Source organism: Lissotriton vulgaris, chromosome 10 (genome assembly GCF_964263255.1).
Source record: "Lissotriton vulgaris chromosome 10, aLisVul1.2, whole genome shotgun sequence".
Taxonomy (NCBI): domain Eukaryota; kingdom Metazoa; phylum Chordata; class Amphibia; order Caudata; family Salamandridae; genus Lissotriton; species Lissotriton vulgaris.
Window position 1 is genome coordinate 1,083,674,067 of NC_141698.1, and position 72,089 is coordinate 1,083,746,155.

At 46.5% G+C, this 72,089-nt stretch overlaps 1 protein-coding gene across 1 annotated transcript; it reads right to left on the reverse strand.

The window, feature by feature from the left end:
- Window positions 1-1,063: 1,063 nt before the first annotated feature.
- On the reverse strand, window positions 1,064-35,164 carry GLOD5 (glyoxalase domain containing 5). Its single transcript, XM_086940075.1, has 4 exons — window positions 35,034-35,164; window positions 9,176-9,346; window positions 8,231-8,386; window positions 1,064-1,533 (listed from the first exon to the last, which is right to left on the reverse strand). The coding sequence occupies exons 1-4, from the start codon at window positions 35,088-35,090 to the stop codon at window positions 1,399-1,401; spliced, it is 519 nt and encodes a 172-aa protein (XP_086796201.1). The 5' UTR covers window positions 35,091-35,164; the 3' UTR covers window positions 1,064-1,398.
- Window positions 35,165-72,089: the final 36,925 nt, after the last annotated feature.

Below are 72,089 nucleotides of genomic sequence, written 5' to 3' on the forward strand. Positions count from 1 at the left end.
ACAGTGAACCTCATGCACCGCCGAAACACTGGGACCCGCCGAACAACGCTGCCGATCCTTTGCCGCACAACTGAGGGTCTGGAAACGTGCTCTATAACACAGCGCTGCCAATCCTGAAACTTGCTGCTGAACCGACTTCCGAGATGCTGGAGGGAGTAAAGAGGAAGGTTCCAGTCCGGACTGCTGCTTTATATTCCAAGGGCTGGGCTCGCCCCGCGCACCCAGACAACGTGACATTGCCGCCCACCTCGCTAGATTCACTTCCGGAGCTGTGAAGGGGAAGTCAGTGCTCTGCCAGAGATGCATCAAGGGCGCCACCTTCTAGGTGCGGGTGGCGCCAACTCAATATTATAATATGTGGGAGCTTTTAATCTCCTCTAATGCACTGTATTCTATTCTCTTACTATAAGCATGTTCTGAAATAAGACACACTCAGTCACTTGTAATAGGATATTACAAGTGACTCATGACATCACCGTGCTCACGGGGCAAAGCAACCTGCACTCAGTTTGAAGGAAGTCGGTGAGTGTGAGCGAGCTCTAGCACTGTGTTTGTAGCAGCAGTTTTAAAATAATCTGTTACTTCGCAGGGCAGTGCTTGGAGACACGTTGCAACTTCCCTCAGTTTCTCAGGGAAGAAATGGAGGGTGTCCAAGGCCGTCTTAGGAATGTGCAGAGCGTGTCCATTCAGGAACCGAAAACCCCTCAGAGTGCCCAGACCAATAAAGGCCCTCAGACTTCAGCCTCGTGCCCTATATGGTGACGGAGCACGGGGACTTGCAATAGCTTTATAATGTACAGAGGGAGATTTGTATCCCCTATACAATACATGAGATCCTACAAAACACAGCATTTAATTTATCTATAGAAGGTGACTTGTCACACACCTAGTCACATGTAATAAAGCATAGCTACTCAACTCTAAAACCTTATTACAGTTGAGTTCCTGGGTCACAGCACCTGCTGTCAGGCCCAGCAGGCAGTAGAGAAAAAAAGATGAAACTAGGCTTTTCCTTCTTCCAGTATTTTTCTAGCCAAAGAGTGATCAACAGAAAGAGATATTTATGGCAACATGTTTATTTTTTTCTTTCCATCCCTGAGAGTAACATGCATGAAGATGCTCTGCTAAAGCCACTAAGGACGACTAGCATTAATGGAGTTCAGACTGGTATAGTAGACTTGCTCCGATTCTATAGTCAGTGGATTGGCAATTTAGACGTCCAGGAGAGCTGGTGGTCAGGCTAGGCAGGGTTTGTAAGATACTGGATCAAGTTGATGAGAGCAGAGAGGAGTAAGTGAACACCTGGCAATTCGGGGTGGGGGAGGGCTAACCAAGGCAGTTCCTGGCATTCATGAATGGCTGCTCTTTGTTATTCTGTCCATGTACGGCTGCCCTTTGTTATTCGCTGCTTTCTTCACTGTAGTTGGAGATTTCTATCAGGTTGTGATCTGGATCCCTGAAGTAAATGGACAGGATCCCACCAACAGCACCCGTGCGTGCCACCGGGCCTTCTTCCACTGCCACCCCGCAAGCCTAAAAGAGAACGAAGGCAGAGGTTAGACCCCGAAGGGAGTGGGCAGAAAATTAAAATACCCCCACTTGAAACACACATCATTGGGCATGCAAAGCGAGCAAACCCGAACCTCCTTTGAATGGTTCCTTCCACCCTTTACTTTAATCTTTTCATACAATTACTTTTCCACCATTCAACAATATCCTTCTTTCCTTTCACCATTCCTTCTTCTTTTCCATTTGTCCCACTTTCTCGCATTTTGTCTGCAGACAGAAGAGGCCCATAAACAACTAATGAATGCTTAAGCTCAGCAGACCATACTTAAGCTGCTGGGGTGGGGGAAGGAGCGAGGGGGAGTTTCCCTATGCCACTGTGAACACCTTACAGATAGGTAAAAATAGCCCAACATCCAGAACAGACAAATAAAGTACCATGTAGAGAAGGAAAACAGGGTTGAATGAGAATAGATGGAGCATCCTGCAGAGACGAGCTCAGGCCTGAAAGAGAGCAGAGGAGGAGCCCCATCCCCCCTAGAAACAGACACATACACACTGACAGGAGAGAAGTCAGTCTTCCTAGGACACGGTAAAAAGGAATTATAGAAGAACTTTGAGGCAAACAATACACTTGTCCCAAAGGACTGAAGCCAAGAGGGTAGCAAACGTATCTTTACAAAAAGGCCAAACATTTATTGTGGTATTAGGCAAGACATTTGCACCTACAAAACAATGCAAACATTATATTTTGCACTGGTCTGTGAAACGTTGATGCACATGTTGGTGAAAAATTGCGGCAAGGCCACATCAGTATACGTGATCTGGAAAGCGTGGTTAAAACTGCATAGACAACGGCGCAACCTATGTTATGAGAACCAGGGTGTTTGCTGGTGGGTTTTCAAAAACAAATCCCATGGATAAGAATTCAAAATAAACCCCCCCAAAAAAAGGAACACAAACCACACCAACAATTTACAGAAAGGTAGTATTCAAATATAGTCCTTCCTTGTGAATATTTTTTTCTCACTTTGTTTTTAGCCTAAACCTGGAAGTATCCAGGGCTTGGCACAAACACTAGCCATGCCAAGGCAAAATCTAGAATAAATGTTTTTAGACTCTTCCTGAAATTCTCTGTATAGGATCCCATCCCAAAGGACTGTCATTCTACCACCTTACCCAGAGGGTTTGAAGCAATTTACCACCCAACTCTGTCCACCTGAAATTGTGGGGGACCATCAAAGCCTGGTCCTTTGACCTCAAGCACCTTCCTGGGACGTAAGGTTTTATCTCGAAAGTGTAAGGGATGCTGCATACATGGTGGAAACTTTTATGGAGCACTACCAAGGTTTGAGGTCTCACCCAATCAGCAATCAGGACCTGCAGGAGTGTATGGGGCATTGGGCTGACATACTCATTGCCCATTTGATGCTACTACTCTTTTGAACAATCTGGAGTCATCTCAAGACAGTCTGGGATGTTCCAATAAATAAGAAGCAGTAACAGTCCAATCTTGTGCCAGTAATGGTCCATGCCAAGGCATCTCCATAATACATGGGATTCTGTAATCCCTGTAAAAACGTAAGTCTTTAAGGGCCAGATGTATGTATCAGGTAATCATTTGCAATTACCAAATAGCTAATTTTGTTTTTTGCTATTTGGCAATTACAAACATCCATAAACAAATATGTGGTTTACACATTTTGTGATTTCCTGTAGGTTGCATATTAATGAGGTAGGTCTCTGTTTGCGACCCCATTGGAAATCACAAAAATCACAGGGATGGTGGCCTGCTGGGGTCAGCAGACCTCCATTATTGTGATTACTTTTAAAAAGCATTTTTTTTAATGCAACCTGTTTTCCTGAAAGGAAAATGGGATGTTTCAAAAAGAAAAATGAAAAGCATTCTTTTTTCAAGAGTAGGCAGTGGTCCCTTGGGACCCCTTCCCCATTTGCGAATGGGATACCACCTACTTGAAGCAGACCGTAAAATGCAAATGTTTTGTGACCACATTTTGGTCACAAGACATTCACATATACCACTGAGATTCGGTACTAGGAAGGGACGCCCTAAACATGTCCCTTCCTAATGCCGAATTACAGACTGGAAAAGCAGCTAGCGGCAAGGGTGTTCAGGGGCGAACAGAAGAAACCGAAATCAAACAATCAGACAGCGAAAGCAAAGCCTTGCTGAGTATAACTCAAGCGTTTCATGCATGCAGGTTATCCTACGAGTCACACTACTTAATTTAATTCCAGACACGGTCTGTTTTACAGTGCCTGGAATGTGGTAGCTGGAGAGATCACAAATTGTTGCGTGGTGTGAGCATAACATGTGTATATGAACTGTGCGGATGTAAAATTGATGACAGCTGCAAACTGGAATTACATTTTCGTAATCACAAGCATGGAAGTGATAAAAAAAATCATTTTGAGCAGGAATGCAAAACTAACAAAAATTATTAACATTTCGACCATCTCTGTATCGTTCGAGTTTCTACTTAATATATATGGTCTGCTTTTCGATCCTAGCTACCCATTTAGTACAGCATTTTAATGGCACAGCACGCTTGATTTACAAGGTGCTCCCATATCTATAGAAGGCACTCTCTTTCCAGGCAGAAGTTTGTAATAAGTTAAATAAGCATTAACTTACCGATGGGATAAACATATGAAAATGTAATACCTCGATCCTGAAAGAAGGGCACTTTCAGACTGCAGTCTTTCTAATCTGATGCAACCTGCATAGAGGAGCCTGGAGCGCATCCAAGCTTTACCTTGGGGGAGGGGACTTTCAGAGGCAGACAATGCAACATTTTTTTTAGCATCATCTCAATTAGCCAAAGGAAGAAGTCCTCGGTGGACTCATTGTGGGATTTAATTATTCGCCTCAAAATAATGTCTGTCGGCATACATGTTGCCTAATCCACAACTTTGGAAGTTATTTATTCACAGGCACAAGGCAGCTTTTGTTTCAAGCAAAGAAATGTCTCAGACAGACACTGCCAGTAACATAAACTGTGCTTCTAGTGGGGAGGAAACCGGAGTATCACCGGCTTCGCGCCATGCTTCTGTAGCGGCTTCTGTCTGTGACGCCATTGTTTAATTAACTGAGGCAGACCGGAAGTGCATCACTGAGTGACCCAACACATCAGGTGTAATCATATAAACACTTTTTGAACACTTCTGCAATGCAAACGATATCAGGGGGTCCATTGTATAATTCCACATTAATCGCGCCCGGATGCTGAACCCCAAGTAGACTTCTTGGGGCAGGGAATGGTCACTCCGCTCTTTCAGTTCCTGCGGCTCCAGACACTTGTCGGTGTTGCTTGTCATGGCACCCTCACCTGTCAGAGCAGAAGCCCAAGTCAACAAGAGCTCCGGAATACACATGCACTTGGTTGTTCAGCAGAACGGCTGGAGCATCAGACTTTGAAGCTGGGGAACCCAGTTCAAGTCTGGCGGAAGGCCCAAACTTCCTGTGATTCTAGGGAATTCACTTCATCTCCCAGTGGCTCCAAAAGAGGCCCTTAGGGGTTGTTCATGTTAAAATGCATGGAAAATGCATTGTTTATCAAAGTTAATCATGCACGTTGCGATGGCCAAACAAAATGATCCCTGTGCCAAACAAATTTCCACACACACAGCCAGTTTCAGGCTGTAACAGGCTACGACGCCCAGGGGGGAGGAGGGGAGCTGTGCTGGAGGAAGCGGTGATGGTCAACAAAAGCAATCACTTGGTAAAATCGCCTCAGATGAAACATGCACCCAAAAGAGAGACAATTGAAAGGAATGGACAAATAGAAAGCCATAATTTCTGAATGGCACAAGAAAGAACCAACTGGTGGGTGTGACAAAAGCCCACCAAAGAGATACACCAGCTCTTGCAGACAGAGCTTGCACTGTCGAGGTTCGACCTAAAAATAGGTTGCACGAACAAGACTAAATGCACACATGTGGAAGGCTACAAGTACTGGGGCGCTGCTCTATGGGAATGAACAATCAACAAAATGGAGGGACAAATGGGAAAGATTAACCACTTTGAAGCAAGGATTTTTAAAGGACACTGAAATACACAAATGAAAGGCAATGGGCGGGCTGTAAGCCACAAACTATATACAACAGGTCTTGAAGAGACAGCGCAAGTGATGTCTAGGCTCGACCTAAAAAGGGTCACATGCTCAATGGTATCAAAGAAAGTGGTTTAAAAAGCAGGGAAAGTGCTTCAAACCCCCATCTACTACCCAGAGTATCATACACTTTGTGTCCAACAGAACTGTTCCAGGGCTCCCACCGTGCATAAAACCAGACTTAAGCTTACTCAATACACCTTGTTGTGCCAGGTGTACAGTGAGTTGCAAAGTCACTACTTTTTCTGGAACGTGGGTTCCAGCGACTGGCCTGTAATCAGTCATGTCCAAATCATCAAACAATGCTTTTTAGCAGCAGTCAGAACATGAACTTTAACAAGTGAACTACTGATTATCTTAGTGATGACTGGAGTTTAAACTATGGAGAGTTGTTAAGAAAGGGATGATGGACATGGATCACCTTAATGCGGTGCGATATCCATTGTTCAGAGGGTAGACAACGCTTTGGATGAAGCACTTTTAGTAAGCGACAAATGGACAGTAGGTATTAGGGAGAAAGCAGCTGCTACAACCATGACCTCCTCTGAGAAACTTATACTTTCAAAAATCTATTTCATTTTTTGAGCATGGAATTCCTAAATTTTTCAGGCAGAGAGCTTCTTTTTGGATTTCAACAGGTTCAGGTAGAGTTCTATCCATTAAGACTTCCCGGCGTATTTCGGAAAAGCTCTAGTGCAGTTCCTGTCCATTTCTACTCATGTATTAAAATGGGTAAATTTCACAATATCTAAAATATGTTCAGCATGCAGAGCGGGGTGTGAATGTGTGAACAGAAGAAAAAGTTACAAAGACAGGATACAGGCAGCACGTAATGAGGGCTAACTTAGAGGAGAGTAGTCCTAAGGGTGAGGGGGTAATAAAGGGAAAGGACAGGAGCAGAGAAGAGTAACAGAAGGGAAGGATGATAAGAGACGGGTATATTGGAGAAGGGAGACCTCTGGCATGAGAAGAAATGAATGAGACTTCTTGTATTGACCTTGAATGAGGAAGGTGGCCATCATGAACATTAGAGAAGGAGGAGGAAAGGGTTAAATAAGGGAAGAGTCGAGGGGAGCAGATGTACGGCTGGCAAGAGGACTGAATGAGGTGCAGGCTGGGAGGAGCCAGTGAGCAATGGACTGGAGATGCAAAAGGAAAGGCACAGTGGGCAATCTACACACCACCGGGTTTATGGGTGATGATGTGTTTATCAGACAATATAGGAGTAGGAGGACCAACAGGAAGTGAAATGATGAAGGGCATGGGCAAAAGGAAATGCAAAGTGATGGAAGGGGCGGGCAACAGCAGATGGGGGTATTATAACATGGTTTTAAAGAAGAGAGAATCGAGAGTGGACAACAAATGAAACAAATGCAGTGGAGTGTGCTGTGTAATATAAGTCCATGCCACTTTTACTGGCCGTGCAGAGTACACAAGTTAGAGTTATAAGAAAAGGAGCTGCCATAACAAGGAATATCCAGGTTGAAGTGAAGAGCTGAAAAGTAAGATCTCTGCAAACAAAATGAAATCAGTGCATTAAAAATAAATTCCTATGAATGGAAATGGGAACTTACTCGTAAATAAAGGAACCCCTCTCAAAGGCGTATAAGGTCAGGGAGAAAGAGGGGAAAACCAAACAACTAGAGCAACAAAACTCCCCTATGACCTATATTTCTTTACTGAAGATTACATCTAGAATGGGTTAAGGTACAAGTGCAAAATTACATGATTATTACATTCAAGTGCACATATACATGTACTTATTTTTAAAATTCATTTTATTTTTCATTTTTATTAACTTGTGTCTGTTTGTGAACAATGTAGTATCAAAACACATTCATTCCTCACAATGGCTCACAGTCATACAAGACGCATATACACATTTGGGTATAAGGAACGCATAGATGTAAAAAGTTTTCAATGGACAATTTCGATGACCAAAGCCAAAAAGGTCTGAGCACACGTTTTACAGCCATGTGTTCCTTATACCCAAATGTGTATATGTGTCTTGTATAACTGTGAGCGATTGTGAGGAATTAATGTGTTTTGATACTAGTTTTATTTATTTATTGGGGGTTGATACAGCCGTATGAAACTTTATATAACAATGTGTAACAATCTTTGTACTAAAAAATTAAAAAAACTTTTTTCAAGTTAATATGATAAGTACTGATTAATATGTATTGACCTCAAACAGACAAAAGTCAATAAGAATGAAAAATAAAATGAACTAAAAAAAAAACCTAAAAAAAAAAAAACGTATATGTGCACTTGAATGTTATAATCATGTAATTTTGCACGGTACCTTTACTCATACTAGATTTAATCTTCAGTAAAGAAATATAGGTCATAGTTGAGTTTTCTTGCTCTAATTGGAAAGGGGAACTTAACCAACAAATCTCTTATACATCCAACCCAGTAATTAAGCACATATAAAAGCGGGTCACTTAAACAAGTAGACACTTCGTGAGCAGAACGTTATCCAGTAATCTGTAGGGGCTTCACTCAGGGACCTGCAAAGATTTTCCAGTAGAACCCTGCATTTTACATGTGAATTAAATTAGCAACAACCACTGCCCCATTGCACAGACCTCAAGGTGCTCCAGGACTGTGCTCAGCGGGGTCTGTGTGATCAGGCAGAGGTCGATGGAGCCCGGGGTGGGCTGATGAGCTTTTGGCTCAAACTCTTTCCCACACTCATGAAGGTTGAACTTCTGGTTTCCGAAACTCAGCGCCTTCCGGTTTCCCTGCAAACAAGATCACAATAATGTAAAGGACACTAAAAGGGGAAAAAATAGTCTAAGTAGGTTAAAATAAATAAAGGAAGTCCAAGAAAAGTCAAGCTAGTAAGGAGAGCAATCCTACAGCAGACCTCAAGCATCAGTGTCAAACATGGTGGCAATGCTCCCTCCTATGCTATCGGAAAGTCAATAATGGTTGGTGTGGGCACATGGGAGGAGGCTGAAGAAAAACTAGCCATGTTACTAGTGGGTGAAAGTCAAAGCTGGTTTACGGTTGCACGGGGAGGGAACAGGCCAGGTAGTTATAAGCAAGGGTCACGGGTTTAGGAGTAGCAAGAGGGAGCAAACTCCAGTTAGTTGTTTGGTTGAATGGGTGATGAACAACTCCAGCAGATCCAAGAAGGGAACCATCAATCAGGTAGTTTCAAGGGTGGGCTAGTAGTATGGTGGCTTCACCAATCCTGAGGTCGAAAGAGAAGGGCCGTGGTCTGAGAGCTGCAAGAGTAGGGCCAACAGTCAAGCCGCTTCAAGGGAGGGTTACTAGTCAAGCAGTTGCTAGTTATTGAAAAAGCCGTAGCACTAGTGGATTGAGTATATCTCTGCATGAATGAGGTGGTTCTGCTCCAGTGGTCCCAGCCAGCTCTAAAGTAAGACATCAGTCTGTATCTATACCACCAGGCTCTCAAATCCAATCTTTAGCTAATTAGCCAAAGATTCAATCTGGGATGCTACCTAGGAAAAGGAGATGGAATTGCCCAATGGTGTCCCACAATTATAAAGGAAACTCAGCACTACCTTGAAGGTGACCACATCCATGCCAAGGACTCGGGAGTAGAAATTGATTGTCTTCTCCAGACTCTTCACAGTGAGCACCAAATGGTCCAACCGATGAATGCGGAAGGGTGGAGACCCCTGACTGTACCTTCTGGTAGGCAAGGAGGACCAGGGGAGTCCATGGAGAGGAGGCTGTGAAGTAAACAAGAAGATGAATATTGTGGCGTATGTAATAAAAGAGGAGAGAAGAAAAGGAGATGACAGTAAAAATGGTAAGAAGAAAGCAAGGAGCAGTAAAGTGAATTTAATGATAAAGAAGTAAGAAAGAAACATAGTACACATTTTACATAATTATATAATCATCCCAGTGGGTTTAGGATCATCCACAAGTACAATGCAGACAAGGTAAAAATACAGCTAGAGAATGTAATAAAATTAACATGGCGAGAGTGCCTATACATGGTTGTTTCAGATGTAACAAAGGGGGGCTGTTGGAGTTGTGCATACGTAGATGGTCTCAGGTATTGACGTCCAAGCCCGTCCCTCCAACACGCTCCCGCCTCCCAGCTGAGCCTGCCTCCCACTGACAGAACAGGTCGACCCCACCCCGTCCGAGAGCTGTGACCGTCCTGACTCGTGCAGATCCGGTTGCTCCCCTCTGTCCTCCTGGGTATCGTAGCGCTATCCCTACGCTGCTTTGCTCTGTGCTTGCTTTCCTGATACTATATCACTGCGCCGCATTGTGATTTAATTGTGATCTGACCTCAGCGCTGCTTTGTAATTTATTTTCACTGTGTTAAAATCGTAGCGCCGCTTTATACCTTTCACGTGCTCTGCTCATAGCGCTGCTTTGTGCTGCCCATCATAGCGTCCACCACTCAGCATTATTATTTGTCATTCAATTTTCCAGTAATGTACTGAAAAATGGGGGATACCAACCAATTATGGGCGCACAATCCTTACTATCAGGGTACAAATTTATGAACAAATTACAATCATATAATGGTGCTTCTAGAGAAATGATGCGTATCCTACACCACAGGCTCCCATGGGAAGCGGCAATATATACAATATCCTCTGAGCACACACCCACAGTTCACATGTATAATTCAAATATATATCTGGCAAGTAACTCTAATCCTCAGGAGTTGAATTTGTAAGTACAAATTCCCAAAGTCAATGTCAAAAGTCAAACTTCCAGTGTAAAAGGTCCTTGTAGTTTTATTTCATAGAATGTTCAAGGTTGATTACAACAGCCAACACGTGTTTCGTCGTGTACACTATAATACCTCTACTTCTTCAGGGCTGTAATCAAACAAAACATATCCCACAATCATTACACATATTACATATTAGTGGCTATAAAAGCTGGGACAGCACCAACCACCTTCAAGTAAGATAATAGCCTGCAGAGTGGAAAAGTTTGAGGTGAGAAAGAAAGTAGTAAAGCCACTCCAGTCTAAATGTACACCCAAAATGTGATAAAAGTCAGGACCCCCAACCAAGAGAATAGTCATGGTATGGGTAATATATCACCTCCGAATTTTACAGTTGTCTCCCACTACAATAGGGTCATCCCAGCATAAGTCAATAATCAATCTGTAAAACAGAGGCGTAAAGCAAATCATATATTCCTTAACAATCTCTCTAGTATCAATAGAATTACCAAATAGTCCACATTTGGTTTCAAACAAAATTTCTTGCCAACAAAGAGTATAAACTTCACCCCCTATGTTATTGTTCAACCAATATGATTTTTACCTTAGTATTCTCATCTAATCCAATCCAGCACTAGCATACAATGTCCAATTCTTCAATCATCTATCTGCATCCACTGAAATCAAAATAAATATATAACACTCAAAATGCCTGCTAGAAAACGCTAGATAATGTAGTGAATTCTATAACACTTACCCAGTATCTATTGTCTGGTGTGTTCTACGAAAACATATCTTAAGTTTCACTTATCCTCATCACACACTACAAAAAGCAAATAGTACATGTCATTTCCCAATTGAGATCAATGTAGCACAGTTCAATCATATTGCCATGCGATAAGTATATACAACTCACCAACCTCAATATACTGCGTTCATAAATGTACCTCAACTCAAGAGTCAAGAAGCTCCATATAAATATTAACAACATCCCAAAATTAATAGGGATTTCAAAATTATCTCACCTACGTTGGGGGTCTGTCTATACACATAAGAACCCCCAACGTGATCCATCCATAAACTCTATCTGTAAAGGAGATGAGAAAGCTTCAAATAATACCGCTTTAATATGTACACATCCGAAATCAATCATGTGAGACTGTATAGACTTACCCACGGTCTTACAGTAACATTCTCGGCACAGGGTCGTTATCTTCTCAAAATTCTATTTGCGGCTGTCTGTGACAAAATAATGCCTAAGGTCATAACCCGTAATCAGAAGGGTTGAACTCATAATACTTAATGCTCTTCGCCACTCACCAAAATTTGAATCCTATCCAGTTTCACGACCTCCTACAGAATATAAATTGTATTTTAGTATTCATGTTATATTGTCAAGTATACCACAAAAGCTCCCAGCCTACGAATTACACTATTTACCTATATTCCGAGTAGTCGAAGCGTGTCCAATATCCTCCGACGTTACCAAGCACTGGCGTCTAGCATCCGCGCCATCTTGGAATGTCCGTATATATAAATATTAGCGAGCGCCATCTTGTAACATGTTCGTATTGCTACGATAAACATAAGCGGGCGCCTCCTCGTGTGCGGGCGCCATTATTAAACATGTTCAAAATAACAAAACGGGCATCAGTATGTAACTTATTCCTGTATTACCCCGGTATCATAAGCCAAAAGCCTCTTCCAAATATATTTCAATTGTTCGAAAACGTATTATCATAGTTTAGATCTATCAGCCGCCAAATTATTTACTGGTCTAAATTGATATCCCTGCTCTCCGCCGTTAATTCAAGGGATAATGTACTATTCTATTTCTGATTTCCAATTAAGTAAGACTCAAATTATAACCCATAAGTGCATACATCAAGTCCCATAGGCCTATGGGCCTATGGGCCTATGGGCCTATGGGCCTTGATGTATGCACTTATGGGTTATAATTTGAGTCTTACTTAATTGGAAATCAGAAATAGAATAGTACATTATCCCTTGAATTAACGGCGGAGAGCAGGGATATCAATTTAGACCAGTAAATAATTTGGCGGCTGATAGATCTAAACTATGATAATAAGTTTTCGAACAATTGAAATATATTTGGAGATACCGGGGTAATACAGGAATAAGTTACATACTGATGCCCGTTTTGTTATTTTGAACAACATCACCCCCTCCCAAGCGCTCTGCAACTCCCTAGCTTCCTTCTTCCACAACAAAATCGCAGACATCCACAAAAGCTTTGACAACCGACCCGGAGACCAACCCACCCAACCTTCTGCAGGACCTTCACCCCCCCGAACATCCTTAACGACTGGAACCTAATCTCCACTGAGGACACCATCCGCCTGATGAACTCCATCCACTCAGGATCCCCAACTGACCCATGCCCTCACCACATCTTCAACAAAGCAGACTCCATCATAGCACCACACCTCCGAGATGTCATCAACTGCTCCCTCAACTCTGCCACCTTCCCGGAAAGCTGGAAACACGCAGAACTCAGCGCCCTTCTTAAAAAACTCACAGCTGACCCCACCGAACTCAAAAACTACCGCCCCATCTCGCTCCTTCCATTCCCGGCCAAAGTCATCGAGAAAGCTGTCAACAACCAGCTCACCACCTTCCTCAAAACCAACAAATCCCTCGACTCCTCACAGTCCGGCTTCCGAGCCAAACACAGCACTGAGACCGCACTTATCGCAGCAACAGACGACATACGAACTCTACTAGACAATGGAGACACCGTCGCCCTCATCCTCCTCGACCTCTCCGCTGCCTTCGACATAGTCTGTCATAGCACCCTTCCACAGCGCCTCAGAAACGTCGGAATCCAAGGAAAAGCACTGGAATGGATCACCTCGTTCCTCACCGGAAGAACCCAGAGAGTCCGCCTCCCACCATTCAAGTCAGAGGCCTCTGAAGTCATCTGCGGCGTGCCACAAGGATCGTCACTCAGCCCCACCCTCTTCAACGTATACATGAGCCCCCTTGCGACCATCGCTCGCCAACACAATCTCAACATCATCTCCTACGCGGACGACACTCAACTGATCCTCTCACTCACCAAAGACCCTAACACCGCCAAAAGCAACTTACACGAAGGAATGAAAGAAGTAGCCGAGTGGATGAAGCACAGCCGTCTGAAACTGAACTCAGACAAAACAGAAGTCCTCATCTTAGGCACCTCCCCCTCTGCCTGGGATGACTCTTGGTGGCCAGAGGCCCTTGGGAAAGCACCCATCCCGACGGACCACGCACGGAACCTGGGCGTAATCCTGGACTCCTCACTCTCGATGACCAGACAAGTCAACGCCGTTTCTTCATCTTGCTTCAACATTCTTTGCATGCTCAAAAAAACATTTTGCTGGATCCCCACCGAAACTAGAAAATCGGTCACCCATGCACTGGTCACGAGCCGCCTGGACTACGGAAACACCCTATACGCCGGTACCACCGCAAAACTCCAGAAAAAACTCCAACGCATCCAGAACGCTTCAGCCAGGCTCATACTAGACATCCCGCGTGAAGAACACATCTCTGGTCACCTGAAAAACCTCCACTGGCTCCCCGTAAATAAGAGGATTACTTTCCGCCTCCTAACCCACGCACACAAAGCACTTTACGAACTTGGACCCGAATGCCTCAACACACGACTGTCCTTCTACACCCCCTCCCGTCAGCTACGATCCTCCAACCAAGCCCTTGCCACTATACCTCGCATCAACAAAACCACCATGGGAGGTAGATCCTTCTCCTACCTGGCAGCTAAAACCTGGAACTCACTTCCCACTCACCTTCGCCTTACTCAGAACCACCTAGCATTCAGAAAGCAACTTAAAACTTGGATATTCGACAAGTAATTCCCCACCCTTCCTCAAGCGCCTTGAGACCCTATGGGTATGTAGCGCGCTATATAAATCTCTTGACTTGACATAAAATAGCGATATTGTACTTACATAGATGGTCATGCTTATAACACCAACATAACATGTTTTTTAAAACTTTGGGCCCGATGTAGGTAGCCCAATACCGGTCGGTAACGGCAGAAATTACTGAATTTCACCCGTTACCGACCGGTATTAGGCATTTGAGATGTAGGGGCCCAATTTAAGGATTCAGTAATTTACAGAATCCGTAATTTAAGGAATATGTAAATTACCGAATTCTTAAATACTGATTTGGTAAAGTACCCGAATCCTTAATGTAGGGAGCACTCAATGCATTTTTCATGTAAGGATTCGTTATTTACCACCAACTACAAGTTGGTGGTAAATATTGAAAACCTGTGAAAAAGCAAATTTGTGCTTTTCCAAAGTGCCATGTGGCAGACATACATGGCCTTAGGGCATGTATGTGTGCCACATGTGCACCCACGCACTATTCAGGGGTGCAACAGGGTGTCAATGTGACACCCTGCCACCCTTGTAAGTCTTCCCCCTATTACCGATTCAGTATTTACCGGATCGGTAATTCTCATTCATTCCTATGGGCCTCCAGGCCCATAGGAATGAATGGGGAATACCAAATCGGTAAATACAAAAATCGGTATTTACCGAATTTTACTGATTCTGTAAAAATTACCGAATGAATACCTACATACTATTTACCGATTCTAAAATACAGAATCGGTCAAATTCGGTATTTTAGAATCGGTAAATAGTATTTTCCTACATATGGCCCCTGGTGTCGAAGCTGGAATTATAGTTTAGCTAAATAAATTACTACGGCAGGTTTTAATTTCTGGAAGGGCTCATTCTGCTCATCATTCTCCCATGATTGTTAATGAAGAATTAAAGTGAATGAAGGACAAATTAAAATGCATTATTTACAACCTTACAAAAAAGCAAGAGAGTGGAACCTAGAGAAATAGCCCCATATTTAATGTTTTAATTATCGGGTCTGCTTCTGAATGGAAAATTATGTATCCAACAGCACTACAAAAGTGCATACAAAATAAAACACACATTTAACTTTAAGATTCTCTGATCACTAGGGGATACATAACTGGATAGAGCTGAATAATGGAAGTATGCCTTTTATTGCACAACGTATGTATATACACATTTGTAGCCGGCTGTGTGAAACGCTCAGCATTTTTTTCTCTAAGTCTGTTATGAAGTTCTGTGGACATACTAAATAAGCAGCTACCAACGTAATTATCATATGAAGACTCTTTATTGATGTCATAACTACACTTTCATAATTGCAAGTATTAACCTTCTTGCTGTCTCAAAGTGTGCTTGAAAATGCACCATTTGCCCCCTCTTTTTTCAATATTTTCTCGGGGAAGAACGCCCATGAATTTCCTTATGGCCTTTGGGCTGGCTCGCTACGCTTGCTCGCCACCGGGCACTCATCCAGAACTTTTATGCCCCACCACTCTCAAAAGTCACCAGCTGCCACTGGCTGCTTCTGTTCTATGGTTGGCCCTAAAACTGGACATCGTGGGGTCAAGGAACTGATGGTTGCTGAGGTGGTCCATGAGGCATTGGTTGATTAGTATCTCTAAGACCATTGCCAGGGATGGTAGGAGGGAGATGGGTCTACAATTGGAAAGCGTGGCTGGGTTAGAGTTTGGGTTTCTTGAGCAGGGGTATGACGGTGGCATGTTTCATGGTGTCCAGGAAAGTAGCTGAGTTAATGGAGGCATTAAAGATGGGCATTAGTGCTTCGCTGAGCAGTTGGAGTTCTTTGGCAAAGGCGGGTGAGGTTAAGAGTTAGCTGAAGCCTGACCCTCCCCAGCAACCCATCCCCTCTGAAAGGCTGGTCTTGGTAGCAGTAATTTCCAAGGTGGGGAAGGCAAGCCACTAAGTCACTGTTCGTTCATGGGCAATGATGAGAAGTTGAATTGCGATGGTGACAGGGTTTGGTTGAAAGTCGAAATTACTGTATTAGTGGTGATTTTGTTACAGAAGAATTTAGAGAGATTGTTGCAAAGGTCTTGTGAGGAGTTGATGTTGCTGGTTTGCAGCACGGTGAAATCTTTGATGATGGCAAACATTTCCTTGCTTCTGTACAAACTGTTGTTGATACAATCTGCAATGGCTGTGCCCTTGGTGTGCCATATCTGCTTGTGGTAGAGTCTTAGGGTGGATGTGAAGATATCTTTATCTGTGGTACCTCGACTGGACTTTCATTTGTGCTCCAGTTGCTTGTAGTGGCGTTTCATCAGCCTGAGTTCCCCATGTGTACCAGCTGGCCTGTAGGGGGTTCTTACCATTGACTTGTGCTTGAGGGGAGCCAGATTGTCTGCGCATTAAGTGATCCAGCTGTTGGGGTTATTGATGGCTTTCAGCAAGTTGCTGGTGTGCTCGGGCCAGTGCTCAAAGAGGGAGGAAGCCCACTACTCTTCTGAAACACTTTTCCAGCAGCGGCGGCAGGTCAAGTGGTGGTAGGGCTGTGGGGGAGCCAGATGGGTAATATGAAACTGACAGCCTTTCCAGGTCATTGTTGCTGACTTGTCAACTCTGATGTAGCTGATTGAGGAGATAATTGGGTCTAATAGATGTCCAGGGCTGTGGTTGGGTTTGGTAACGTGCTGGGTGAGAACAAGGTTTCTGTGATTTCAGAGAGGCTGTAGAGTTTGAGTCGGTGCGGTCTTTAAGATGAAAGTTATGATTTTAAAAAGAATGAAGGTGCTGGCATTAAAGATGAGAAGTGCGATGAAGTCTGTGATGTCACAGGTAAAATTGGTGTGGTATATGAGGGTTTCGCCTAGGGAGAAGTTGGATGTTATGTATATCTTAAAAATTAGGTGTTCCATGTTGCTCTTGGGGGTGTCCTAGTAGGCAGTGGAGCTGATGGCATCTTTGAATATGAGGACTGCTTCATATCCAGACTGGCGCTGATCGTCTTGCAAAGCAATCTTGTAGCCGGTGGAGAAGGCAGAAGCAATGTCCAGGGCTGCAGTTGGATTTAGCCATGTTTCTGTGAAAGAACAGGTCCAGAGTATGGTCTGCCAGTAGATTACTTATCTCCATATATTTGGTGAGCAATCAGGAGTTAAGCAGCATGCATGAGTGTGTGGCATCTTGTTTGGTCTGTTTGAGCGGGTGGCTGGTTTGTATGATTGTGAGCAAATAGGACGCTGGTGGTGCAGGAGAAGTGTGTGTAGGGTGTGGGAGAGTGCATGAGAATATGATGGATGTGCAGCTGAATGTTCCTTCCGTGTTGTGTGGTGCAGTGTGGCAGTAGTACAGCGAGTGTCAGTTGGGATGAAGAGCAGCAGGATAGCGATGGGTAGAGGGGAGAAACAGGATTCCTTGCACTGGGCGTGGATGGGCACAGACGGGCTTACCTTTGGCGCTCCTTCAGTGTGCCTGCGGTGCGGACTCTCACAAATGTTGCACAAATGTTTAGCAAAACTTTCTTTTTTGTAGCTTTTTTTGTGTACATTTTATTTTGAAAGCAATCACCAATCTTGCTTTAATACTTCTGCATGTATTTGAATAGCAGAAGGTATTCCTCTTTAACATATGACAAATCTATAATGTGGGAATGTGCCCCAAACTTTGGACTTATTGGTCTGTAGTGGTACAGAGGCTGGAGGCCTCCATGGACACTCCCATTGAGGTGGAAGTGCCCCTGATACAGTTAGGGATTTGGAAGCAATGACATAAGAATATTGAGAAATCTGGAATTTATTATAGCCAAGTGAGATATTGCCCAAAAGTGGGACAGGAGCCAGCATATAGGATTGGTACATGCACAGAATTTGAAAGGTAGGGGCTGCTAAAAGGAACTCTGGGGAGGCTGGGCACTTAATGGAGATTGAATAGAGTAATGAGTGAACAGAGTAATGAGAAGGAATCAAACAGGATGGATCAAGGGGTGCTTGGCATCCTAGATGTCAGTAGTTAGGTGGGACTAAGGCTGGAATGATTTGGGCTGCTGCGCTATCATTATAGAAACAGAGGTGATAGTTACTCTGCTGTTTTCTGCTTCTGTATGCCTTGTGCACGCCTAGGGCGAGAGTTTCGGATAGGTATGTACTGCTTTAGTTCAGGCCACAAAAGCATCATTAAAGTGTTACCAGGACAGCAGGTCTAGTGACTGGATTTATCTAGTCAACCTACCTGTAATGCTCTTATGTGATACTGGGAAAACATTTTTAGTTCCCCAAAGTCGCTTTCTTCTTCATTACCATATATGAGAGCACCTTCAGATGTTGGAGTTCAGCATGTCTGAAGTACCAAAAAAATGTTTGCCTGCGGCACCTCTTCTGCTACGATGGAGGAGCGTCACCCGACTACTCACAAACAGTGTAAAAGAACAAATAACCCGCGTGGAGGCGCCCCGAGAGACGGGGCCGACGGAGATCGAGGAGGCGCCAATCGTCGGCGACTGCGAGCCGCCCTGACTCCCCTACCATCAGGGCGGACATGGCGGAGGCCCTGAGAACTGCGGCCAGGAACCTGCCTGACTCTAACGGCGTGGCCTTGACGGCCTAACTTCACTCCGGGGGGAGAGATTCTTAGCTTCTACGATGCTGGGTTGGGGCTGGGGGTTGGGGGGGGACTGGTTGGGGGTGAGTGGCTGGACGTCCACTTGATTGTTTTCTACAGACTCGCCCGTTTGGGCTGGACTGAGACAATGGGGTGTTTTTTCTTGTTTGTGGTTTTGGCTAGTTGCCATGGGTTGGTTTTGGTGGGGTTTAGGAGTTGGTTCGATGTGGGTGGGGTCCCGTGCGATATTGTCCATGCACACGCGAGGCCGGCTATGGCCCTCCCTGCGCCCCTGTCCCGCGCGCCCCCTCCACTGATCCCTCACTTGCTACATAGCGCTTTGATTCCTTGGGAGCGATGCCGTCCTTGAAAGTGGTGACCCTTAATGTTAAGGGTCTGAATAACCCTGTGAAGCGTAGGGCGATCCTCTCCCTGTTAGAGGGGTCGCGGGCGGACATTTGCCTCCTGCAGGAAACTCATTTACTCCCCAAAGACTGCCATAGGCTGCGTTCTGCCAAGTTCCCTACGCAATTCTTCTCCTCGGCTGCGACCAAGACTGCGGGTGTAGCCATTCTTCTAGCCAGCTCCTTTAGGGGCGAGGTATTGTACAAATATGCCGAACAGAAGGGGAGGCTCCTAGTGTATCGCATGCGGCTTGGGGGTGTCGCCTTCACGGTTGGCTCCGTGTACAGCCCGAATGACCACCAGGATCGGTTCCTGGAATCTGTGCTGGTGGACGTCACTGCCTCGCCCGACCGCCATGTTGTCTTGGGGGGGGGAGACCTAAATATGGTCTTCGACTCCACCCTGGATAGGTCTGCCCAGCGCTTCCCGCAGACGGGGGAGCTTTCTCGAGCGGTACAGGACCAGATTGCAGAGATGGATCTGCATGACCTCTGGCGCACTATGCACCCCACCGATAGGGATTATTCGTATTTTTCTCACGCGCACCGCACTTATTCGCGGTTGGACTATCTCTTGGTGAGCGGGCCGCTTCGCTCGGCCGCCACGGCGGCAGATATTGGGGTCTTGTCCCTGTCCGATCATGCACCGGTTTCCGGAGTTTTTGCTTGGCCGGCAGCCCCCCCCTCCAGAGGGATGTGGCGGCTTCGGGACACGCTTCTCCATAAGAAGTCGGTGGGGAAGCGAGTGGGGGAGGTCATTCAGGAGTACCTGGTCCACAATAGCAACTCCGACACGTCTCTAGCGACGCAGTGGGCAGCCTTGAAAGCGGTCCTCAGAGGGGAATTTATTTCCATCTCCTCGGCGGAGAACAGAGAACGGCAATGCAAGAGGGATGAACTGACGGCGCAAGTCAGGGAACTTGAACAGGTTCACCGCCGGACGGGGGCTCCTCGAGTTTGGAGGCAGCTGAAGGCGGCGAGGAAACTCCTCTCTGCGCTGGACCTGGACCGGGCGGAATATGCGGCGTTGCGCCTGAGGCATGCCTTCTATACCGGCGGGGACAGATGCGGCAAGCTCTTGGCCCACCGGCTCAGGGCTGCGCAGCAACGCAACGTAGTAAAAGAGCTGGTGGGCGCGGATGGGGTCCCGGTTTCCGGTGACGCGGAGGTTGCGGATTCTTTCCGTGGCTTTTACGAGGCGCTGTACGCCGCAGAACCCTCCCCACCGGGAGAGGCTGAGGCCTATCTGGAGTCAGTGACCCTCCCAGCCCTGGAGCCCGCCCAGGCGGACCACCTGGAGAGGGACATCCATGTGAAGGAAGTCATCTCCGCTATTGCACGGCTGAAACACGGTAAGGCCCCGGGTCCGGATGGCTATACGGCCTTGTTTTACAAGACCTTCTGCTCCACTGTGGCGCCTCTCCTAGCTCGCTTGTTCAACTCCTTCTCTGAGCCGGGGGCCATCCCACCGGACCTTCTCTCGGCGACGGTGTCGGTTATTCCGAAACCTGGGAAGGATCAGACCCTGTGCGGCTCGTATCGGCCCATTTCGCTTCTGAATGTGGACCTCAAGCTTTACACGGGGATCTTGGCGGCCAGACTGGGACTGCACCTGCCGGGCCTGGTGGAGGCGGACCAGGCTGGTTTCGTACCTGGTAGACAGACGGTCGACAACACCAAGAGGGTGACGCACGTGCTAGAAAAGGCCTCACGCGTCCCGGGGGAGCGGATGCTACTGTCGGTCGATGCGGAGAAGGCCTTTGATAGGGTTCATTGGCCTTACCTTGAGCTGGTGCTCGGGAAGCTGGGGATCGGCGAGAAGTTCCGCACCATGGTCTTTAATTGTTATAAGAGACCGTCGGCTTCGGTGCGCGTCAACGGACACAGCTCTAGTAGCTTTGCCATTGAGCGCGGCACGAGACAGGGTTGCCCCCTCTCACCGCTTTTGTTCGCCCTCTACATGGAGCCGTTCGCCCAGAGGATTCGCGACAATCCGGACGCTATTGGGGTGAAGATGGGTCAGTATACACATACTGTTAGCTTATATGCGGACGATGTTCTGCTGACCCTGGATGACCCCAGGCGGTCGCTCCCCGCCTGCGTCCGGGAACTGAACGCCTTTGCTCGCGTGGCCGGCTTTAAAATGAACATGTCCAAATCGGCTGCCCTGGATGTGTCACTCTCCGCGGACACCAGGCGGGACCTCCAGCGTCTTTTCCCTATGCAGTGGTCCTCCTCCGTGGTGCCATACCTGGGGATTCTGTTGGCACCTTCGCTGCCTGAAATGGTCAAGGCCAACTATTCTTCCCTGGGCAAAAAGATCAAGGAGGAACTCGGCCGATGGGGCAAGGGCCTGCTCTCGTGGCTGGGCCGTATCGCGGCGGTGAAGATGACGGTACTGCCTCAGATCTTGTATCTTTTTCGCGCTCTACCTCTCCAGCCCCCTGTGGGTTGGATACAGCAAGCGCAGGCTGACATCTCCCGTTTCGTGTGGCAAGGCCGTAAGCCTCGGATGAAGAGGGTCCTTTCCACGCTTGCCCCTGAGGCAGGGGGTCTCGGAGTTCCGGACCTCCGGAAGTACTTTCAGGCGGCGCAACTCCGGTATTTGGTGGAATGGAGCATGTGGGAGTCGGACAAGCACTGGCTCTTTCAAGACCAGGCCGTTGCGGGCCGTACCCTCCAGGAGGTTCCATTCCTACAGCGCGCTCACCGCCCGCCCAATCTCTACGCCTCTTTTATCACCCGGGTTCCGCTGCGAGTGTGGGATGCGGTGTGTGAGATCCGCGAGCTCACTACTTTCCCATCACCGTTTACTCCTATTGCAGGGCAAACCCGGACTTCACCCCGGGCCTGGAACCGGGAGCCTTTTCCCACTGGGTGAGCGCGGGTTGCAGGGCGCTCTTTCAGATTTAGGGGCCAGAGGGCGTGCTCCCCTTCCAACAGCTCCGACAGGAGTTTGGTCTGACGGAGGGGGACAGAATGCGTTATATGCAGGTCCGCCATTGGGCACTCCAACCCCCGGTGCGCGACGTCGCTGCCCGTCCAATCACGCCCTACGAGCGGTGGCTGGTGACCCGGACCTCGGATGCCAAGCTTATCACCGATTTATATAAATTTCTCCAACCCCCGCCGTTTCATTACCATAACCCGGGGAGAGAGCGCTGGCACAGGGAGTTGGGCAGAACTCTGAGTCACAAGGAGTGGGACAGGATCGCATATCGGGCGAGGCACTCTGCGTACCACACTGGGCTGACGGAGACCTTTACCAAGGTGTCTACCTACTGGTATTACACCCCGGAGAGGCTCTACGAAATGCACAAACTCACGGATAAGGGCTGCTGGCGCGGCTGCGGACAGGAGGGTACTCTCTCGCACATTCTCTGGGCGTGCCCGGTGCTGTCTGCCTATTGGAAGGAGGTCTTGGATGAGGTGGACAGGCACTTTGAGATCGAACTCCCGCGCTTCCCGGCATATGTCCTGCTAGGCCTCCCCAATGACTTGATGTACCCGCTGAAGTCCCGCAGGGGCAGGCAGATTGCGATCGCGCTAGGCTCAGCGGTTCAAAATATCCTTGTACACTGGCGCACCCCCACTGCCCCCTCTATCACTGGCTGGTTACACAGGCTTTGGCAGGTACTGGGTATGGAGAAGATGTCGCTTACAGTGGCTGGAAATGTAGATCAGTTTGAGGAGCTCTGGCACCCCTTTTTGGCACTGCTGTCCACAGAATTCCGCGAGCTCACATGTCCGCGGTACCTACGCCTTCTTCGGCTGACACCGCCGGCGGCTCCAGCAGAATGAGAGAGGTGGGATCGGGGGTTTGGGGGTTTGGTGTAGGGGATGGGGGTACATGCTTCTAACGCGGACTTTTGGACGGGGTTGTTGGGGTATTGTTTTCTTCCTTTTTCTTCCCTTTGTATTTTCCCCACCTAATTTCTTTGGGGGCGGGGGGCTAGGAGGGACTGTGTTATTTTCACTGTGTTGCAGGACGCTACTCAGGCTTAGCTTCGATTGGGAGGTTGGGGACTACTGGAGGTTTCTTCGCACTGCCTTATTGCCTTACGACATATGCCTCGTTCCCCTCCGGGGCTGCCGACCTCCCTACTTTCCTCTAGACTCGATGCACCATTCAGCCTTTTGTACTGTATGTAAACTTGACCTCCTATTCCCCTTCCCCATGCCTTTTTGTGCTTTAATAAAATGCTTTAAACCTAAAAGAACAAATAAAATGATAGTAACTGAAGTTATTATATTATTTTTAGTATCGGCAGGCTGGGGCGGGGCTTGGCTTGGATACCCTGAAATCGATTGGTTGCTGCACCCTAAAGTGCGCATGATGCTTTGGCTGGCCTTCTCGGGCTGGCCAAAATGCCATGCGCACATTACAAGTTTTCCACTCAGGCTGCCTTACAAGCCTAATTGTAGTAGTGCACTGTCATTTACAGTCAGCACACTATTCATTGAAATGGCCACCTTTCCCACTGACATGCAGTTTTACTGTTTAAACTAAATAGCAAACATGAGATAATGTTTGGAAATCGAGTTTCTGCAAATAGTTAGCATTTGCACATGACCAAGTACAGTGTTATGGTTTGGTTTGATCCTAAATACCCAAATAACCCAAATACAGCAGTAAGCAACTACAAGATTACCAGTCACTTTGCAAAGGGCCTTCCACTGCTCCGGAACACTGTCACGCTTTAAGTAACTTTTGTTCCGTTTGAGCTAGAATGACGTCTGAAGGATTATGTAGCAAATGCATTAAACTGATAATTATGTGGAAAACGTTGCTGCTGCAGAAACTCATCATTCCAGTGGCCCTGGCTTTATGTGACTCAATCAATTAATGGCTGGTTTCTTTTTTAACTTTCTGCACCACCACCTTTTAGGCAGAGGCACCTCAAAGTCAGTATATACCATTCTGGGGCAGTTTTTGGGTGAAAGCGGAGTCCATGGGGTGGCAGGAAGAAGGCCAGCAGGGTTTAATTCAGATGCAGAGCCCTAATCTTCTCGATCACTGATGTCTCACAGTAATGGTCTAGGAGACAAAGGAAGGAGCGAGATTCATAGATATTGTCAAAGAGGAGGCCCAGAATAGGGAGAACTGTATAGGGACTCTTTTTTTATATTTACAAATGGCCAGAGACAGCTTCTTCAGAGAGATACTCCAAAGAAGGGGACAATATAAGATTTTTTTTTAAAGGGACATTCATTAGTGAAGCTGGTACTGCTGCCAAGTGTTTAAGTGGCCACTGCTGGCTATCATTAAGGAAGCAGATGCAGCAGGACTGAGGCTCAGGGATTGGAGGGGCCCACTGCATCACAGTTATGAGTGTCTATCTTTAAAAAAGGGGCATTGGAGATTATTTTCCTTTCAAGCATTAAGACCAAGGCGATGATCAGTCATGGTGGAGAAGAGGTAAAAGATGCAGGGGAGATAGCCTGCTACTAAGGACTCAGGTTATCATTAGTGCAGCATGTGTGGTTGCTTTGAGGTCAAAGAGTGTGAGTGGCTCACAACACCCCAATTATGGGGAGCAGGTAGTTTGGGATAATATCTGTTTTTGTTTGATGCATTTGCAATTTTAAAAGTCTCATATTTAGTGCGGTTCATAAGCTATAGGAAAAGTATTCCTGAAATCATCTCATAAGCCATGCTCCCTGCACACAGCCACGTCCCTCGACTCCTCCAATCCTTGCCATAACGTTTTGGAGGGGGCCCGACCTCAAAACATTTTGCTTAGGGGGGCTAAGAGTAAAAAGGTTTGAAGACTTCTGCCCTAGAGTCTAATGGCAAGAACCTGGTACAGCTGATTCAGTTCCATTTAGTGAATAAGAACTAGAATGTAAAGGGGACAGAATGATGCTAAGAGCCTCAACAAGCATTTACAATGCAAAAGGTCTCGCATTTGTGAGATTTTAACCTATTGGCATTGTAAATGACAATGCCTTTTATTTATGTGTTTGAAACACACCGAAAAAGGCCATTTCATTTACAATTCCAATAGGTCAAAGTTTCTAAAATGCTAAACCTATTGCATTGCAAATTGCAAATTGCAGTGTGGTGGGGGCGAGCACCATGATTGGCCAGAGTGTTGTAAAAGTAATATGGTGGTGGGGGGTAGCGTTCAGCTGGATGGAAAGCAATATACAGGGCAGTGGGGGAGGAGAAGGTACGGACAACGGAACGAGGGTGTGGGTCGGATGAAGTAACACGGAGGATAGGGTGGAGGGCAGCAGCAAAGAGCTAGAGAGCAATGTATAGGCAGAGGGGGAGAAGCACGTTTTCCCCAAAGCGGGTTAATTAAAACCCAGTGTCACAAAAAAAAATGAAAAAGAGATAACATGGTTTCAGTATTGTGGGGTATGTTGTTAACTCTGTGTGTTTTAAATGCTGTTCTCCGCCCCTCAAGCCAGCAGTACCTTCGTCCTAGCCTACAGTGACGGGGCCCTATTCTCTGCACTAATCACGACAGCGGGTATGCGCTAAGGGGCGAGCAGCTAAATACTGCCTGGCTCTCTGTCTGCACCGGAATGCCCCTGGTCAGACATGAGGGGGCCCAAGAATGCCAGGGTGAATGTCTGTTAGTCAGCGCTCAACCCTATTCTTGTTTCTCATACACCTGGTACGGACTGGCAGATTTAGTGTTGCCGGTGCCTCCGCCGTGCTGCATATTGCCATTATCCCTTGCCGGTGCCTCCGCCGTGCTGCATATTGCCATTATCCCTTGTTGTCATTAGGTCTCGACCTACAGCATTGCTTTAGCAATGCATGTTTGTCGAGATTATAGTAAGACTCTGAAAAGTCTACCCAAGCTGCTGCGGATTGGGTACAGTTCATGTGATCCGGGCGCGTGCACAGAGCACAGAGCCTCAGCATCAGACTTCAAAGGAAGCCGCTCCCCGCATCAGACTTCAAAGGAGTCCGCTCCCCTGTCCCCCCCCGCCCCCCACAGCCACGCCAGCTCACTGACACAGCAGAGCAAAGGACTTTTTTGCTTAACAGACTGATGTCACGTGTTCATCAAACACTATTGGGGCTAGACTGCAGTGTACATTGCAAGAGCAAATAACGCTTTTTCCCCACGTGCTTTTATTCTCAAGTACCAGGTTTTGAGACCACTAAGCCCAGCTTGATTTATACTTCCACTGAATGTGGTTGGAAAAGCAATACAGCACATGAAGTGACTGATGCTAAGTGGAATCTTTAAATGTAAGCCTCGAAGACATTTCACTCTGCGCCCATCACAAAAACAGAAAGCTCCTGAGCGCTCCATTTTCTACTGTTTTATCGGCGTCTTTGCATTGCTTACATTTTATAATCTTTTCCTTAGCAGACTGATGTCAAGTGTTCACCAAACACTGTTGGGGTATTTAGACTCCAGTGTACATTGCAAGAGCAAATAACGCTCTTTCCCCACGTGGTTATGCGCAGATGTACATATTTGTGAAAAACCCGCAACATTTTTAATGCCTATTTTTGATGTTATTATTCTTGTTGTGTTTTCTGTAAACACCAGTCAAATTCTGGTAGTAACAATTCATGCAAAAAGCCAGAGAAAGCAATCTGTCCACAGCCAACGAAAGTCAGTAGCGCAAAAATGAGTGCAAAAAAACCTATGGCAAATGGATGATTTATTAACGAGAAAGGCTGTTTACCAAATGAAATGCAAGGACGTAGTATGCTATGCAACAGGCTATATTTGCTTAATGTTTGGTATGCGTGTGAAAAACGTCAATTAAACGTACAGCAAACGTCTGTGGGGCAGAGATCTTAATGCACATTTCAAAAAACATGTTGCAGTTCTCTGACTAGCCAGACTGTGCCTGGTGCACTCACCCACAGAAAAGTGATAGACCCTGGGTGACAGTTTGACTCTGTAATATTAATTAAAGTCCATAAGTGTGCAAAGAGGCATGTGATGGAATACCGCCAGCCTTATACCCAAGGACAATTGTGCCAAGCTCTGAAGAATGCGGTCATAAATACAAAACTATTACCAATCGTAATATTTGCACATTAACCTGTTTAACAATCAAGAATAGAGTGTTATTTATACTCATATGCGAGGTTAGAAATATGAAATTGATTATTTGAACGTGGCCTAAATAAGCCACTCCAAAAGTGTTTTAATTAACCATGCGCCACAATTAACAATAAATGCAGTCCCAAAAGCTACATATGAATAGAAGGCCTCCCTTGGGTCACGTATTACCTCTTCGATGTCACAGAAACATCTTTGTTTTCGGATGCTATTACAAGAAAAAGAATATACTACGTTATTACACTTACTGAATGCAAACTGCAAACCTTATCCACGTAAGCAACAGCTTGACTCGTTGATGGTAAAGGTATATGGATATACATTACACTAACACACACACATACACCTAAAAGATTCAAAACAGCCTGCTCCTAGTATGCTGTACCCTTTCGCCCATAATCATGTCACTGTGAATTGTTTATAAATTACACACATCAGTTGTCAGTGCACGCTTTCAACGGGCACAAACCCCACCAGCCATCAGTGCACACTTTCACCGGGCACGAACAACACCAGCCGTCAGTATACGCATCCCCAGACACACACCACCAGACGTCAGTGCACGCTTTCACCAGGCACACACACCACTAGCCGTCAGTGCATGCTTTCACCAGGCATAGACACCATCAGTCGTCAGTGCACGCTTTCACCAGGCACAAACACCACCAGCCGTCAGTGCACACTTTCACCAGGGACACACAACCACACCGTCAGTGCACACTTTTACCAGGCACAGAGACCATCAGTCGTCAGTGCATGCTTTCACTGGGCACAAACACCACCAGCCGTAAGTGCATGCTTTCACCGGGCACAAACACCACCAGCCGTCAGTGCGCGCTTTCACTAGGCGCACACACACACACCGCCAGCCATCAGTGCACGCTTTCACCAGGCACACACACACCACCAGCCGTCAGTGCACGCTTTCACCAGGCACACACACACACCACCAGCCATCAGTGCACGCTTTCACCAGGCACACACACACCACCAGCCATCAGTGCACGCTTTCACCAGGCACACACACACCACCAGCCATCAGTGCACGCTTTCACCAGGCACACACACACACACCACCAGCCATCAGTGCACGCTTTCACCAGGCACACACACACACACCACCAGCCATCAGTGCACGCTTTCACCAGGCACACACACACACACCACCAGCCATCAGTGCACGCTTTCACCAGGCACACACACACACCACCAGCCGTCAGTGCACGCTTTCACCAGGCACATACACACCACCAGCCATCAGTGCACGCTTTCACCAGGCGCACACCACCAGCCGTCATTGCACGCTTTCACCAAGCACACACCACCATCAGCCGGCAGTGCACACTTGCACCAGGCACATATACCACTAGCCATCAGTGCACAATTTCTTCAAGCACACACACCACCAGCCATCAGTGCACACATCAATTGATAACGCATCCGCAATTAACTATTGTAGCAATCGCAGTATGGCGCACTTTACTTTTAACATATTCATCTAAAGCGCAGCATGACACCATTGCTACAAAAATAAATACACAATTTTTGGGCCTACAATTTATAGACTTTTGTTGCAATTGGTGTTGCAATATTTAGCAATGCCAATAGCTCAAACTCTCTATAATCCTTTTCGGTCCAGGTCTCATGAACTCTCCTCTCATATTCTCTCCTCTGATATCTTTCTCTCCCCATGCTCCCCTCTTTACCTCCCTTTTCACAGGCTCGCAGTCAAGAATCAAAATTATGTTTAGGGATGGCTCCACTGCTCAGCAGTGAGCATTTCATTCAACACACAGCCATCCTGCTAGCAGAATCATTTTGGAAGGCACGATATGGTTAGATGTCAAAGAACAGAACGCAACTTAGGTTTTTGTTTTATGGTTGAACTTTTGTACTTGAAGAAATAGGTTTAGGATGGGGAAAATTGGGTTTTTATGCGCTCTAGTAATTTATGAAAATCTCGTTGCAAAAAGTACATTGTAAAACACAGATCCAGGCACTTAAAAAAATGTACAGGAATTCAGTTTGCAACATTCTATGTGTACATTTCCTATTTATTTAATCATTTACCACTACCACCACCACCACCACCACGTCCACCACCACCAAAAAGTCCACCACCACCATGTTCACCACCACCACATCCACCACCACCACGTCCACCACCAGGCCACCTCACTCCATCTATCTATCGCCCCTCACTCCATCTATCTATCGCCCCTCACTCCATCTATCTATCGCCCCTCACTCTATCTATCGCCCCTCACGCTATCGCCCCTCACTCCCTCTATCTATTGCCCTCCCTCACTCTATCTATCCCCCCTCACGCTATCGCCCCTCACTCCCTCTATCTATTGCCCTCCCTCACTCTATCTATCCCCCCCTCACGCTATCGCCCCTCACCCCCTCTATCTATTGCCCTCCCTCACTCTATCGCCCCTCCCTCACTCTATCGCCCCTCCCTCACTCTATCGCCCCTCACTCACTCTATCTATTGCCCTCCCTCACTCTATCTATCGCCCCTCACTCTCTCTATCTATCGCCCCTCACTCTCTCTATCTATCGCCCCTCACTCCCTCTATCTATCGCCCCTCACTCCCTCTATCTATCGCCCCTCACTCCCTCTATCTATCGCCCCTCACTCCCTCACTCTATCGCCCCTCACTCTATCGCCCCTCACTCTATCGCCCCTCCCTCTCTCTATCTATCGCCCCTCACTCCCTCTATCTATTGCCCTCCCTCACTCTATCGCCCCTCCCTCACTCTATCGCCCCTCCCTCACTCTATCGCCCCTCCCTCACTCTATCGCCCTTACTCACTCTATCTATCGCCCCTCACTCCCTCTATCTATTGCCCTCCCTCACTCTATCAGCCTCCCTCACTCTATCTACGCCCTCCCTCACTCTATCTATCGCCCCTCACTCTCTCTATCTATCGCCCCTCACTCTCTCTATCTATCGCCCCTCACTCCCTCTATCTATCGCCCCTCACTCCCTCTATCTATCGCCCCTCACTCCCTCACTCTATCGCCCCTCACTCTATCGCCCCTCCCTCTCTCTATCTATCGCCCCTCACTCACTCTATCGCCCCTCACTCACTCTATCGCCCCTCACTCACTCTATCGCCCCTCACTCACTCTATCGCCCCTCACTCACTCTATCGCCCCTCACTCACTCTATCGCCCCTCACTCACTCTATCGCCCCTCACTCACTCTATCGCCCCTCACTCACTCTATCGCCCCTCCCTCACTCTATCGCCCCTCCCTCACTCTATCGCCCCTCCCTCACTCTATCGCCCCTCCCTCACTCTATCGCCCTTACTCACTCTATCTATCTATCGCCCCTCACTCCCTCTATCTATTGCCCTCCCTCACTCTATCAGCCTCCCTCACTCTATCTACGCCCTCCCTCACTCTATCTATCGCCCCTCACTCTATCGCCCCTCACTCTATCGCCCCTCACTCTATCGCCCCTCACTCTATCGCCCCTCACTCTATCGCCCCTCACTCTATCGCCCCTCACTCTATCGCCCCTCACTCTATCGCCCCTCACTCTCTCTATCTATCGCCCCTCACTCTCTCTATCTATTGCCCCTCACTCCCTCTATCTATCGCCCCTCACTCCCTCTATCTATCGCCCCTCACTCTCTCTATCTATCGCCCCTCACTCTATCGCCCCTCACTCTATCGCCCCTCACTCTATCGCCCCTCACTCTATCGCCCCTCACTCTATCGCCCCTCACTCTATCTATCGCCCTCCCTCACTCTATCTATCGCCCACCCTCTATCTATCCATCTATCGCCCTCCCTCACTATCGTCCTCCCTCTATCTATCCATCTATCGCCCCTCCCTCTATCTATCCATCTATCGCCCTCCCTCACTCTATCGTCCTCCCTCTATCTATCCATCTATGGCCTTCCTCACTCTATCACCCTCCCTCTATCTATCCATCTATCGCCCCTCGCTCTATCACCCTCCCTCTATCTATCCATCTATCGCCCCTCGCTCTATCTATCCTATGGCCTTCCTCACTCTATCGTCCTCCCTCTATCTATCCATCTATCGCCCCTCACTCTATCGATCGCCCCTCACTCTATCGATCGCCCCTCACTCTATCGATCGCCCCTCACTCTATCGATCGCCCCTCACTCTATCGATCGCCCCTCACTCTATCGATCGCCCCTCACTCTATCGATCGCCCCTCACTCTATCGATCGCCCCTCACTCTATCGCCCCTCACTCTATCGCCCCTCCCTCTACCGCCCTCCCTACCGCCCTCCCTCTACCGCCCTCCCTATATCTATCACACTCACTCTATCTATCACATCACCACAACATCACTCAGCACCACCACAGCATCACTCAGGGGCACCAGAACATCACTATGCGCTGCCACAGCATCACTGAACATCACAGCATCACTCGTCGCCACAATATCACTCAGCTCTACCACAGCATCAATCTGTGCAACCATTCAACAACTGGTTCAAATACGTTCTCTCAATCTTTCAAGCTTTATTACAAATGTCACGAAAAGATGTTAATATTTCACTTCTGTTCTTGGATTTTGGTCACAATAAAATACACTGAACATTATCTTCACAAAAGTTATTTACAAAAGTTTAAGCTATTGCCATTATAAATTACAATAGCTTTAATTTAAGTATTAATTATTTTAAAAAATAAAAGCCATTGTTATTTGTAATATCAATACATCCAAGTCACGTCAATACAACACATATTGCATTACAAATGCTATAGGGGTCACATTTGCGAAAGTTAAAACTATTGGCATTGTAAATGACAAAGCTATTAATTTAGCTATTTTCAAAACTAACAAATAAAAATCTGTTATTTACAATACCAATAGCTCAAACTTTCCTAATGCAAGACCTATTGCATTGCAAATGCTTGTTTTTAAAGTTGCTAGGTATGCAGTGCATTGTGACATCTTTGTTTATTGAATGTTTATACCAGCAGCCGGGTTTGTAAATTGGATGAAAGGCTGGGCCTCCATTCAGGGGATACCCTGCCTGGTCCCTGCCTCCCAGCTCATCCCCGCCCCCACATGAAGGTTATGCAGGCCCCTTTCCTGCACTTAGCAGCACGTTAGCGGCCTGGGCAGCAGCAAACACTGGGCAAAGCAGGAGAGGCCGCTTGGGCCCTTTCATATCCGGGCCATTGTGTGTTGATGGCCGGGGGCACTCCACCTGTCGCTCCAGGCGGACCAGCCAGGACATATTTGGGTTGAATTGCAGGAGGTGAGCTGCCGACCATGAGCTGGGAACCCAGGGTCGAGCTAGGAGTCCGTTCATTAACCTGTGATTCTGGACATATCAATCTCTCCCCGTGCCTAACAAAAGGACTTGGGTACCGAGTGCAGCTACCGGCTGGGAAGATAGCTCAGTAGAATTATGCCTGCATTGTAGAGATATGTGTGTAAACGGAAAGTCACAGGTTTGTGCTCCACCAGATGGCGGGTCCTATACCTCATTTCCATGCACCTCATATCCCGCTCAGAAGTTGACGCAGGATTTCCAGTGACATGTCTGTGATTGCGAGAAGCCCTCCAGAGCGAGGGGGGTCTCTACACAGCAACCGATTACCACCAGCGAGCCTTCACCTGCTTCATTTATTAGCACACACCTGTGAAGTGACAGCGGAGGTCAGAGCGAAGGTGCGCGCGCCTCATTCTGTGTCTGTGTGTGTGGGGGAGGGAGGGAAAGTGAGCACGCCATGCGCGTGCTGTGTTGAAATGGTGCATGCACATGTCCTGTCCCTAAGCGTGCACATCTCCTGTCCCCTTTCGAAAGCAAAATGGAGAACAATAGATGTCGCAAGCGACAGCGCATGCGCTGCATCGCTAGGCGAGAGCTAAAAATGTGCTGTTGTTGGTCAGACATTTACTAAGATCTCTGATGGAACTACTTAAGGTGATACAAGTCCCTTTCACCACTTCGGAGTGCTCATGGGAAGAAAGAAAAATACCTTCTTTGAATCACTTACTTTTGTACTTCTTTCAACATGTATACAGCGCTTTGATAAAAAAAACAAGCATGGAAATACAAAATAATTTTTTTTAAAACGTGGGTTCAGCTAACATGCTTCACATATTATTTTTTTCCAATAGGGCCCCTCTCTCGGTGACTCAGTCACGATTTTCTCGTAGTAGATGGATAAATGTACGATAAATGGGGACAAAGAATATTGTAACGGGGAACAAAAATACCATAACCTTTCTGCGTACCAGTAACACTCTACCACACCCTTGCCCCAATACAAAGAGTTCCCTCACTTCTATGCGCTAGGCTTATCCCAGGCATTGAAGATGTATGGGGCCCGGTTAAACATACTGCAGCGGGCCCTTCACACGACAAGCACTTGTTTCAAAGTTTGAGAAAAAAATATCCTGCAGTTAAAATAATGTCCAGATCCAGCATTTGGTCACATCTAGTGGTCTTAGCGGAGTTAGTTGCCTTGTCAATAATAAATAAGGTAGCTTTGCTATAAAATCTACAAATAAATATAGCAGCACAAGCGGAGGGATTATTGACCCCTCCCTACTCCCATCACTTTCTGTCAAGCCTCTCTTTTACTTACAATCCCAACATATTTTCAATATTTTCCCGAAAAGGTATGATACACTCTTCTTCTATACCAGAGAGGTCTAAAGATGTTCAAGTCCAAGCTTAAATTACTTTTTCATGCCAGGATTGTTTTTCATTCTGGCAATTGTAGTCTTTTTTTTGCCTTAATAGGCACTGAGGACTACAAGTTCCAGAATGCAAACATTTTTTTCTTTTAAATGGCCAAAAGGCAGCTGTGTTATCGACCCGGTACATCTGATAATGTTTAAAGCCCTAACGCATCTCTCCCCCTCCTGTATCCCACATAGCTGCCATATGGCCGCCAGCCATTTGTTACATTGTTAGCCAGTAGTGGATATTTCAGTTAGCACTCCAGAGCAGGCTGCATTCTGGGACTTGTGGTTTTTCTTCAACATTGTACGCAGGAGCTCAAAAATCCCGTCACAGATAATACACCTGGCGGAAGCCGAGACTAGAGAGGTGAGGCATTTAAAGCTCGAACCAGGATCGAGCCAGATGTCTGACTCTGCGCCAGCTCGAGGTCCTCTTGGAACCTCGAGCCCAAAACGAGCCGAGCTTTCGTGTGGCTTCTGTATGGTACTCTCGCGCTAACCTTGTGCACTTAGTTGAAAACAAAGGTTTAACATCCTGGAAAAAAGGAGACAAATAAGACACCCATGTAGTGCATGATTTTTACAAAGTGAAACTAGAAAACTTGCCCTCCTCCAAACTGTGTGATCTTATGAAAATATTTTGTTTCACCTGCCCCTTTTCTTCATTCCCTCAATAAGCCTGAGAAGTGTCTTATTAACGTCAAGGCTGCCGCACGCTACAGAAATGCGTTTTTTCTCTATTTTGCAGAGACTTATTACAATATTATCATATGTTACGTGCCGTTTGTTGCACGATTAACACAGCAAAGAAATGCCAGGCTCGGCTTGTGCTCGGGCTCTTGCAGCCGCGCCAGGCGCTGGGCTCGACTTTCCCTGTTATTATGCTGACTCCCTTAACCAACTCTATTTCAAATTGTGCACATGATTTGAGACGGTGACACTGCAGCCCCAGCTGTAATGTACCAGGCGCATCTTGCACGGGCACTTCCCTGTTCAACTGCCAGCTCAATTGTAACAGAAAGTTTAAGCGTCGCATACACAAGGTTCTTTCCCCAATAACACCCATTATAGCGCCATGGCGCGCTCTCACATACAAGGCGCTTGGAGCCCTTACCCTCACACCACAGGACAACCGGCGCCCGGCCCGGAGCAGGCTCTGAAGCGGCAGCATCTCCACCACGGGGTCGAAGGCGTCCGGACACCGGCCTCGGGGCTCGAGAAACCACGAGAATCCAAGATCCAGGAACTGGAGGAGCGCAGCACGTGACTTCACGGGCCGTAATGACGAGAGTATAAGCGCCACCACTAAAGGAGGCTGAAGAAAAAAAACTTTGCATACTACGAGAATAACCCGTGAGCGAGAGCACCTTTCTAGGACTGAGAGAATAAAGAGATTCTCAAGTAAAAATAGGAGTTAGTTCCCGTAATATAAAGGCACAAAGTACATGCGAAAAAGACTAGTAGGTAGTGGATTAGGAATTTCCTGCAGCATGTAAATAAACTCTTTAAGAAGTGAACATAAATGCAATGTATTAATCAGCAAAACTGATTGTGTTAACCATATTCTACTTTAGAAGCCGCTTTAACGCGGCGCCCACGCTGCCCTGGATAGTCAACATGTGCTGTTATTTGTGTATAAAATGCAAGTCAAACTTTACAAACGGAATGCGCGAACCCATTTGCAGTCCTTTGACTTTAGTTATTTATTTGTACAAGCATTTGCAATGCAATAGGTCTCGCATTTGTAAGAGTTTCAGCTATTGGCGTTGTAAATTACAATGAAATGAAATGAAATGAAATGAAAAAGAAATTTCTAAAGCGCACTGCGGCCAAGCGGCTTCCTGGCGCTAAGGGGCACATCAGTATCAGCAGAGGATCCCAAGGAGATTAGCCGGGGAAAGCCTGAAGAAAAAGAAAAGTTTTGAGGGCTTTACGAAAGTGGGAAAAAATAGGGATAGAACGAATAGAGAGAGGGAGATTGTTCCAAATCTGGGGAGCCCGCACAGAGAAACGGGTGCCCCCGGTGCGGGATTTGCGAAAGCGTGGGACGTGAAGAAGGGAAAGAGAGGAGGAGCGGAGAGAGCGGCTGGGGGCATGGGAAGAGATTAAAGAGTTAATGAAAAGCGGGGCAGAGCGAGAGTGGGCCCGAAAGGCCAAACAGGCAAGTTTAAACTGAGACCTGAAATGAACAGGGAGCCAATGAAGGGTTTGAAGGGCCGGAGAGATGTGGGAGGATTTGGGAAGACGAAGGATAAGGCGGGCCGCCTGGTTTTGGATGGCTTGGAGACGGCGAGTTTCGTAGACAGGAATGCCTACGTACAAGCCGTTTCCATAGTCCAGGCGGGATGTAATCAGGGCAGTGATGATGGTTTTAAGGGCGTCGACAGAAAAGAACCGGGAGATCTTACGAATAAGACGGAGGGAAGAAAAACAAGAAGACACAACGGAACTAATTTGGGCATGCAGGATAGGTCATTGCTGATCTTGATGCCCAAAGTCCGAACAGAGGGAACTGGGGAGGGAGGGGGGCCAAAAGAAAGGGGCCAGTGAGCAGAGGACCAAGGATTAGACGAGCCACCAGTAAGGACGAGCTCTGTCTTGTCGGGATTGAGCTTCAAATGATTGAAGCTCATCCACTGGGAAATGAAAACAAGAGTGGAGCAAAACTTAGGGAGAGAGTCAGCTGGGGATGAGAGATCAAAGACGAGCTGGAGGTCATCTGCGTAATTGTACACCGAGACCCCCAGCTCAAGAAGGGAGGAAACAAGAGGGCGGATATAAAGGTTGAAAAGAAGGGGGGAAAGAGAAGAACCTTGAGGGACCCCACAGGTGATCGGAAGGGGGGGAGCAGAAAAGTCAGAGAGATGAACTGCCTGTGATTTGCCCTGAAGAAAGGACGCGATCCAGGAGAGGGCCGTGCCCTGGATGCCCGCAGCGCTGACACGGTCGAGAAGGATGGCATGATCGACCGTGTCAAACGCAGCGGACAAATCCAAAAGGACCAAGGCCTGGGGGAGGTTGCTGTCGGCCTTCCCCTTGAGTTCATCTAGGACCGCGAGGACCACACCCTCAGTGGAGTGGCCGGGTCGAAAGCCCGCCTGATGGGAGGCCAGGAGATGGTTTTCCTCAATGTAGGCGGAGAGGCAGGATGTCACATAGCTTTCGAGAATCTTCCCTAGATAGGGAAGAAGGGAGATCGGCCTAAAATTAGATGGAAGAGAGGGGTCCAGGCCAGCTTTCTTCAAGATAGGAAAAACAATAGCAGATTTAAAGGAAGAGGGAACACAACCCAAAGCCAAGGAAGAATTGAGAAAGGTAAGAGGGGGGACGGAACAGCTGGTGTAGAGGGTTCTGAGGATCCGTGCAGGAGCACAGTCCGCAGGGGAGCCAGACTTAACCTTGACAAGCAGGTCAAGGAAGAGCTCAGGTGAAATTGATTCAAAGTGATCCAGAACAGAGGGAGGCAGATGAGAATGATCAGGCGAATCAGGCCGGGGCACAATAGGAATATTGGCCTTAATGGTGATGATTTTATTAATAAAGTAGTCATTCAAAGAGTGGCAGAGAGATTGAGAGGGGGCAGGGGAAAGACAAGCGCGGTCAGAGGTGGCAAGACTGTGCACTAGTGAGAAAATCTCATGAGATTTGTTGGCCGAAAGGGCCACTCGCTCAGTAAAGTAGTTAGATTTGGCCGCTAAGATGGCTTTTTTATAGTTATTGAGGAGGGCTTTATATTTGAGGCGGAGGGTAGGGCAGTAGTTGCGTCGCCAATGACGCTCCGAGCGCCTGAGCTCTAATTTCAGGGATGTCTTTTTCCTATGTGTTTTGGTTAGGAGTGGAGTGTATTCATGTGGTGTGGAGTGGAACTATGTTGGTTGGATTGGAATTGTGTTGTTGAGTTGAATTATGTGGTATGGAATGGAAATGGGTACAGTTGAATTGCGTGATGTGGCAGTGTGTGGCGTTAAGTGAAATTATTCTGATTGGAATTATGTGGCAAGATGTGGAGTGTATTTGTGTAGATTGTGTTACCAAGTTTAAAAATGATGAAACATAATAACAAAGAAAGGCGGACTTTCATTGCGCACAAATGCACATAATTAGCTAGATGTTAAGGTTTAAAGATGTGCTAAACACTGATAAAAAGAAATTCTTCACTTTCACTATGAAGTTAATTTAGTAACTTGTTAGAAATTGAATTTTTGGTAGGCTAGGGCGCGGGCCAAAGCCAGGCAAAAACCACCACTCTAGACACCCCCTTGGTAGCTTGGCACAAGCTGCCAGGCTTATCTTACAGGCAGTGTGTAAAGCATTTGCTCATAACCAACAGTGAGACAGTGTACGCACCACAAAAGGACACCACACCAGTTTAGAAAAATATCCATTATTTTTATATAATTAAAACAAGACCAAAAACAACGAAAATCCACAGTACTATACTTAAAAGTTCACAGTTCAAAAATACGTTGATTAAGAAGAGTTCCTCCTGTGGATATCCCCGTCCGGGCTTCCACGGCGTCGTGAGCACACAAATCCAAAAACAGTTCTGGCTGACGCGGCGTGGCAGGCCAACTACGATGTCGGGAAGACCCACAAACAGTACCTTTCAGAGATGCAGGGCGATGGGGCCCTTGAAGTCACTCGCGTTGCAGGTCGAGTTCCTTGTTGATGGGATCCGGAGCGCTGGCGCCAACAGGCTTCGGGTGTTGCGGTGTGAAGCACAGCGGTGCGGCGTGCGGTGCCACCAGGTGGCGGGGAGAGCAGCGGCTCAGTGGCGGCGTCAGATGGTGTCGTCGGTGAGACCAGGGTCGCCTTGCGAGACAGAGGCGGTGCTCATCAAGGTGCTAGCAGGTCATGGTGCAAGCAGCGGTGTTGTCGTTGTTAAAGCGCTGTCATTGGTGGACGAACTAGAGTCGATGACACCAGTGTTGGTGGGCCAAGGCTGGAGTGTGGGATGAGGGCGTGGTGTCAGGTAACTTACGAGCGGTGCCCTCGAACCACGGTGCAAACAGCGGCGTTGAGTTCGGCGGAAAGTGATGGCGTAAGGAAGGCCATGCCGTCGTCATGTAGCGAGGCGGTGCAGAGTGCGAACCCACAGGTCGCGGTGCGAGCAGCAGCTCGGTGATGGCGTCAGCAGGCGTCATCGGGGAGACCAGGGTCACGGTGTGGGGTGGCGGCTGTTAAAGTTAAGGGTTTTATAGAGTGCTTCTAGACCCAATGATTTCTTGGCACTAGGAAAGACGTAAGGGGAGGCAGAGAGGCGGACTACTCAGCAAATGCTTGCAAGAAGAGCCAGGTCTTCAGTTCCCTGCGAAAATCCATATAAGAAGCAGAAGTCCTAATAGTGAGGGGTAAAGAGTTCCAAAAAGAATGGGTCAAAAAAGAAAAACTCATGCCACCATGTTTCTTCCTTCTGCAACTGGGGATGCATAAGAGATGTTTGGAGAAACACCGGAGGTCACAAATGAGGAAGTACGCCTTGAGTTTAGCAGCGATGAAGGCTCGAGCTGTGCCGGCTAGAGCTTTAAAGACCAGGCAACCAAGTTTAAAGTGGGAACGCACAAAAAGAGGCAACCAGTGTAACGCTTTTAAAAGTAGAGTGACATGATTGTGCCCTTAGTTGGCCTGCGACCCCGCGGTCAGCCAGAACTGTTTTTTGGATTTGTGTGCTCACGACGCAGTGGAAGCCCGGACGGGGCTATCCACAGAAGGAACTCTTCTTAATCAACATATTTTTGAATGGCCCTCTGCGGTGCCAAAGCTTCATCGAGAAGCAAGGCAGTGCAGAATGTGGTGTCCATAGGTCGCGGTGCTAGCAGCGGCTTGGTGATGGCGTCAGCAGGCGTCGTCGGTGAGACCAGGGTCGTGGTGTGGCGTTGCAGCGGTGCCCTCTGCGGTGCCTTCAGAACTCTGGCTCGGCAGGGTCGTCGTAGATGTCGTCGAGTGGCGTTCTTCGGGTTGCAGCACAAAACACACAGTCCCCACTGCTGGGGGTCGAAGAACCTGAAGTCTTTGCTGTTCCTGAGACTTCATGAACAGGGGGCAAGCTCTACCTCAAGCCCTTGGAGAGTCTCACCAATTTGGTTGCAAAAAGGTCCAGTCCAGGCCTTTCACTGCCCAAGACGGAAGCAGCCCAGCAAAGCACGCAGCAAAGTGGTCGTTTCTTTTAGCAGCTTCTCCGGGTCTGACCCAGATGAGTTCTAAAGTTCAGGGGTCTGGGACCCAGTATTTGTACACAAAAATCCTTTGATCTTCCAGGCAGAGGGTGTCAGTGTCTGGCCAGAACCAGTTGGGCCTTCTCTGGCATGAATTCCTGGCAGGAGGTGGAGATAGGTTTGTCAGAGGCAGACCAGGCCCTTTGAGGTGCAAGGAAATCTCCCCCCTCTTCCCCCCATCATAACTCAGGTCTGTTTAGGCCTTTCCTGACCTACCTAGGCTATTGGAAGCCACCCTGCTTCCCAGCCATCTGTCGTCCACAAACCAGACAGGCATTCCACATTCCAGCAGAGGCTTACAGAATGACCGAGCAAAATAATACCTACTTTCTAAAAGTGGCCTCTATGAACTCAGAATGAAAAGGGCACCCTCGCTAAAGGCTGCATCTTTAGACATGGAGTTCAGGCATACCAAACTTCATTCACTTATACCTTTTTCGGGCTACATACGTGGTTGGCACAATCCGTGCTGCAGGCCCACAAGTAGCGGTTGACTCACAAGCCCCGGCACCCGCAGTACCCTTTACTGAGGACTGACAAGTAAGTCACATATCCAATCATAACACAATTTACCACAGGAGCACCCGCGCTTTACCACTGATTAGCGGTGCGAATAGCGCGTAGAAACGTTATACCAGCAAAAAACAGAGTCAAAACCGGGAGGGCAGAAAGCAAAATCTTGGGGTAAACACGCCAAAAGATGCCAAGTCTAACATAACTGCGTCCAGAAATTTGCAGACAGATGGCTGAAATGAAACAAAAACTCAGAAATAAAAATTATCAAAAGGCTTCAGTGCCATGAACAGATATTATATTGATGCTCTCTTTATTATAAAAGGCATGGTGCGCATTTTGTTTGTATGTGTGCACCATGAATCACCACAGCTTAAACATTCATAAAAAAAGGTAAACAATGTAAAATTGTAAAATATATAATTCAGGTGGAGGGCAGCTCCAAATAATAGTTTCAGATTTTGGAAAGGAGGCATAATTAGGGCAAAGTATGACTTCTGTTATAACGTGTATTCAACATTGCTCTCTGGCGCGCGCATTCTTCTACCACAAAAGCAATTCCTTAACCTGACCTCTCAAAGGTATTTGATTGCAAGTCAGAATTTGTGTGCTTTAATATATACTTTTCTCTATACTTTTGTGGAACTGGAGTATTTTCTTTTCAGTTTACACACCAGAAATATATTTGGATATTTTATTTTATTTTTAGATGTCTTTATACCTGAGGGAATCCAAAAGTGTAGCTTAAACATTTATTAGACCATTAAAGGGATCCCATGAATTAGTAGCCAGGAAACACACTCCGATCTCTTTGAAGGGGAAACGAGTATGTAACAAATGCTGCATTCTGAGTTGCCGTACCACTCTTTGTAAAGAGGAGCAGTAGGCAAATTTGTATAAAACCTAGCAGCCTGTCCCGACGTTGTCCGGGTATGAATTGCTGCCGGCCAGTAGTATATTGTTTTGTAGGATTTCGTTTTGATAGCATTTCTTATCTGTGACAGGCCTGTGAAACGCTCCGATTCACAGTGCACTGCTGATGCACTTAAGAGTGCGCGTTCAGTAGTGTGTGAACTCGAGTTTCCCTACTTTATTTTTCCTTTCAATAATATATAGCGCGAACTCAACAACATGGCATGAGCACAATTTACATTACAGAAGAACACATTCATTTGTGGTAGGCACGGGGAGACAAAGCGATTTGCCTGGAATCACAGGATGTTGAGCTGATGCCGAGATTCGAACGTAGCTCCCCAGCTCTAAAGTTCGCAATTCTAGAACTTGTGGCGGGAGGTGTGTCTAAAAGTGTTTGCCGGTGCTGGCCTTCAATGAGAGAGACCTGTGCATTTTTGAAATAGGTGGTGAAAAAATATGAGTATGTTGCTGGAGATGTGGACCGCCATGCCACCAATGTACTTACCGGGGGAGGGCAAACACCCATTATTCCACAACTTTCTTTCCGCATACCATCACTCCGTATACTTTCATTACGAAAGTACCATGACTCCACAATGCCATTATAACGCATTGCATTACATTTTATATGGTTTTACCACGCATACATTTACAACAAAATTCGTTGTCAATGCATGAAGGGTAAAACCGTAAAAGCATGTTTTTTTAATGTTTGGATAAGGTAAGTATGGGTATATGTTTTGGGGTACTGAGGTATATGTTTTGGGGTGTTTGGGTATTTTAAAGGTTCAGATATAGTTTTGGGTTATGGGGTACAGGGGTAGTTTTAGGGTTTAGGGATAGGTATGGGTTTTGGGGTACAGGGGTATTTTTAGGGTTCAGGGCTAGGTGTGTGTTTAGGGGTATAGGGGTATGTTTAGGGTTCACTGGTAGGTTTGGGTTTTGGGGTACATGGGTATTTTAAGGGTTCAGGGATAGGTTTGGGTTTTGGGGTACCAGGGTATTTTTAGGGTTCAGGGCTAAGTTTGGGTTTTGGGGTACAAGGGTATTTTAGGGTTCAGGGGTAGGTTTGGGTTTTGGGGTACAGGGTTATTTTTAGGGTTCAGGGCTAGGTTTGGGTTTTGGGGTACAGGGGTATTTTTAGGATTCAGAGGTAGGTTTGGGTTTTGGGGTACAGGGGTATTTTAAGGGTTCAGGGCTAGGTTTGGGTTTTGGGGTACAGGGGTATTTTAGGGTTCAGGGTAGGTTTGGGTTTTGGGGTACAGTGGTATTTTTAGAGTTCAGGGGTAGGTTTGGGTTTTGGGGTACAAATGTATTTATAGGGTTCAGGGGTAGGTTTGCGTTTTGAGGTACAGGGGTATTTATAGGGTTCAGGGCTAGGTTTGGGTTTTGAGGTACAGGGGTATTTATAGGGTTCAGGGCTAGGTTTGGGTTTTGGGGTACAGGGGTATTTTTAGGGTTTAGGGATAGGTTTGGGTGTTGGGGTACAGGGTTTAATTATAGGGTTAAGATGGGTTAGTGTTTAAGGGTGTTGGGGTATTTTAAGGAGTAAGTGTGGGTTATGATTATGGGGTGCAGGGGTATTTAAAGGGAGCAGGGTGGGATTAGCACAAGATATGAGAATTAGCATGAAGGGCGGAACGTACCACACGCCCCCAGCGTTTGTCATGCCCCCAGCACACGTCCACAGCACAACGCAGACACGCCCACAAGGGAATACTTTGCTGGCACAGTTCTTTTACCTTTTAAACATATATGGTGGGCGTCTGCATCGCCTATGTCCTTCTGCTGCAACTGCCCTTTCCAACGCTGTATTGGGTGTTGTGATTGGTGCTGTGGTTCCTGAGATTACCCACCTCAAAGGTTTGGGCTCTCTCTTTATTATATTAGTATGGATAAAATATTTATTAAGTGCAAATCAAAAGACCCACTAGAGCCAAGAAGAAAGCATCCAGCCCAATCAAAATCCAACCGTTTCTCCCCCAAGAATCTCATCCAAACTACATTCTACTATTACATCAAAGCATTCTTAACATTACATGAAATTGTTCTAAATGGCATAAAAGCAATCTAAATTCTAGAAAGAATGTAAAGAAACGACACAATTACCACATGTATCTTTTTAACAAAACAAAATTAACCAATAAAAAAACAGAATAAGAAATAAAAATGTAAGCATTTAAAATGAAATCATCAAATTTCTTAGGTACTTTAGAAGTTCTCTTACGTAACATGGAATTCCTTTGAACAGAAGAGTCCATAAACTCCTCTTCATTAGAAACAGAAACATTAGAATCCCTTGGACACACATCAAGTAAACCAACATTTTCAATGTTAACTTCATCATGATCATGATCAAACCAAATATGACCACCATCTTCATCTTTAGCAAAAAATTGTTCTTGCCCTGGTTTAAGAACCACAACAGAACTTTTGCTCCACCAACCCTTGTCTTTAAGTAACACAACTGATTCAGTTACTTTCTCTACTTTGTAAGGAATAGTGAATTTTGAAGAACCTTTACAATTCATTGTATGTTTAATAATACGTACCCAATCACCAATTTCTATAACTTTACTCTTTGTTCTATGAGACAAATCATGATACGTTTTAAAAGAACTACGAGAATCAATAATATTTTTCCTGGCTTTATCAATAACAATTTCCATATTTTCTTCAAAACCTTTTTTTTAAAACTCAGGTGTCAAGATAGATTTAGCCTGTCTACCTCTCTTCAATAAATATGGAGAAACACCAGTAGAAGTATTAGGAGTTATATGATGACACCAGACTTTTTCCTTCAAAAATTCTAAAACATCTAAATTGCTTTCTAATGCTGCTTCAATCCCTTCTTCGATAAATCTATTAGCCCTCAAAACTTGACCATTGGCACGAGGACAATATAAAGGAGCTGTTTCTGAGTGCACACTAATTTTTTTCAAAAATAATTTCATCTTGTTTGAAACAAATTGCACACCATTATCAGTTAAAATGATATTCGGTGCACCTTCAACTCTAAAAATGTTGTCTAGAAATTCAATTACTTCATCAGTCACAGGATGTTCCACAAAAGTGTAATATATCCACTTAGAAAAATTGTCAACAACAACAATAGAAAATCTTTTTACCTAAACACTCATATGGTCCTGAAAAATTAATAGAGATTTTCTCCCAAGGTCTAGTAGGACCTTCTTGAAGAGATAAAGGTTGAGTCGAAACTTTCCAATGTTTATCAGATTTCACACACACAGAGCAATTGTCTACCATTCTCTCAACACTAGCATCCATGCCAGGCCACCAATAATGAACTTTAAGAAGTTTTTTAGTACCCGAAATTCCTGGATGTCCAGAATGAGCCAACTTGATAAGTTTATTTCTCAAACAGTGCGGTGGAACAAACAAATCTTGACGCATCAAAATACCATTTTCAATGCTAAGCTCATCAGCAAGTTGGGCAAAACTTTTAAAATGATCTTCCAAACTTTTAATAGGCGGTCACCCCTTAACAACAAACTGCTTGACTTTGTTCAAAACATTATCATCAGCCATCGCCTCAAGCCATTCATTCTCTGAAACCACAGAATTACAAGAATCAACAGCATCTACCAATGCCACAACACACTCATGTTGATCAATCACCTCATTATCACACTCATCTAAAGGAGGAAGTCTTGACAAACAATCTGCAGTAAAATTCTTACCACCAGGAATGTGTTGTATTTCAAAAGTTTACTCCTGCAGCCTTGCGATCAACCTTACAAGTCTTGAAGACGCCTTACCACTTCTGACCCCATCCATCATGAAAACAATGAAAACAAGGGGTTTGTGATTCGTAACTAGAACAAAAGGTCTTCCCCACAAAAAACTTTAAAGTTTTTCTACCGCACAGACACAGGCTAAGGCCTCTTTTTCAATGGTACTATAATGTGTATTGGCACATTTTTAAAATATACACAATTTTTAATGTATGGCACTGTACTGATGTTATCTAACATCTATTTTAATGATTTGTAATAAATTGTTCAATTTTTAAACAACAAACACTGTTTTTTTTAATTCCATGTTTTCAGTGTATGTTTAACATTGTACACTTTTTTATGCAGTTGGTATTTTGAGTTATGAGGGGAATATACAACAGGTCTTTTCAAGAGCTGAACACTGGGACTTGTTAAGTTCTTCATCCCAGGTTGATCCATAGGTTGCAGGAAATTGGAATCCAGGACTTGGCATTACTGTGGCTCAAGAATTTTCTTACCAACAGGACCCAAGCTATTATATTGGGCCCTTATAAACCCCGTCATATGCTATTGGACAAAGGGGTGACCCAGGTATCTTCTCTTAGCCCTATATTTTTTTAACATTTACGTGGCCCTCCTTGCTAAGCTTATTAAAGCCTTTGGATTTGAGGTAATATCTTATGCTGATGATACTCAGCTAAAAATCTCCTTTGATGAAGATCTGACCAGAGCTAGAGAGTGTTTTTCAGCCAGCATAAAGGCAAATGGTGAGTGAATGATAGAAAATTGCCTTCTGTTGGCAAAACTGAAATCGTGTTGTTTGGCAAGGCCCAACAGCTCTGGTCTTCTGACTGGTGGACTTCTGAACTGGGTGAAATGAAAGCAGTGAGATGGCGAGACTCAGGATGAAGCTCTATTTGGTGGTAGGCGCATGCTAAATCTAATTTGGTGAAAAGTCTTGCTCCCTTGATGCATGCAAACATGTCATTGATCTTGGTTAAGGTATGTGAGTCTACCCATATTTTCTTATTTAACGACCTTAAATCCACACACACCCTAAGTTACCCACACATAAATTTTTTTGTTTAGGTTTGCTGATGGAAGTAGCACTGACAGGGTCTAAAATGTTATCTTCAAGTTCTTTTGGTGAAATTAACGATGTCTCATTGCTCTTGGCAATTTTAAAAGTTTCTTCAAGAAATGGGTTGCCCATAAATAACAGCTTTTGCCTAATTTGTTTGTCTTTACACTGAAAAAAAATTGATCACAATTGAGTTGATCTGTGAATCCTTCAAATAAACACACAGCTGCTAACCTTCTTAAAACAGATATGTAAGCATCAACATCCTCCCCATTATTTTGTTTTGTCTTAAAAAAATTGTGACGGGGCACCATGAGCCTAGGTTGTTTATCAAACCCGTTTTTTTTGTTTGATAATTGTCTCCTGGTATTCATCGATATTGTCATCATCTGTTCTCATTAAGTCAGGAAGATGTTTGTATATTGATCTACCCTCGAAACCAAGGGAGTGAAGATGGAGCCATTTCTTTCTTTCACCCACAACCTGGATGCCCCAATAGCACCCAAATAAGTCTCAAAAACATATTTCCCAACATACTGGTGGTTCACCAGGGTTGTCGAGAAATGTTGGAGGTGAAGTAACCGCTTGCATTGTAAAAAAAAGTGAAAGAAGAAAAAAAATGAGTTGAGTAAGTCTAAAATTTGAGTTTGTAGCTGTAGATTGAAATAAAATGTCTAATTACCCTGGAAAGTGTCACATATAAAAAATACAAAATGAGAACACATTTTGGAATTAAAGTTTTAGACAACTTAAAACAGAAAATTACTTTTTCCAAATGAAGTTAACATAAAATGTACACTGTGTGTGTTGATAAGGCACTTTTACAAAACAAAAAATCTATTGTTGATGAATAGTTGATGAAGCCGTGCACATCGGCGAAGATGTGCAGGATAACAATAGATTATGATTGCTGAAGATAATTGCGTCTCCTGATTGAAGGACAAGCCCTGCACATCGGCGTAACGAGATAGATACCGTTACAAGTAGCGTGAAGCTTGTAGAGCGGTGTGTTAAGTAGATACACACAGCTCTAAACCACAAATTGCCGTGCATATTGGTGAAAAGATAAGCAGCCTGATTCATGTAGCTAAATTGCACTCGCAAAGGGCCAGATTCTCAGAATCTGGCCCTTTGCGAGCGCAATTTTTGCATTTGGTATTCATGATACCAAATGCAAAAATCGCTATTTAAGAATTCGCATATTTGCGTGGAATTGCATTTAAGGAATCTCTAATAGAGATTCCTTAAATGCTATTCATGACACACAACAAAATAGCGATTTTGGACTTTTGGGGCCGCTATTTACCGACAGGTCAGACCTGTCGGTAAATAGCAAAAACTCAGAAAAATGCTTTTAAAAGCATTTTTCAAAGTTGCATGTAGCACACACACATGTCCTTTGGACATGTGTGTGCGCAACACCTGTCCATAAGTGTATTTTAGGGGTGCTACAGGGCGTCCTTTGGACACCCCTGTCACCCTTAAAATCGCTATCTCAGTTGCGAGTAGCAAATTGCTACTCGCAAATCCCCATTCATTCCAATGGGCCTCTTGGCCCATAGGAATGAATGGGGAGTATTTGCGAGTAGCAAATTGCTACTCGCAAATAAAGAACATGTAGGAATCGCTATTTAAGTTGCAATTCCTACATGAATGCCGTTTTGCGTGTCCTCAATAGCGAATCGCTATGATTCGCTATTAGGGACACGCAAAACGGCCCGTACATGAATCAGGCTGAAGGTGAATCTGCTTCACAGATGCTGTTTCCGTTGCTAGGAAACACACAAAACTTCACCTGACATTTGATGGCTACTGGTACGCATGCGCAGACGCCGGTTATGGTCTGATGCACGCCTCTACATGTTGAAGTCGTTTCGAATAACAATAGAGGCTCAAAAACAAATTGTTTGTCTCAAAATTCATATACAGTCCCCTCTGGAGTAGTAGAGATTCCTTCATATGCTGCGAAAACAAACGGCCTTTAAAGAGAGGACAAGCGAAGTCCAAACACAGCTAAAGCCAAAATAGCCAACATTTCCAAAATGCACACGCTAAAACAAAATGGCAGCGCAAGGAAGGTCTATGAAGCGAGAGGAATCGCTGCAAAAAAAAAAACTCCCTAAACCCCAAAATCGGAAAAATCTCACCATGGGTTAGACTCGTTGCTTCTCGCCACGTCGATTCTCTCTGTCCTCACGTTCCAAGCTGCGCTGTGAATGAATCTCTGGAAAGCGAACAGCGAGGCAACCAGTTTCTTATTGCTGGCCAACAGGAGTCTGCGACTAAGCAGTGTCCGACAGGACCACACTGCAGCCAACCACAGGACTCTTGAGAAGACAACAGTGCAGCGGAGGAGACAGATAAGATGATTGTTCAGCAGAAGAAATGAATTGCAGCACACTGGGGTTCCTCCGTGTATACAACAACAATTAATACCTGGGGGTCTGAGAACAAGTAAGTGAGTCAAACAACATAGGATCACTATACCAGAACTATACAAAACAACATCAGTGAGAGAAAGTTGGTAACTACAGGCCAGGTCAAGGCTCAAGAGTATGTGGAGAAAAATATAGTTCCCATCAGAAGCCACACTGTTCCGCCCTCATTGTCATCATTTGGGTTCTCCTTACCCAGGAGACGTAACGGCCAGTAAGTTGTTACCGTGACCGGAATGTGGTATGCGGGCAGAACAGAAAAGAATGTTAGTGGCTAATGAAAAAAGCAGTGTATGGTGGTTAAAGTGAAAAAGTGAGGGGTAATAGTAAAATTAGGTGAATTGGGTAGAAAAAGAATTTTATTGATATCCCCCAATCCCTAAGATTAAAAGGCAGGTGTGGGTGCGGGTTTTAAATAATAACAGCACTTTATGGTGGTCGACATGTTTCTGCATTCAAAAGAAAAGAGTTTCTAATGCATTCTTCAGGACCTTGTTGGAAATACACTACTGCTTTGTTAATAATGACTGGAAAATAATGAAAAAATATCACCTGGGGATCCCAGGCGTACTCAACCGTATACTGTTAATGCATAGTGGCATTGGATCCAACATGCAAGACAAACAAACAGATAAACAAGGAAACAAATGAACATCAATAATTATTCACGTTGTTCCTGTTTCTAAACATACTGAAATTGCAATATGTTCACTCATACCAGGACACAGTCTCTAGTGTACACTCACCCATATATGTTGGTTGAGAGGCTTCACCCCACCTGGCTGCAGCGCAGGTAAAAGGAGCACCGCTCTAGAGATAATCATAAAACATTTACAGAGCGGTTTCATAAAGCGAACGGAAATAAAATAAAATAAAATAGAGTTTACTTGGAGACAAGAGGTGGTCTAAACCTCTAATGCATCAATTGATGGTTGAATTGTAGACTCCCCCCCGTGATCCGGCACGCTCAGAGAAGGCAGGTACCAAATATTTACGCATACAAAGTCCCCCGAACTATACAGAGACCAATGTGAAGGGTTAAGCGAAAAGATGCGTGGCTTAACAATGAAACGAGTTAGCACTATGATAAACTACCATGATTGTATGCTGGTAGATGGGTCTCGTCTCAGATGCCGGCAAGTGATATGTCACACCCTTTGTTATAGAAAAGTAGGTAACTTTCCAAATGTGAGTATTAACAGGCTTATCAGTAAGCGCCACGAAGAGCGCAAAGCCATCTGTCTCTAAATCGCGGAGAGCCCATTAGAAGCGGTAACTGCTCCGTGTGAATGTTAGCACTATGAAAAAATGCCCCGTTCTTGTATGCTGATATTGTCGGGTATTGTCTCTGTTACTGCCAAGTGATATAAAACACCCTTTGTCCCAGAAAAGCAGGTAACTTTTAAATGCAAGTATTAGTAGACTTATCAGTAAGCGCCGCGATGAGCGCAAAGCCCTTTGTCTCTCTAAAGCGGAGAGACCATTAGAAGCGGTAGCTTCTCCGTGTACCTGTTAGCAAGCCTGTCAGTACGCGCAACGAGGAGCGCGATGGCACGCTTACCTTTCCGTCGGTGTCTCCGGGCAGTCCTCAGTACTGCTTGGGGGGGCACCGGCGAAGAATCGCAGAGTTATTTTGTAAACTCGTATTTTGCTCCCTGAGCGTCACGTGACCGAGGGCGGTCACGTGGTGTCAGGAATTCTGGGATATGTAGTTCAACACGCGTTTGCGCTTGTTGGTGATTAAAAACCAGGGATCGGGCAATGTGCATAGTGCGAAAAACTGGCTCAAGGTGGTACACTACCTAACTAAAACAAAATATGTCTGTGTAGTTAGGAAAAGACCCCTCCCATGTGTGTTGTTAATACACATTGATGTTAAGGAGGTTGTTTGACAGGTAGAGACAAGAGTATAAAGGGCAACTAGAGACCACACTCGATAGGGTATTTTCGAGTGGTGCGAGATGACACTGTACAGAGCATACATCAGAGGGACATCCAGGGTATTGGCTCGTTGAGGCCCTCCTTGTCGCTATTAAGGCGGTACACCCATTTTTGTTCAATTTTAAACAGGAAACGACTGACATCCGCACATGAGTCAGGAATATGCGGTTGTTCAAGAACAGTCCAGCAGAAATCCTCAGGACCATGACCCTTCTCCAAAAAGTGTGCTGTAAGGCGAGTAGCTTGTTTCCGACAGCGCACTGTACTTTTGTGTTCTTGGATGCGTGTCCGTATTTTCCTGGTCGTCATGCCAACGTACCGTAATGGACATGGACATGTAATCAAGTAAATGAGATTACTGCTGTTGCAGTTCGTGAACTTGCTTTGTGTCCATGGGCGGTTGGTACCTATGTCAACCTCGGTAGACTTGTGGGTCTGGGGACAGACGGTACAAGTCCCACACGGATGGTGTCCAACCACAGGTGGTAAGTCCCATAGGGTACCCACTTGCCTCACCTCCTTGTTATGTGGGCGTGTGTGAACTAGTTGATCTTTTAAATTGGGTCCTCTCTTGTAGGCAAAAATGGGCAGGGCGATGTCATCACCTCCGGTTTTCAGGATAGACCAGTGTTTTTTTATGATCTTTTGCATCTGGTTCGATCGTCTGTTGAAGGTGTTGACAAAAGCAATGCGATCGGTCTTTTCTTTAGGTGGGAGGATTTCCAGTAGGGCCTCCCTGTTGTTGTTGGACGCCCTCTTTTTGGACTGGCGGTTGATTTTCTTGGGATAGTTTTTTTCTTGCAGTTGGGCCTCCAGGGTTCTCGAGTGGATCTCAAAAGATTCCTTGCTAGAGCAATTTCTCTGGACCCTGAGGAACTGGCCAAAAGGTAAGTTGTCCCTCAGGGCTCGCGGATGGCAACTGTCATATCGCAAAAGTGCATTCTTAGCCATTGGTTTGCGATATAGCTCCGATTCAATACCAGTCGGAGTGGCATGTAACCTCAGGTCCAGAAAGGCCAAAGATGTTCTGCTGTATTCAATGGTGAACTTGAGATAGGTGTTCTTACTGTTCAACCATCTGTGAAATGACACTAGATCTTCTAGTCCCCAGACCCACAAGTCTACCGAGGTTGACATAGGTACCAACCGCCCATGGACACAAAGCAAGTTCACGAACTGCAACAGCAGTAATCTCATTTACTTGATTACATGTCCATGTCCATTACGGTACGTTGGCATGACGACCAGGAAAATACGGACACGCATCCAAGAACACAAAAGTACAGTGCGCTGTCGGAAACAAGCTACTCGCATTACAGCACACTTTTTGGAGAAGGGTCATGGTCCTGAGGATTTCTGCTGGACTGTTCTTGAACAACCGCATATTCCTGACTCATGTGCGGATGTCAGTCGTTTCCTGTTTAAAATTGAACAAAAATGGGTGTACCGCCTTAATAGCGACAAGGAGGGCCTCAACGAGCCAATACCCTGGATGTCCCTCTGATTTATGCTCTGTACAGTGTCATCTCGCACCACTCGAAAATACCCTATCGAGTGTGGTCTCTAGTTGCCCTTTATACTCTTGTCTCTACCTGTCAAACAACCTCCTTAACATCAATGTGTATTAACAACACACATGGGAGGGGTCTTTTCCTAACTACACAGACATATTTTGTTTTAGTTAGGTAGTGTACCACCTTGAGCCAGTTTTTCGCACTATGCACATTGCCCGATCCCTGGTTTTTAATCACCAACAAGCGCAAACGCGTGTTGAACTACATATCCCAGAATTCCTGACACCACGTGACCGCCCTCGGTCACGTGACGCTCAGGGAGCAAAATACGAGTTTACAAAATAACTCCGCGATTCTTCGCCGGTGCCCCCCCAAGCAGTACTGAGGACTGCCCGGAGACACCGACGGAAAGGTAAGCGTGCCATCGCGCTCCTCGTTGCGCGTACTGACAGGCTTGCTAACAGGTACACGGAGAAGCTACCGCTTCTAATGGTCTCTCCGCTTTAGAGAGACAAAGGGCTTTGCGCTCATCGTGGCGCTTACTGATAAGTCTACTAATACTTGCATTTAAAAGTTACCTGCTTTTCTGGGACAAAGGGTGTTTTATATCACTTGGCAGTAACAGAGACAATACCCGACAATATCAGCATACAAGAACGGGGCATTTTTTCATAGTGCTAACATTCACACGAAGCAGTTACCGCTTCTAATGGGCTCTCCGCGATTTAGAGACAGATGGCTTTGCGCTCTTCGTGGCGCTTACTGATAAGCCTGTTAATACTCACATTTGGAAAGTTACCTACTTTTCTATAACAAAGGGTGTGACATATCACTTGCCGGCATCTGAGACGAGACCCATCTACCAGCATACAATCATGGTAGTTTATCATAGTGCTAACTCGTTTCATTGTTAAGCCACGGATCTTTTCGCTTAACCCTTCACATTGGTCTCTGTATAGTTCGGGAGACTTTGTATGCGTAAATATTTGGTACCTGCCTTCTCTGAGCGTGCCGGATCACGGGGGGGAGTCTACAATTCAACCATCAATTGATGCATTAGAGGTTTAGACCACCTCTTGTCTCCAAGTAAACTCTATTTTATTTTATTTTATTTCCGTTCGCTTTATGAAACCGCTCTGTAAATGTTTTATGATTATCTCTAGAGCGGTGCTCCTTTTACCTGCGCTGCAGCCAGGTGGGGTGAAGCCTCTCAACCAACATATATGGGTGAGTGTACACTAGAGACTGTGTCCTGGTATGAGTGAACATATTGCAATTTCAGTATGTTTAGAAACAGGAACAACGTGAATAATTATTGATGTTCATTTGTATCCTTGTTTATCTGTTTGTTTGTCTTGCATGTTGGATCCAATGCCACTATGCATTAACAGTATACGGTTGAGTACGCCTGGGATCCCCAGGTGATATTTTTTCATTATTTTCCAGTCATTATTAACAAAGCAGTAGTGTATTTCCAACAAGGTCCTGAAGAATGCATTAGAAACTCTTTTCTTTTGAATGCAGAAACATGTCGACCACCATAAAGTGCTGTTATTATTTAAAACCCGCACCCACACCTGCCTTTTAATCTTAGGGATTGGGGGATATCAATAAAATTATTTTTCTACCCAATTCACCTAATTTTACTATTACCCCTCACTTTTTCACTTTAACCACCATACACTGCTTTTTTCATTAGCCACTAACATTCTTTTCTGTTCTGCCCGCATACCACATTCCGGTCACGGTAACAACTTACTGGCCGTTACGTCTCCTGGGTAAGGAGAACCCAAATGATGACAATGAGGGCGGTACAGTGTGGCTTCTGATGGGAACTATATTTTTCTCCACATACTCTTGAGCCTTGACCTGGCCTTTAGTTACCAACTTTCTCTCACTGATGTTGTTTTGTATAGTTCTGGTATAGTGATCCTATGTTGTTTGACTCACTTACTTGTTCTCAGACCCCCAGGTATTAATTGTTGTTGTATATTGTGTTCGGGGCACATATCTGGCCGGTCAGTAAACTTGCCCTTAGACCCTTCTCAATTGTTTGTTGGATGTGTTCCTCTGTGTAGGCAGATCGTTGCCAACAATTTGTAGTAACGACTCAGGAGCCAAGGTAAGTCGTTAAGTTTATTTACTGGCTGCTCCGTACGTCTCAGCCGTAAACTAACCGTGGCGCGCAATGGAGGCGAATTCTGACCAAGCCTGTACTATGCTCGACTCGGACAGCCGGATCGAGTCGGAGCTTCCAGCTCACAATAGCTCCCGGAGCTGGACTTTGGGGGTCCGCATCGGACCCCCTGTTACCCGCAGCCTTACGGCTTGGACACAGGGGGAGGCCCATGGGTCTCCCCAACACAGGCATGTGCGGTGCGGATGGCACTGACGCGTACCCACTGTAGGGGGCACACTTGTCCGGAACATACCCATTCAGTCAATGGGAGCCCATGTACGCATTGTACGACCGACTCCCATTGACTTCAATGGGAGTCCGACCGAACCGAGTCCAACAGCATACGGCCGCATCGTACTCGCTCGGTCAGACTGCAAGAGTCTGGATCGGTCGGAAAACACCCCGGATCCGGCTCGGTCAGAGTGATTTCCGACCCAGATCGGAATCGACCCCTCAAAGGAGAGTCATCACCATGCAACAAGGAATTCTGGTGAAGAATAGTATAATGTTGTTAAAAACCTGGGTGTCCAATCGCACCAAACTTGCTCTATGAAGAAACTGGTTTTGTCAACCATTGGCATTTGCTTCCACGCCATGACCTGTTGAAGAGAGCTTTCACCTTTCTCCCCCTTTCTGCATGGAAAACCCTGGAACAGGTCACCTGGATTATGGAAATGCCTTACTGGCCTCTGCAAATGAGACGTTGCTATCCAAACTTCAAGTGGTGAAAAACATGTCTCATTTGCGACCTTCCATCTGCAACACCCTCCTCCCCTTTATTGTGCTCTTTTCATTAGCTAACAATCCTTAAAAGGATCATTTTAAACATTTGTTGCATGAGACAGAACACCCTGAATGGGAAAGGCCCCAGCTACTTATCTTCTAGGCTCACTCCCTATTGTCCATCTAAACTCCTTATATCTAGTAAGAAGGTGTTATTGATAGTCCACGGGTCAAAAGGACCATACAAGGGGCAGATCTTTCTTTTACTCAGCCTGCTGTATCGAAACAGATGAATCCTACACATCTGAATGTGCACTGAGCCTCTCCAATTCAGGAAGCTGCTTAAGACTGCGCTCTTCTAAAAACTGTAGTCGCCGCTCTGTCTGTGTTTTTGCTTGCTCCAAGATAGTTCTCCCGGGGTGAATCGTGCGCAGTATAAATCATATTAACATAACTTATGTATCTCATTCCTGTCGGACAGTCTCAGTGCTGTCCTCATATATATATCACAATACTCAAGAGTAATACCGTTCCTGTATTATGATATGTATCACCCTCCTGAAAACGGGTGCAAGGCAGGTACCACATTCCTGAAGGGTGGTGCCACAACTGTCCTTTATATGTATCTCATTCCTGCTGGGCAATGCCAGTACTGTGCTTTATATGTATCTCATTCCTGCAGGGCAATGCCAGTACTGTCCTTTTTTATGTATCTCATTCCTGCTGGGCAATGCCAGTACTGTCCTTTATATGTATCTCATTCCTGCTGGGCAATGCCAGTACTGTCCTTTATATGTATCTCATTCCTGCTGGGCAATGCCAGTACTGTCCTTTATATGTATCTCATTCCTGCTGGGCAATGCCAGTACTGTCCTTTATATGTATCTCATTCCTGCTGGGCAATGCCAGTACTGTCCTTTATATGTATCTCACTCCTGCAGGGCAATGGCAGTACTGTCCTTTATATGTATCTCATTCCTGCTGGGCAGTGCCAGACTGTCCTTTTATATGTACCCCATTCCTGCAGGGCAATCCCAGTACTGTCCTTTATATGTATCTCATTCCTGAAGGGTGGGGTAAGAACTGTGCTATTATATATAACACATTCCTGCTGGGCAGTGCCAGTACTGTCCTATTATATGTATGCCATTCCTGCAGGGCAATCCCAGTTGTGTCCTTTTATATGTATCCCATTCCTGCAGGGCAATCCCAGTACTGTCCTGTATATGTATCCCATTCCTGCAGGGCAATCCCAGTACTGTCCTGTATATGTATCCCATTCCTGCTGGGCAATGCCAGTACTGTCCTATTATATGTATCTCATTCCTGCAGGGTAGTGCCAGGCTGTCCTATGACACGTATCCCATTCCTGATAGATGGTGCCAGTACCGTCCTACTATATGTATCATGGTCTTGCCAGATGGGGGCAGCACTGTCCGATACTATTACATGTATGACGTTCCTGAATGGGGGCAGTAAGTAAACATGAACTCTCTGTGTCATTGTGAGTCAGTGCAGAGAGTGGCGCGGCTGGGCACACCGTGGTTAACACATCAGCCCCACTGCCATGCTCTGGGTCTGCAGGAGTGGATCAATCATGCCCCCGGGAGACCCTGATATAAAGCTATATCGAGGCATGCCGGAGGCTCCTGTGGCACTCAGTGACATGCAGGGGGGCCAGTAATTGCAGAACTTCTGTAAAAGGAGGGATTGCAAGAAAGGGAAGTCCTTACCTGCTGAATCTGGCCTACAGCAGAGTTCACTGTTGTGCACACACCCACTTTTTTGACCTTCGAATCTGGAGCAAACCAGGTGTCCAGATGTTCTGGAAAAAGAGCACAGGTAGAGAACGAGGAACCGCCCCATCACCTTCTCCCTTTTTATCTTGGCTGCCAAGCGCTTATGAGTGGCGTCAAGGCGCTCTCCGGGTAGAAGTTCAATTTAATTGGATCTTCGTCAGATCTCAGCGTAAAATAAATGTCATCAGTGTAGCGTTTGTTGTTAGGCTAGCGCCGTGTGAGCGGCCTTGTAACGCTAATAAACACAGGAGCCAAGTTTATAGTTTGCGCGTGGCTCCCGACTGCTGCCGTAGCCCCGCCTCTTTATTTTAATACTCTCCCTCGTCGAACGTCACGCGTCAGCGCGGGTACGCTCCGGTGGCGCGGGTCAGCTAGACCGCTGCCCTGCACCCCGGAACACTACATTCCTTCTAACCTTTATCAAAATAGAGAAACATCAACATTACAGTATATTATAAACGATGGATCTGTTACCAGTCTGTTAGTGTTCATTCAGGGAGTCAGTCCACCAGGTAATCAGCCAGTTGGGAGGATGGTGCAGGGTTCCGCCGCAGTCCATACCTGGACTGCCCCCCTCTGGATGTTGTGGCCCTCGGTGTCCCCAGAATCGGCGTGCTGCTTCCTACAGCTGGAGAAGACGGGCTCGACATTCTGCTCTCAGGGGTGGTTGGATCTTGGGAGGTATCTGGGTCTCCTGGGCCTTCTTCCTCCGAGATGTATGGCTCCGCCTCAGGCTCCACTCCGGGCGGTGTGCTCGGACAGGACTGTGTTGGACCTGGTGAACTGTTCTGATGTGCTTTCTTGAAAAATTAGACATCCCTGGTGACCGTTTCAGCTCCTCTCTGGGCTGTCACCATGGTCCCGGTCCGGCGCGTGACAATCCACGGTCGGTGTTCAAACGGGAGTCGAAATTTGCTTCCTGGGTAGCGGTCTTTGACATAGACTTGGTCGCTTGATTGGATCGTGGACTCCCGGGCCCCTCGTCGTTTGCTGGCTTGCTCGTTGTAGCTTGGGAACCCACGTGGGGTGGTTCGGGAGAGTGTCTTTCTCAATCCGGCCCATGGTTGACGCACTCGGTGCCGCCTCCGTTGTGACGTGTGGGGTCATGCGATATTCCCTCAGGAAACTGTAAATGGCCCTTTCTAGGGGTGACCCATCTGCAAGGGCTATGCGGATAGACTTGTTGAGCGTGCGCATGAACCTCTCGGCTTCCCCATTAGCCTGGGGCCAGCGCGGAGTTATCTTGCGATGGTGGATGCCCCAGCTCTTGAGGTACTCTGCGAATTCTTGACTTTGGAAGGGTGGTTCATTGTCTGTCTTGACTACCCCGAATATGCCCGTCCGGAAGATGGCCAAAGTCCGCACTTACGCATTCCCACGTCTCTGAGGGTTGTCTTCAGTTACCACTGTGTGAGGGCGGCCTGGCTGCCCCGCAGCTTGACACCAGTTGCAGGATCTGACAGCTTGTTCCATCATGGGATCCATGCTTGGGAACCACACCTTCGCTCTCAGTCAGCTCTTAGTTTTCACCATACCTTGGTGTCCTCTATGCGCTAGTTCCACCGCTTGATGGGTCAAGCTGGCCGGCAGGACTAGGCGGGGGCCTCGTAGGAGGCACCCTTGGCTGTCAAGAGACAGTTCTTCCTTGATTCTCAGGATGGAATCTAGGGTCATTTTTGCTTGCGGTGTCCTTTTGCTGAGGGATTCCTGGATGGGGCACCAGTTCCCAGACCTGACTGCATCGGCGACCAGTTGGAGGCACTCTTCATTCTGAGAAGCTTCAATGATGGACTCGAGGCTCATGGGCAGTGATCGGGATCTTTCTGTCCCTTGTAGCTGAAGGATCCACTTCTCGATTCTCGGAGGTGGTTTTGAGACTGATCCCTGGAACAGGAGTAGGAGAGGTTTGTGGTCAGTGGTCACTGTGAAGGGGTGGCCGTACACGTAGACATGAAAGTGACGGCAGGCCCAGTGGATGGCTATGGCTATGGCCTCTCTCTCAATCTCAATCTGTGAATACCTCTGCTCCGTGTCCGTCAATGAGCGGCTGGCGTAGGCGATGGGCGCCCACTCTCCGTTGCTCTGAAGTTGCGTTAGCACCGCCCCTAGGCCAAAAGGGCTGGCGTCCATGGCCACGTTGGTGGGCTTGGAAGGGTCAAAGTATGAGAGGGTGGTGTCAGCTGATAGGGCTGCCTTTGTGTCTCGGAATGATTTCTCTTGCTCCGGGCCCCATTGCCACGTGGTGGCTGACTTGGTCAGTTCTCGGAGAGGTTTGGTGAGGTTGGAGAGATCCAGGATGAAGCGCCCACAGAAGTCACCATGCCCAGAAGCTCCTTGTTTCTGAGACCTTCGTTGGGGCTGGGGCCTCTTGGATATCCTTTACCTTGTCGGGATCCGGTGCCACTCCGTGGTCTGAGAAGGTGTACCCAGAAAAACTGATCTTGTGCAGCAGGAATTGGCACTTTTCTCGGTGTAGGGTTTAACTTGACTCTTTGATTCTTCATAGAACTCCTCGTACCCTTCGGTGGTGTTCTTCAACGGATGTTGCATAAATGAGTAGGTCATCACTCACGTTTAGAACTCCTGCGAGTCCACTGAGGACTTCGCGGATGGTGTTCTGGAATACCTCAGCTGCACTCGATATCCCAAAATTAAGGCGTCGATATCGTCTTAGTCCTACATGAGTAGAGAAGGTGGTTATGTACCTTGAGTCGGGGTGAAGCGGTAGCTGATGATATCCTGATCGAAGATCCACCTTGGAGAACCACTTTGCACCATTGAGTTCCCCCAGGATGTCGCCTATTGTGGGGGTCAGGTGCCGTTCTCTCTTCACTGCTGCGTTCGGGAGGCGCATATCCACCCAGATGCGGACCTGTCCTGGTTGCTTGGGTTTTCGGGCTACTACAATTGGAGATACCCACTGGGTGGGTCCACTGACCTTTTCTATGATCCCCTGTCTCTCTAGCGTTTCGAGTTCCTCTTCAACCTTTTTCCTTAGTTGGAACGCAATGCGCCTATGTCTCAGCACGACTGGTGGGACTGACGGATCGATGTGGAGAGACACCTCTTTCCCTTTTAGGCATCCGATGCCTTTGAACACGTCTTCAAACTCCTCCATTATGGTGTCGAGTTCTTCTTCGAGCACTGCTAGCGCGTAGGATATGAGCTTGAGATCTTCGGCCGACTGTCCGCTCAGCAGCATGCCGCTGCCCTCCTTCCTAACATAGATCGTTGAGGGTACCTTTGCCTCATGGTGCTGCAGTTCCGTTTTGAAGCCCCGATCAGAGGGATAGGTGTCTTCTGGCCATATGCAAACACTCGGATCTTTTCTTCGCGTAGTGGAGGTTTCGTCCTTAATTGTTTGTACTCACTCGCTGCCATCAGTTCAATAGACGCCCCTGTGTCAATGGTGGCTCTCACTTCTTGTTGGTGAATCTTAATGCGGCATTTTGGGAGGCGGCGCTTCTTCCTTTCTGGTTGATTGATGGCGTTCACGTAGTGGACTGGATAGTCCTCAGTATCATCATCCATATCCATCCGCGAACTCCTGTAAGGAGATCTTCACCATTGTGAAGGAGTTCACGACCCCTAGTTCCCAATCGCCCCCTCTAGTTTCTTCAGATACGTGGGCAGGTGATCTGGCCGGCTTCTTCACTAATAAGATCAAGGCGATTCAGGCCTCCTTTGTGGAAGGACCGGAGGATGGAAGCGGCGTCACCGGGGCTGGGTGCGGATTTCCGCACACACCGACGGCGGTGCTGTCTGATTTTCCTGCTGTTTCCAGCGATGTGTCCAGGCAGCTGTTGGCCAATTTGAAATCTGGCTCGCCACTTGACCCCTGCCCCGCCAAATTTTTGGCTGGGATGGCGGAGGTGGTGAATCCGCTGGTTAATCCCATCCTCAACGCCTCGCTGAGGGAGGGGAGGGTCCCCAGCTCTTGGAAGAGAGCGATGGTGATCCCCCTCCTAAAGAAACCGGGTCTCGACGTCGAGGTTCTGGCCAATTATAGGCCAATTTCACTTCTTCCGGCCCTCACGAAGATCACGGAAAAACACGTCCACGGTGTCCTGTCGCGCTTTCTGGAAGCTAACAATCTGCTCCATCCATCTCAATCCGGTTTCCGTCCTAATTTTAGTACGGAAACGGCATTGCTAAAGGTCACTGAGATCATCAGGGAGACTCTTGATGTCGGCGGGAGGGCGATGCTGGTCATGTTAGATCTATCGGCGGCCTTCGACACCGTCCCCCACAGGGCGCTCTTAGCGAGGCTTTATGACATCGGCCTTAGGGGGACGGCGCTCAGGTGGTTTACATGCTTCCTTGAAGGCCGCCGCCAGACGGTCTGGGTTTCCCAGAGCTCTGCCGAGATGCCGCCATTGGGAGTTGGGGTTCCACAGGGATCTGTGTTGAGCCCCATGTTGTTTAACATCTTTATGTCCCCTTTGGCGGCCTTGGTGGAAGCATATGGGGCCCAGATCATCTCTTACGCCGACAACACGCAACTCCTCTTCACATGCGGGAAAGACCAGGAGTTTGATGGAGGGAGAATTCGGGACTGTCTTACATTGGTCTTTGACTGGTTCCAACGGAACAGTCTAAGGGCCAACTCGAGCAAGTCCGAGGTTCTGTTTTTTGGTTGCGGTGTCGATCCGGAGTGGCAGCATTGGTGGCCGTCCGACATGAGCCCTCCTGCACAGTCTTCCTTGGTGGCTAAAAACCTGGGTGTCAAGCTGGACAACCAGCTATCGCTGCGAACACACATTCTGGGTCTGGCTGGCACCTGTTATGGAATTTTGAAAATGCTCCGTAAATTCCTGCCCCTGCTGTCTGAGGAGCACAGGCGTATTACTGTGCAGGCTCTCGTCGGTTCGAGGCTTGATTATGCTAATGCCCTCTTCCTTGGCCTCCCTGATTACCTAGTTCAGCGCCTACAGGTGGTACAGAACTCTGCCGCCCGGGCTATCTTTGGCCTGCGTAGACGAGCCCGAGCTTCCGGGCTGCTTCAGGCGCTACATTGGCTGCCTGTCCGGAAGCGGATCCAGTTTAAATCCCTGACTCTGATGCACAAAGCCCTGTTTGGATCAGGGGCTGGATACCTGCGGCGGAGACTAGCCTTCTATCGACCAGTCCGCTCCTTGCGCTCGGAATCCCTTTACAAAGCGGTGGTCCCTCGGGTGAGGAAGGCCCGCACGGGAGGGCGCTCTTTCAGCTGCAAAGCCCCACAGCTGTGGAACTCGCTTCCTCTTTCGCTGCGCAGCACTGTCAATTTGTTCCAGTTCAGGAAGAGCCTGAAGACCTGGCTTTTTAATCTTTAGGCTGTTCCTATTGCTTCAGTTTCAGTTCTTTTTCTCATTCTTTTGCTGTGTTGTGTTATTTTTATTCTGAGATGCAGGTGGAAAGCGCCGGGACACTCTTTTCGAGTAGCCGTGCGCTATAAAAGAACGCTGTAACATAACATAACATAACATAACATATCTTCACTGTCTCTTTCTACTCTCACCACGTGTGTAGCTTCCTTTTTGGCTCTCGTGGACCTGCATACTGCTGCAAAGTGGTTCATCCACCCGCATGCGCTACATTTCTTTCCTCTCGCTGGGCAGTCTTGCAGGCGGTGGGGCTGTCCTCCACAATATCAACACTCCTTCCTTTTGTCTGGTTGCTTTCTTCCGCCCAGCTGTCTTCCCTTGGGTCTGACTACGTTCACCTTTTCTGCTGTGTTAACCTGTTCAGTTTTGACAGGTCGGTGTAGGGCTGACTCCATGTGGGAAGCTCTCGCCTGAGACAGTTCTTTAGATCGGCCGAGCTTGAGTATGTCTGCAAGGGGTTTATCGTCTTCTTGGAGTATGGCGACTCGGAGTTTGGACGAGAAACAGCCTTGGATGATTTGCCCTCGAATCTCCTCTTGTTCGTCTCGGAACCTACAGGAGCTAGCCAGTTCTTTCAATCTGCCATGGAAAGCATCTAGCGATTCATCGGCTTCTTGCTTTGCTTGGCGGAAGATGAATCGCTCATAATCCTTACTCGCCATAGGTTCAAAGTAGGCGGTCAGTTCTGCGAGGAGTGTTTGGTACGTCTTCGGGGTGGCTTCTGTCAGCGTTTTATAAATGCGGTGTATGTCCTTGCCCCCTAGGTGGAGGAGTAGGGCTCTGCGCCTTTCTCTGGAAATTCCCGCACCCTCAAAGTAGATTTGGAGGCGGTCCGTCCAATCCCTCCAGTGTGGAGCGAGGGATGATGGAGCTCCGTCCACTACAAAGGCCTCTAGGGCGGGAATGGACGCCATTTTGGTACGTGCGCGGTGCGCCGCTCTGAGTCTGGGATGCTCTTGTGAGGCGGCAGTGGCCCTGGGAACTGACAACCGGCCCTTCTGCGGGTCGACAGTATGGATACCTCGGTATGGGGGCACGCTCTTATGACCGGGTCCTAGGGCCTCGGTGGTGATGCGCGTATTCACTTCCCCTTGGGCGAGTCTTGGCCCAGGAGAACGGCGTGGTGCGCTGCTCTTACCCACTCAGATGTCGTGGGGGGCGCTAATGCCGCTCAGCAGGCTTTGCCTTCGCCTTTGCTCCTTGTATGCTGGCACTGTCCCGAGCGAGGTCTCTGCGCACGTGGCTTTGGGCCTTCCGACTATTCTCCCCACGTGGTGTTCGAGGATGAAGTTAGCCGCCCGTAGAGACCGCCAGGCTAGGAGGGTGTAGTGCAGGCAGTGAGGTGGGTTCTGTGGGACCCTCGTCGCTAGTGTAGCGTTTGTTGTGAGGCTAGCGCTGTGTGAGCGGCCTTGTAACGCTAATAAACACAGGAGCCAAGTTTATAGTTTGCGCATGGCTCCAGACTGCTGCCGTAGCCCTGCCTCTTTATTTTAATACTCTCCCGCGTCTGACGTTACGCGTCAGCGTGGGTACGCTCCGGTGGCGCGGGTCAGCTAGATTGCTGCCCTGCGCCCCGGAACACTACATTCAGCATAAGCAAGACCCTTAAAACCAAAAGCCTGAAGACGTGCCGGAAAAGAGTACACAGAAAGAATAAGATTAGGCAAGGCACAGCCCCCCCCCCCCCCCCCCCCCCCCCCACCTCCTCTCAGTGACCTCACATAAGACTGTTTCCACTGCAGTGACAAGCGGGGCAAGGGACAGAATATGACTTTTTTTTAAATTACTAAATCTAACTCCTCAGCTGCTTTTAGGCTCACTCTTTTTGGGAATTCAAGAAGAACTACCAAGTCTGCAGTACCCGAGAGGAAAGTCATGGTTGTCTATGCGTAATCTCAGAAAAGGTTTGTGATTCTCCTGTTCCCACGAATGCAGACATTTCTGAGTGTGTGCCCGTGCACAGTGCAGAATTGCACAAGAAGAAATGTCAAGGCATCAGGGTTGTTTCTTAATTTCACCAAGAGTGCATCTGGGAATGGATTGGAGAAGGTTTGGAAAACACACTATTGTGTAGGTGTGTGTGTGTGCACAAACGTTCAAGACACACCACCCTTAGAACAACCACTTTCCTCTCACTCACTACCCATGGGAGTACACTTACTCCTAAAATAATCATCATATCAGTAAATCCTTTACCAATCTACAACCTCCCTTTGTAAATAACAAAAATAGCTTCAACAATCATAAACATGCTGTGTGTGTATTATGCTAACATTGCATCTGCAAATAGCTTTGTGAATTGTGCCTTTAAATGTTAACCGAACACTTTAAACAAAACAAAGCACTATTGCAGTTTAGCGTGGAAGGCACCAGGGCTGGACTGAGCCAACAATTATTGTTTCAGGCTTGCTGCCATCCGATCCCTTGCACCTCCTTCCTTTGTGATTGTGATAGAGACATTAACATGTTAGTATAGAGAACATCAGACAAAGAGGGGGGCATTGTTTCCTTACTAGGAGGCTATTCGTATTTTCAAAAGTTGGGGATATTTTTGATAAAAACCCAATATTAAACTTGGCCTGGTTACCAGGGAGCTTTTAATATTTAGCAGCCTCTCTGGAACAAAAATCAGCTAGGCAAATCCTGAAATGTGCCCCCTCTATCCTGCCAAAAAATATTCAGTTTGACAACTACTCCACTGGAATTCTGCAATAACTGGGCATGCACAGAAAGACAATCATATCCTAGCAATTGAAGATCGAACCCTGCAAGAACAAGAAGGGATGAAATTACCGCTCTTGATTCCAAATAAAGTGATGTCATTTAAGTGGTGAAAATCTCCACATTTTTATATCTTTTCCCAGAGGTCCCCATTTTGCTGCATACGTTCCTCTTTACTGGAATCTGAGCTCTAATTAACAGACTGGTAGTGGGAAGAAAAAGCCCAGACTACGATGGAACATCTTGGCACTGCCGTGCATCCGAGTGGGGTTTGCATTACAACCCTGACCTGCAGAGGCGCTATTATGCTGCGCGGGCTAATTTTGCCATTTACCAGCTCCATCCAACTTGCCACCTGCCTGGTTTAGTAGAAGAGAAACAAAGTGTGGAATTGTGCTGATGCCCAGCGATCTATGAGGTTAGACTTTAGGCCCCCCAGCTTTATTCAAATGGTCGATTATACCCCCTCCCCCCTACCTTCCCCAGGATTTCTTGTTTTGGAGGGAGCCTCCTCATCCGTTTGGCCTGCTATGTGACTGAGGGCTGCATTGATGCCAGCAGGGTGGTAGTCCAGTGGGGGATGGGCAGTAAGGTGGGCACGGGGGAAACAACACATATACATCTAGTAGCTGAATTGCACAATGTGAAACCAGGAAACCTGGGATTAATAGCAGCTTCCCCACTTTACCAAAGTTTACAATCCTAGGCATTTGATTTATTTCACTTTCCCTCCTTTTTCTTCATTATGACATATTAGAGGACCTCAAAATACATTACTTCAGGATGTGTGCTGTACACAACCTTCTCCTGTGTTTGATATAATAAACTAGAAAGTTGTTCATGTGTAATAGGTATCTAGGGTACCCTAAGAGTGCACATAACTGTCTACCTGTCAGCTCGTAGGGACTATAAGAAAGCCTTATTGAATGCTAAGGCCTCGTACTTTTCCACAAGGATTCTCACTGCCCCTAACAAATCTAGAGACATTTTTAGGATTGTAAATGACCTTAGCAGTGATGACAGAATCTCACCCTGTCAGGCCCCCACCCAAAAGCTGTGCAATTCACTGGACAATTTCTTTGTGGAAAAAATCGACACCATCAGGGCCAGCATTCCCTTCACTGCTCACGTGAAGTCTCTAGATGACAATCCTAATAACTCATCTACTATGAATCAATTCATGGCCATATGACCTGACATCTTATTGGAGTTAATGTCCCGAGCAAAGTCAGGCTCTCCCAAAGACTGTTGCCCTCCCTCTGTTCTGAGGGATATTTTCTCAGCCTTACCTCATAGTATTCTTCCTTTCCTTAACGAATCTCTTAGCAAGGGAGAAGTACCTAGAGCCTTCAAAAATGCTACATTACTCCCTCTTCTTAAGAAACCAGGAGCAGATCCCTCTAATTCCTCTAATTACCATCCTTTTTCCCTTCTTCCCTTTTTCTCAAAAATCTTGGAGGCCCACGTGGTTAGGTGCCTTTCCAAGTTTATTGAACAATCTGATTACCTGGAGCCTAACCAAGCCGGATTCCGGCCTGCTCACTCTACGGAGTCAGTTATTTTGGGGGTGATGGATACCTTGAGGGCCAATGCTGACACGGGGACCCCGCAGGCACTTGTGCTCCTGGATCTGTCGTCTGCCTTCGACACGGTCGACCATAACATCTTGCTGCACCGTGTCGAACAAGCTGGTATCCGGGGCACGGCCTTTAGGTGGATAAAGTCTTTTCTTACTGGCAGAACCCAAGCAGTGCGTCTTGGGATTTATACTGCCCCTAACTTGTCCACTTCATGTGGGGTTCCACAGGGCTCGTCCCTTTCCCATTATTGTTTAATCTTTATATTGGGCCTTTGATTCATTCACTTAAAGCCATGAGAACCACTGTTTTCAATTATGCTGACGATCTCCAGCTTGTTTTTTGCGCTGGATTCCCCAAATGCAGCTGCCGAATTTCAATCTACAATGCTACATATCCAGCGCTGGATGGATCTGAATCAATTGAAGCTCAACCCTGGCAAGACGGAACTGGTGCTGCCTGGGAAGAGCTCCACTTGCTGGGGATCTCACTTTTGGCCTGGCGAATTAGGTCCACCTCCTGTTCCTTCTCTATCAGTAAAAAGTTTTGGGGTGACCATAGACTCAGATCTTTCATTGAGGAAACACGTGGGCGCCGTGGTCTCCACCAGTCTTTTTCAGTTACGCAAAATAAGGAAAATCGAGTACCTGCTGTCCCACCTAGCTTTGGTCCAGGTGGTAATAGCCTTGGAGCTTTCACGTCTTGATTTTTCTAATTCTTTTTACACTGGCCTACCTCAGGGCCTGCTTAATCGCCTCCAAATGATTCAGAATCAGGCGGCGAGATTGAATTACAGCCGAGGTGGCAATCGGCCAAGCCACTACTGTCTAAACTGCATTGGCTGCCTATAGCACAGCGCACTGCTTTTAAGACGGGCTGTATAGTCTTTAAAACATTGCACTGCACAAGCCCTAAATTCCTTAACAGCCCATTTCACCAAACATGTCCCTATGCGTAACCTTTGATCCGCTCACCTTCATCTCCTCACTACTCCAACCATCAAACTAAAAAGGCAGGGTGGACGCAGGTTCTCCTATCTGGCTCCCAGGCTTTGGAACTCATTTCCCTTCTCAGTCAGGAACTGTGACAACATACTGGGCTTCAGAAAGGCATTGAAAACTTGGCTCTTCTGGCAACCCTGCTAATTTGGCCTCTTACAGTAGCATTCATACGATTAGCGCCATGAAACCTCTGGTGACCGTGCACTTGATAAATTTATATTAACATAACATAACATAACAACTGACTTGCCTCTTAGTTCACTATTTGCATTGTTGTCAGTGTGGGGAGAAGAGTGAATGTTTCTAAATTCATATTTCAAAACTTTCACTTTAAAATAATATAGCCCGCCGTAGCGGGCTATACCGGCTATTAAAGGCCCGCTGAATCGTTAAAGGCCCGAGCCGAAGGCGAGGGACTTTAACGAAACAGCGGAACTTTAATAGTCGGTATAGCCCTGCTACGAAGGGCTATAAGGCTATTAGAACATTCTGCCACTAGAGGGCAGAATGTTCTAACAAATTAAACAAAGGATTCTCGAAGCTCGAGGGGATATAAATCCCCTTGAACTTCGAGAAGCCTTTGTAGAACATTGGAATGTTGCTCTGCGGGCCTTTACCGTCCCGTAGAAGCAGGGAGCACTCCATTGTCTGCAATGGAGCTCCCAACATTCCAATGTTCTAATACTTCTTAATGCACTGATATAATCTGATATACTAAGGTGAAATGGTTCTGCATGTTAATGAAATACACTTTCTGAATTTTGATGAGACCTTATCATATTTTTACTCCTTCGCTGAAAGTCAGCTAAAGTTAAGTGGTGCAGGACAACCTGGTTACTTCCTTTTGTTAACTTCAATTAACCTTCAAGCAAAGGCTGCCTGTTTTTTTTTTTTTTTTTTTAATGTCGTGCTGAATCAAGTGAACAGCATCAGAGTGCTCAGGCAGTGATCAGGGGGGCGCATGTAGAGGTCTGGAGGGCCACATGCAGCCCCCAGGCCATACTTTGAGAATCCCTGCCCTAAGCCTTGGTACTGTGTGCCTTGCAGAGTGTTTGCAATGACATTGAATAAGAAATAATTAAACGCTTGAGAAAGCCATTCTGCAGGGGGCACATCATTTTTGTTACGCCACTGGCTCAATGCTAATAAGTGATATCATGGCCAGAGGACCATTGCCACACTTCCAAGGCTGGCTGAAAGATACTTTCTTCTATAATGAATCCGCTAAAAGATACTCGTCCCTGCAAACCGCCTCTGCGAAGCACAATGTATTTGGGGGGCCATATGACCATATCTCGGAGACTTAAAGAATGTGCTAAATGTTGATCCTTGAAGGGGGGATTGTGATGTTAGCTAACAAAGGTAGATAATGATAATACACACAGGACCTCTGTCTCCAAACGGGGAAAGACGGATTGCCTTGGCGAATTGCTCAAGATGTTGTGTACATATTTTGTGATAACATCTATTACATATTTCATGAGGTTTGTGCTGCGTGCATCTCATCAATTCATATTGCAATAGCAGTGTTACAATAGAACACTATGTATTGATGAGATGCATGCGGCATAAACCTTATGAAATATGTATTAGACTGTGTGACCTGTGATGTTATTGATAAAGGATAGGAACTATTGTAATGCAAGGCTTGCTAACCCCTCTGTCGCATAATGCCTGACCTAGATTGATCGCTCAACAGTGTCAGCGGAGGTGTTCAGAAAGAGGAGCCCTTCCTGGTCACTATAATTTTTTGCCCAAAGCAATGTGTACCACATGGCATGGTTCACTGCCTTTTTTCAGGTGCAAACCTGCCTGGGTCATATTTCAGATACTAAAGGTTTTTGCATGATTTTAACACTGGCTAGCTCTAGTGTAATAAGCCTAAAGTTCTTCATACTGTCAGTGTTCAGACTAGGGGGCACATTATCGCCCTATTAGCAAGCTGTTGCTAACAACAGTAAGCGACAGCCTGTAGGCGATAGCTACCGGTTTGGGGCCCGCTTTGCATGTCAGTGATATTTATCGCTAATGACATGCAAAGTGGGCGTAACCAAACTGTTAGCGACTGAAAGCAGTCGCTAACATCGCTATCGCCTATTATCAACGCAGGCGAAGCGATAAAAATATTCGTGCTAAGCGCGAATATCGCCAAAACCTAACGCCTGCTCAGACCACTTCTTAACCTGCATATCCAATGGGCGGTGGATATTCAGGTTAAGACGATATTGGCGATGATGCCTGAATATCGCTATATTTCCAGTGATATTCACACATTGAGCCACTATTGCCGGATATCTTATCGCATTTGAGATAAACGTTGCTAATAGCACGTTATCTCTGCGCTAAAATCCGGCGATGCGTGTCGATAAAAAAAAGTATTGCGAAGCTCATTTAGCGATAAATGTCGCTAGTTGTTGGTAATATGCCCCTAGATTCTTTAACTTACGGGTAATAAATTCCGCTGTGCCTGCGGAGTTCAAGGAGTTTTGCTCACTCTCCGTTAAACTTGTAACATGGAGTTTCGGCAAAACTGTGGTCACTGCCGCGTGGCAGAGTTTTTTCTCATACTTGAACAATGACCCGCATCGTGCTGGTCAAATACGAGTTGCACAGCCGTATACACATAGTGTTCCAAATTATTCACTTTAGCCATAGTTATTCCATATTTAATCCATTTTATTTCCAAACTTTATCCAAACTTCTTTGTCACGCCAGGGATACGAAATTCATTTAAGTTTCTGCGTGTAAGTGCTTCATGATTGCCTATCCAGGCTTAAACATGAACATGTACTGAATCTCGAGTCCTCCGAATTATGCAAACATTACATCACACCCAATGCATTTCGCTTTACGCTTCGTCAGGGGTATCTACGATATAAAAAAAATTCACATGTTTCCATCACTTTTTACATTACATCTTCAACATTTCAACATTGCTTTTTAAATCCCCTCCCCACTCTGTGATTATAAAACACCTTTTCACTACACAGATGCTACCTAATCCCCACCATGTGTTGTGCTTATTTTCTAAACCTTTATCGCCATGATGAAACCCTGTGCCCTCCAAAGTAATCTTTCCGTAACTCAAACGTAAATTGTGAAAAACGTTATCTTTTGCCTCCCCCTACCTTAAACAAATATAATGCTATGATCCCAGTGCCTCTTAGATTCCCGCTAACTTTAACCTTCTCCCTCTCACAATACTGACCCACCGGTCTCTTATGCCATCTATTCCCGTTCGTACCTGATGTCAGCCTTCTACATGTCTCTTCCCGTATTAACCTCCGTTTCACCCGTCCACCTAGCAACTACTCTTTTTTAAAGTTATGTGAACCCCCCACCTGTGACTCCTTAGTACATTATTCGCGTGTCCGTCTTACCCCTCCCCTTGAACTCCCTTCACCCAATCGTGTCACTCCCCAAAGAAAACTTCAACCCCTCCTTATTGCGCCAACCGTGCACGTTCCCCTCATCTATCTTGGTAAATGTCCGTGAAATATTGGCATTTTAAAGTTGTATAACAATGTCCCATTAGAATGTCCACACGTGATTTTTTGTTGATCCTTGCCATTAAAAGTTTTTTCTCAGCCATTGCTTGCTAATGTTAAATTGGTGAGTGCGAGTGAGAAGTGGCATCCTCTAGCACGATTTTCAGGCTAGGAGCGCACCCGGTAAATTTTCTCAACGTGGGTGGTCACGGCCTTTCTCAGTGAGAAAGTTATACTCGAGCAGCAGCAAAGAAGCAGCACCCTCTGGCGTGCCACATGGTGCCATTCGTACTGATTTTGCAGCGCGATGTACCAATTTGGCCCACTTATGGTGCTCCACGGAATCTCATGGAATTTTTATGTAACTCTGTTGAATAGCAGTCTCTGATCTCTGAAAATAACTCTACTACTTTATTTGGTGCTTCTGATTCCTCTCTGCTTGCCTGACCAAAACAGCTCTTTCTTCAAATCTGATGTGAATCCGCAGTTAAGATGTATGCTGAAGAACAACAAACATGGACAGTTGGTCAGTAGGGTGCACCGATCAGTAACGACTTCCAGGACGTTCTACAGACACCCTACCTAACTGAACATGTCCACATGTCAACCAATCAATGCAGAGGTGTGGTGAAACTCCACAGTATCCCTAGATATTTCAAAACAATCTCCATACCCCTTGGAGTTTTTTTCAGAGTTTTATATAGCGCGAACTTGACCCGAATCGGGAATCAGAGCGCTTTATGTTACATGATGATGTAATGTTGCCCACAGGACGGGCTCACCCAACACACACGCGCACTGAGGGGGGGTGGCCACCTGTAACCCTGAAACGTGGTGATAATGAGGTGGTCCAGCGTCCACGCGGGCCGTGCATGGAGTGTCAATAAATAGCCCAGGGCTCTGGGCGTGGCTTCAGTACATTGCTGTCCACCATTGCAACTCAGAGTGTTCGTGTCCTTCTGTAG

Excerpts from the sequence above, each read along its gene's own strand:
- GLOD5 (XM_086940075.1), bottom strand. The coding sequence starts at position 35,090 with ATGCTGCCGCTTCAGAGCCTGCTCCGGGCCGGGCGCCGGTTGTCCTGT. Across the intron at positions 8,387-9,175 it reads TGGATGTGGTCACCTTCAAG|GGAAACCGGAAGGCGCTGAG; the intron begins GTAGTGCTGAGT and ends TCTTGTTTGCAG. Across the intron at positions 1,534-8,230 it reads CAGTCCTGGAGCACCTTGAG|GCTTGCGGGGTGGCAGTGGA; the intron begins GTCTGTGCAATG and ends GTTCTCTTTTAG.